Here is a 60,948-nt window from a genome sequence, read left to right on the forward strand (position 1 = left end):
ACGCCAACAATGCATTATTTTACAGCTCAAATTAGGCATCCTGTTCCAATGTTCGGTGCAATTACAAAAGTGTTTAAAACACTAGAGCTTTTTAGAATCTTCTCCAAATATTCTGCCAGACAGTTGTTTTAAGGGTCTAGGGCCGTGGCTCAACACTTCTTACATGTACATCGTATTCTCCTTGCCATTCAGCTTGCACCTCAAACTTTGATATTTTTATCATTTGAAATCAACCAACTCCCCTGAGAAGAGTTCAAACCCCTACAATGCTTTGTACTTCTGCTTGAAGTATGTGATCTCCTATGCCCTTAGAAAGCTACTTCACTCAACATTCTTGATTTTCAAATAGCAATGTAACAAATGGAACAAAACCAAAACCTACAGTTGAATTTTTGAATAGAATATCTGTCACTCGGTTTGTCTATACGTGGCTCAGTCTGTGAATCAATGACAGTTTGAATCTGTCAAACTATTTATTTGGATGTCTCAGTTAGTGGAAGAAACTACATCGAGAGTTTTGTTTAGTTTTTTTGCTTTGGGTTGTTTTGTTTTGTTTTTTTGTTCTGAAATTTGACGATGCCAAATGGTTGTCTAAATTATGTTTGCTTCATTAACCGCAATTCCACGGTGCTTTAATAATGAAAAAGTTCTTTTTTTATTCCTTCTCATTACTTTGCACTGGAACTTGACACAACTTGAGACACTATATTAGACAGATTCGACTGACATTTCATGAATACATTCATGGTACTAACAGATAAACATTTTTGTAGCCACAGTACAATTTAAATGAGGCATTTTGTTGGGCAGTGCAAACAGGACATGCAAAAGGCAAATTGTATAAATGAATTATGTTTCAATTAATTTTCCCTTCCATTTCAAGGTTTATTAATATCGTGTATTGTTGTTTACTCTTGTGTCTTAGTTTCCCTGTTTAGTTATTGTTACTCATTCCCTGTCTTAGTTTGGTAGTTACTGGTCTCTAGTTGCTTGTATTTAGTTTTACCTCTTGTGTCTCATTGTTCTTGATTAGTTTCAGTTCTTGTTCCTAGGTGTTTCAATTCTATTGATTAGTTATCATTGTTTCTGTGTGTATATATACCCCAGTTGAACCTTTTTCTTGTTCCTGTTGAAAGACACCGTTGAAGCCATTTCCACAACTGCTTTCCCAGTCACTAAGAAAAAGGGAGCATGGTTCATGGAAATGTGCATAACATTTCAAGGGGAACCTAATTCAGGACTACCAAATTAACCTTAAATAATAAACAAATTACATCAACACACAAGAAATCAAAAAATGCTGGGTCAAAAGGATCCAGAACCATGACATCTCTCTCTCTTTCTCTCTCTCTCTCTCTCTATCTATATATCTATATATCTATATATATATATATATATATATATATATATATATATATATATATATATATACACACAGGGTGGGCCATTTAGAAGTTGGCCATCTTGGATACAACTTTTGTTTTTTCAATAGGAAGAGGGCCATGTGACACATCAAACTTATTGGCAGTGTCACATGAAAAACAATAGTGTGCTTGGTTTCAACGTAACTTTATTCTTTCATGAGTTATTTACAAGTTTCTGACCACTTATAAAATGTGTTTAATGTGCTGTCCATTGTGTTGGATTGTCAATGCAACCCTCTTCTCCCACTCTTCACACACTGATAGCAACACCGCAGGAGAAATGCCAACACAGGCATCCCGTATCCGTAGTTTCAGGTGCTGCACATCTCGTATCTTCACACCATATACAATTGCCTTCAGATGACCCCAAAGATAAAAGTCTAAGGGGGTTAGATCGGGAGACCTTGGGGGCCATTCAACTGGCCCACGAAGACCAATCCACTTTCCAGGAAACTGTTCATCTAGGAATGCTCGGACCTGGCACCCATAATGTGGTGGTGCACCATCTTGCTGGAAAAACTCAGGGAACGTGCCAGCTTCAGTGCCTAAAGAGGGAAACACATCGAGTAGCAATTTCAAATATCCAGTGGCCTTGAGGTTTCCATTGATGAAGAATGGACCCACTATCGTTGTACACCATATACCACACCAAACCATCACTTTTGTTGTTCCAAAAGTCTTGGAGGGATCCATCCAATGTGAGTTAGTGTCAGACCAATAGCGATGGTTTTGTTTGTTAACTTCACCATTCACATAAAAGTTTGCCTCATCACTGAACAAAATCTTCTGCATGAACTGAGGGTCCTGTTCCAAGTTTTGTCTTGTTCATTCTGCAAATTCTGTGCGCCGATCTGGGTCATCGTCGTTGAGATGCTGCAGTAGCTGGAGTTTGTAAGGGTGCCATTTGTGAGTAGCTCATATCCGCTGAAGGGATGTTCGACTAATGCCACTCTCCAGTGACATGCGGCGAGTGCTACGCTGTGGGCTCTTGCTGAATGAAGCTAGGACAGCCACTGATGTTTCTTCAATAGTGATAGTTTTTCCAAATTTTGTAACACTGAACCAGTTTCACGAAACTTAGGAAGCAGTTTGCTAACTGTAGCATGGGAGACGGGTGGTCTCGTAGGGCTTGCATTGAAATCTGCTGCAATGTCCTGATTACTGCGTTCACCAGATATCAACACAATTTCGATCCACTCCTCACGTGCTAACCTCTTCGACATGTCAATGGCTGTGAACAAAGAGAAACTTGTAAATAACTCATGAAAGAATAAAGTTACGTTGAAACCAAGCGCACCATTGTTTTTCTTGTGACATTACCAAAAAGTTTGATGTGTCACATGGCCCTCTTCCTATTGAAAAAACAAAAGTTGTATCCAAGATGACTGACTTCTAAATGGCCACCATGGTCACCACCCATCTTGAGGAATTTGCCCCCTTCCCTTACATATACTAATGTGCCACAAACAGGACTTTAATATCACCAACCATTCCCACTTTATTACGGTGTATCCATATACAGTGGGGCAAAAAAGTATTTAGTCAGCCATCGATTGTGCAAGTTCCCCCACTTAAAACGATGACAGAGGTCAGTAATTTGCACCAGAGGTACACTTCAACTGTGAGAGACAGAATGTGAAAAAAAAATCCATGAATCCACATGGTAGGATTTGTAAAGAATTTATTCGTAAATCAGGGTGGAACCTTTGTTGGCAATAACAGAGGTCAAACGTTTACTATAGGTCTTTACCAGGTTTGCACACACAGTAGCTGGTATTTTGGCCCATTCCTCCATGCAGATCTTCTCGAGAGCAGTGATGTTTTGGGGCTGTCGCCGAGCAACACGGACTTTCAACTCCCGCCACAGATTTTCTATGGGGTTGAGGTCTGGAGACTGGCTAGGCCACTCCAGGACTTTCAAATGCTTCTTACGGAGCCACTCCTTTGTTGCCCGGGCGGTGTGTTTTGGATCATTGTCATGTTGGAAGACCCAGCCTCGTTTCATCTTCAAAGTTCTCACTGATGGAAGGAGGTTTTGGCTCAAAATCTCACGATACATGGCCCCATTCATTCTGTCCTTAACACGGATCAGTCGTCCTGTCCCCTTGGCAGAAAAACAGCCCCATAGCATGATGTTTCCACCCCCATGCTTCACAGTAGGTATGGTGTTCTTGGGATGCAACTCAGTATTCTTCTTCCTCCAAACACGACGAGTTGAGTTTATACCAAAAAGTTCTACTTTGGTTTCATCTGACCACATGACATTCTCCCAATCCTCTGCTGTATCATCCATGTGCTCTCTGGCAAACTTCAGACGGGCCTGGACATGCACTGGCTTCAGCAGCGGAACACGTCTGGCACTGCGGGATTTGATTCCCTGCCGTCGTAGTGTGTTACTGATGGTGACCTTTGTTACTTTGGTCCCAGCTCTCTGCAGGTCATTCACCAGGTCCCCCCGTGTGGTTCTGGGATCTTTGCTCACCGTTCTCATGATCATTTTGACCCCACGGGATGAGATCTTGCGTGGAGCCCCAGATCGTGGGAGATTATCAGTGGTCTTGTATGTCTTCCATTTTCTGATGATTGCTCCCACAGTTGATTTTTTTCACACCAAGCTGCTTGCCTATTGTAGATTCACTCTTCCCAGTCTGGTGCAGGTCTACAATACTTTTCCTGGTGTCCTTCGAGAGCTCTTTGGTCTTGGCCATGGCGGAGTTTGGAGTCTGACTGTTTGAGGCTGTGGACAGGTGTCTTTTATACAGATGATGAGTTCAAACAGGTGCCATTCATACAGGTAACGAGTGGGGGACAGAAAAGCTTCTTACAGAAGACGTTACAGGTCTGTGAGAGCCAGAGATTTTCCTTGTTTGAGGTGACCAAATACTTATTTTCCACCCTGATTTACGAATAAATTCTTTACAAATCCTACCATGTGAATTCATGGAGTTTTTTTTTCACATTCTGTCTCTCACAGTTGAAGTGTACCTCTGGTGCAAATTACTGACCTCTGTCATCATTTTAAGTGGGGGAACTTGCACAATCGGTGGCTGACTAAATACTTTTTTGCCCCACTGTAAATGGCCCACCCTGTATGTGTATATATATATATATATATATATATATATATATATATATATATATATATATTGGAACAAGAAGGCATCGGTGGGCAAGAGACGAAAACAGGGCGTTGTTGGAATGCTACTACGCAAGTAACCCCGGCGGAAGGGGCTATATGAATAGGATGACGGACCTATGGATTCTTCGATACCCAACATCCACAATGCGGTGGTCCCCGTGGTGATCGGAGCACTAGGTGCGGTGACTCCCAAGCTAGGCGAGTGGCTCCAGCAGATCCCGGGAATAACATCGGAGATCTCTGTCCAGAAGAGCGCAGTCCTGGGAACAGCTAAGATACTGCGCAGGACCCTCAAGCTCCCAGGCCTCTGGTAGAGGACCCGAGCTTGAAGGATAAACCGCCCGCAGGGGCGTGCTGGGTGTTTTATATATACACACAAGGTGGGAGTCTGCATTTTGGGTCCTTTTTGTCAATCCACACAGTCTGCTTCTGCCAGACATTGACAACTATCATTATCAATGCTGCCCACACAGGATTTATCCTTGGCAGATTCTCCTTCTTTAATGTTAGAATATAAGTCACCATAATTATGACAAGGAGAATAAAGTGGCAGTTCTGTGTCCAAATCAGAGAAAGCTTTTGATCAGCTGCAATGACGATATATGTTGAGGGTTCAATGAATTGTCACATCTGGCGAAGCAGATGGCATGGAGTGGAGAGAATGAGGACCCAAATGCAGACACGGATGAAGGAGAATTTTTAAACTGAGAGAGAGAACCCTAAACTGGGTGAACCCCCCCCCCCCCCCCTCTGTCCCCTTCTGGCTGCCACTGCCTCAATTTTATCCCACAACTTAGACATTCACATTACTCACACTCTCATTACACATACATGTAGGATCTTGGGGGTGGGCACGATACACGGAGTCCAAATTACCATCAGGGTGTACACCTCACCCCTGGCGTCGTTGCCCAACTCTCAATTTTGAATACACGTAGACATTGAGGGCTAGCAGGAGGGACCATGCGCTTACCTGCTGCTCTCTGGCATGTAGCTACAGTGGGGCAAAAAAGTATTTAGTGAGCCACCGATTGTGCAAGTTCCCCCACTTAAAATGATGACAGAGGTCAGTAATTTGCACCAGAGGTACACTTCAACTGTGAGAGACAGAATGTGAAAAAAAAATCCATGAATCCACATGGTAGGATTTGTAAAGAATTTATTCGGAAATCAGGGTGGAAAATAAGTATTTGGTCACCTCAAACAAGGAAAATCTCTGGCTCTCACAGACCTGTAACGTCTTCTGTAAGAAGCTTTTCTGTCCCCCACTCGTTACCTGTATGAATGGCACCTGTTTGAACTCATCATCTGTATAAAAGACACCTGTCCACAGCCTCAAACAGTCAGACTCCAAACTCCGCCATGGCCAAGACCAAAGAGCTTTCGAAGGACACCAGGAAAAGTATTGTAGACCTGCACCAGACTGGGAAGAGTGAATCTACAATAGGCAAGCAGCTTGGTGTGAAAAAATCAACTGTGGGAGCAATCATCAGAAAATGGAAGACATACAAGACCACTGATAATCTCCCTCGATCTGGGGCTCCACGCAAGATCTCATCCCGTGGGGTCAAAATGATCATGAGAACGGTGAGCAAAGATCCCAGAACCACACGGGGGAACCTGGTGAATGACCTGCAGAGAGCTGGGACCAAAGTAACAAAGGTCACCATCAGTAACACACTACAACGGCAGGGAATCAAATCCCGCAGTGCCAGACGTGTTCCGCTGCTGAAGCCAGTGCATGTCCAGGCCCGTCTGAAGTTTGCCAGAGAGCACATGGATGATACAGCAGAGGATTGGGAGAATGTCATGTGGTCAGATGAAACCAAAGTAGAACTTTTTGGTATAAACTCAACTCGTCGTGTTTGGAGGAAGAAGAATACTGAGTTGCATCCCAAGAACACCATACCTACTGTGAAGCATGGGGGTGGAAACATCATGCTATGGGGCTGTTTTTCTGCCAAGGGGACAGGACGACTGATCCGTGTTAAGGACAGAATGAATGGGGCCATGTATCGTGAGATTTTGAGCCAAAACCTCCTTCCATCAGTGAGAACTTTGAAGATGAAACAAGGCTGGGTCTTCCAACATGACAATGATCCAAAACACACCGCCCGGGCAACAAAGGAGTGGCTCCGTAAGAAGCATTTGAAAGTCCTGGAGTGGCCTAGCCAGTCTCCAGACCTCAACCCCATAGAAAATCTGTGGCGGGAGTTGAAAGTCCGTGTTGCTCGGCGACAGCCCCAAAACATCACTGCTCTCGAGAAGATCTGCATGGAGGAATGGGCCAAAATACCAGCTACTGTGTGCAAACCTGGTAAAGACCTATAGTAAACGTTTGACCTCTGTTATTGCCAACAAAGGTTATGTTACAAAGTATTGAGTTGTATTTTTGTTATTGACCAAATACTTATTTTCCACCCTGATTTCCGAATAAATTATTTACAAATCCTACCATGTGGATTCATGGATTTTTTTTCACATTCTGTCTCTCACAGTTGAAGTGTACCTCTGGTGCAAATTACTGACCTCTGTGCAAGTTCCCCCACCTAAAATGATGACAATCGGTGGCTGACTAAATACTTTTTTGCCCCACTGTAAATGCCCTCCTGGGTTTTAAATGCACCTTAGAACACACATGCATCAACACTACAATGAGCGGGTGGAGGGAGGTTTGGAGTCTTCTCTCACCCCCATTCTCTGCGACCTGCTGGAGCGGGGGGCTAGGAGGAGGAGTTGGCTGTCCGACTGCGGTCTGGAGTGTGGGGCCTTCCTGCTGCTGCGGAGTCGGGGCAGTCTGCCTCCCCCCACCGCAGGGAAAAGGGTAACACCACCTGGGTCTGGGTGCAGTTCCCCCCTCCAGGGGCAAGGGTACCTAGACCCGGTTTGTAGAGTACGCTTGGGGAGTGTGATCGTGTGTACAGCGTCTCTTTATGTCTGTCTCCACGTTGGTTGAGTGTGGAGTAAGTGCATATGAGAGCATGAGGGTGGGAATGGATGTTTGTATCTGTGTGTGCCTGTATGTCTGTGTCTATATGTCAGGTTGGGTGTCAGGGGCCACCTCTCTGGGGACATCTCAGGCCCTCCAAGGTTTGGAGGCCTATCTCCCCCTACCACCACTTCTCCTGCCAGTGGCGGACTCCCTCAGACATCGGTGCGTTGGTGGTTCTTTGTGTCCGGGGATGGGCGTCCAGGTACACACCGGCTCACTCCTTTGCAGCCGCTTATCGGGGCCTGGAGCCTGGGGCTCGCTCGGGCCACTTCGGAGGTGGGGTGCCCCCGGCCTCTCGGCCTGGGACTCGGTCACTCAGGCACAGCTGGCTGCCGGCAGAGCTCACGGGCGTGTCACTGCAACTCCCCCTGGCTTCTGCTCCGCGGCTGCTGAGTGAGCCCTCATCTGGGACTCTCCTCAGCTCTTTCTGGGACAGTGGCGCGGCTGCCCCTCTGTTGGTCTTCCTTGGTCTCTTGTGTTCTGGGGGCCTCTGGATGTCTGGAGTTTTGATCTCCTCCATACCTGCTTCATGCCCTGGAGGACGGGGCTGTGGCCCCCCCACACCCTCTAGCAGATTATTACATGAAGGAACCTTTTAAAAAAACAAAAAAAACAAAACAAGCGCGTCCATGCTCACAGGTGTACACACGGGTGATCACACCCACAAACTACACCCTTTTTGGCTCCTACCTCAAAGCACACTGTGTTCTGTTGATCTTATGTGCTGCACAATAATGTTTAATATTTAGTATTTACTGTCATATTCCCATATATCATTGTGATGTTTGTAACCCATATCAACTACTGCCTGTCACATGACCCACGTCAGCTGATTTGAGGTCCCTCTTCTGATTGGCTCCTTTCACGTCGCGGCAACTCTGAAAACCGGCTGTGGAGGGATACTTCCGGGTTCGACTCCTGCTGTGGCTGTGAGCTTATGGCATTTAGAGCGGTATTGGAAAACAAAGCGTTTTCTCTCCTCAATTCATCTTTAAACTTTAAACTCAGCGGTAAGTGTCCTTAATATCTTACAACCTTTGGTTGTCAGTAACCAGCCGATCGTTTTCGCAATTAAAAAATGACTTTGTGCGGCGGCGTTCCCACCGCGAGCAGAACTTCGGTTCAAAAACCGCTGTTTTTGAACACTTTTGTTTGCTTAAGCATTTTTATGGGCTTACTTTGAAAGAAAGTGCGATTGAATGATTATTGTTATGTGTTGCCTTGAATTCGGCTATGCTGTCTGTTAGACAGTTGTTTTTCTTTATTGTTGTTTTTGTATTGTTTGTAGCGAACGCTACTGGAATGTATAGATTAAGCTACGTAGCCAAGATGATTAATGATTTAACTGTTGTACATTGGTTGATGATGATTTATGATTAGCATTGTTACGTAGACTTGCAGAAGAATATATTTGTTTACCGGTAAACTGAATTGAACTTGATGTGCTAATGGACATTTTTCTGACCTACAGGTCAGGTTTTTTTTCCCCTTTGAGTTGATCTTCTTCATATTGAAGTGGCGAGCCGGTAGGACCATTCTTTGTTTTCCCCTCTTTTCCCCCACTTAGCCGTCTTTGGATTACGGACATATTTCCCATTGTATGAAGCTGGACCCTAAGGAGGAATACCTTAAAAGTGAACTTTGAAAAGAAAAGGACCAAAAAAAAGGACTCTTAGCAAAAGGACTCTTGCACAGAAAAATCACAGCACTGATTTATTATTTAATTGTGGACATTTACGTTGTGTGTTGTGTTAAATATTTTGTTCCATTTCCCCTTTCCCCTATTTATTCAATATATTTTTGGTACAAGACATGACAGTCTTTGGTCTCATCATTCACACCATCTAGGCTCCATAAAGAACTATTTCTTCTGCGCGTCAGTCAGTAAATTCATCCATTGCCATAAACTAGTCCTTAAAATAACTTGGCGTTACATGTTGTTTATTCTAGTACTCTTGTTCTCTTCTGCTTGTTTTCTTTTTTCTTTCTCAGCAGGTGATCCAGGTGATCGATATATGCATTTTTTTTTCTCTGCCCGTTCTGTTGGTTTATGTTTTTTGCCCTTCTCCCCCGTCCTTCTTCTCAGCTGTTTCTCTTTCCCTCTTTCTTTCTCCCCTTCTTCCCCCCAGTCAAGTCTGTCCCGTATTCAGTAAGTGAAAATAAAATAAACAATAAAAGGTGAATCAAATGGACCATTACGGCAAGGCTGGGATGGTCAATTTGGTAAAGTAAATCCGTTGGGCATCTTTCTTTGCCTTTAGATAACAATTCTGATGGCAAAAGAGCCAAACGGGGCAGGCAAAAAAAAAAAAAAAAAAACTGGGTGAAGCTGACTATAATAACAAAAGAAACACAGAAAACAAACCCTGACAACCGGGAATGAGGAGCCTGAGACACGAAACGCAGAGGAAACGCAGGGGATGATGAACAGAGGTAACACAGACCAATCGACAAGGAACAGAAGAAAGCACAAACTATAAATAGACACAGAGGGAAACGAGGAAATGGCACACAGGAGGGAGACACAGATAAACCTGATTAGACCTGACGAGACAAAGGGAAAGAGGGAGACTCTCCAAAGTAAAACAGGAAGCAACACGAACATCGAACCAGGAACACTAGACACAACACAAGGTACACAAGGGAGGCACAGAGACCACCAAAACACTGGAAATCATTAACAAATAACCAGAAAACTAACTAAATCAATGAAGGTTAATAAACACAAACATGGACATGGAGTCACTAGACTCCGTACCATGACAGCACCCCCCCTTAGGACTGGCTTCAGACCAAAAACAATACTTTTTCCCAAAACAAAATAAAATACCAGAGCAGGGTGAGCCTGAGGGGTCCAGGAAGGCGGGCTCAAAGCAACAAGAAAAAAAAACAACATTAACCACAGAGTCCAAAAAAAATTATTCTGGGGCCAACCCTGGGGTCGGCAGCAAAGGAGCCCAGGGAAAAATAGTTCAAGGGGCCGACCGCGTGGAAAGCAGCGACGACGAAGCTCAGTGACGAAGGTGGCCAGTGATGGTGAGGTATGATGACTGAGCGTGGACGAGCAGGAAGTGGACCAGACGGCGCAATGACCTCTGGTGGAGACGAGGCAGGGCCAGACGACTGCGTGTCAGCCCCATGCAGTTGATCTGGTGGTTGTGCTGATCGTGGTGTGGCTGCCACAGGAGGTTGATCTGATGGTTGAGCTGATGGCTAGACAGACTCTCCAGAGCCCCCAGCGGAGACAGATAATGACTGGACAGACTCTATGGCCCCGAGCGGTGACTGACGATGGCTGGACGGACTCTCTGGAGCCGCCAGTGGAAACAGATAGCGGCATGGGAGCCGTGAAGTGCTGGAGCGGCTTACCAGAGCCCCCAGCAGACATGAGGGAGTGCTGAAGTGGCTCAACAGGCTCAGTTTTGCAAGGCCCAGCTGCATCAGCTTTCCCACTGAATCAGATGGGAAACCTGGAAAGCTGGCCATGGCAGAAGAAGACAGTGAAGCTGGTGGATAACAACTACCCCGATCTCCTAAAGCCCTTCTCTTTGCCTCTTTCATTATCAATTGTAATGATTATCAATTCTAATGGCAAGATCAACTTTCCCTAATGAACTGTGAATAAGAGAGCAGCAGAACACAGGACTCAGCCCACGTCTGAGCTTGAAAATACCAATTATATGTGCAATATTGCAATAATCATTAGAAAAAAAGCTCTAAAGGCATGTTGAAACAGCAAGGCGCACTGAAGCATTTCAAACAGTTCTAAAATGGGAGGGAGCTGGATCACACATAGATGTGGGAAGCAATCCCACGCCAACAGAAGCTACAGGGGTGGGAAGAGCAGGTGTGTGCCTAGACTAGGCTGGGGAACCATTTGGGAGAGTTTATCCCAAACATCTAACAACGTATTATTTACCCTATCCTATCCCGCCCACTGCTCTGACTCCCAAACGTATTGGGTCAAACTCTGAAAGAAATACTCATTCGTGAGCAATGCTTCTTGGTGTACAGTAACAGATTGCACAGTTCTCTTCCTCGTGTCTCCCTCACCTTACCCCTAGTCGACTCCTCCTCAATGAGTCTGGTGTTGTTTGAGGTATCTTCCTGTTAAAAGGAAGTTTTTCCTTCCTACTATTACCAAAGTGCTTGTTCATAGGGAGTCATCTGATTCTTGGGGTTTCTCTGTATTATTGTAGGGTCATTACCTTGCAATGTTAATCGCCTTGAGATGACTGTTGTTGTGATTTGGCACTATATAAATAAAGCTGAATTGGATTGAATTTGAAGTTAATTACCTTTTTGTTAGCATTATATCCATTACAAGGTACAATTTAAAGTGAGCTCACCAAACAGCAAAAATTTACTTGGATTAAGTAAAGTGCTGCCTGATCCTAGGGAGACCCAGAAAGAGATCCATTTCCCTCCCAACTTACTGCATAAACACCCCTTAGTGTCACACTGAAATGTAGTTAAATTAATGTTAATGCAGGATTAATATTTTTGAAGGAGCATATTTTAATAATCATCACCATATGTGAATGAAAGTTAAGTAAAAGGTAAAAACACAAAGCTGCCAAACCCCTTCCTACCACCTAATGTGGACTTAGCTAGAAGAGAGTTATCTTTAGGCATACAATAGGTATGGCTGCTGCACCACGGCACAGATGTCATTTAAAGACATCAATTGCGTGTTGGCCAGTCCATGCAAATTTATTGTTACCTCTCCAACTTTATTGTTATCATTACCTTGTGTTACTAAACTCCTAAAGCATGATGTGGCTGAACCAGAACTAAAGGCAACTATATTTATATTTTTTTACATTTATTTAGGTGAATACGTTATATTAGTTTTGTCTAAGCAAACATGGCAAATATATACATGTTTTGGATAATCCAAATATTGAAATATTTTTATTTCTTAATGGATTTATAGAAAAAGACAGACTGATAGTTATTACAGACAGACATTTGTTCAATGCCAATTTCGAATATTCAATGTCTGGAATTCTGAAGGCAGGCAGCAGCATGCATTTACTCTTGTGGTGTCCTCAGGTAGATGGCTTTTAAGCAGCCATTGTGAGTGAGCTGCAGCAGTGAGTCTGGATATGACCAGTGGAACGTTGCTAATGGACCTGCAAGAGCACATTAGAAAGCATGGGTATTCTTAACTGTCCATAAAGAGAGGTGGTGCCATTTGAATAGCACTTGTGGTAATTATCGTCGGCAGCTCACTTTCGATCAGCCTTGTGACTGATTCTGTCTCCTTCTTTCAATTTCCTGCCTCGTTGAGGATGTCAGCAGATATGCGAAGAGGACAGGGCCCGCAAAGTGATGAAGTAAAGCACTGTGTAATTAAAAGAGTTTGAAAAGTAAGGGTAGGAGGAAACACTGTTACCTTAGCTCACCTCACTTTGGGAAAGAAAATTATACAATAATAAAATTGAAGGAAAGAAATTTAAATAATATATATATGTTAAGCACTATATGCATGGCAAATATAAATAAATAAAAAAATCAGGAAGGGCGGGGCAGGGGGGATTCATCTTCAGAGCTCTCTATTTTAGCAAAAAGTGTTTTTTGCATGTTTATTCAAGCTGAACTTGCTAGGAACTACAGTTCTGCCACTCAAATCATTGTTTTAGTTACTCGTTTTCCTATATATGAGACAATGTCACTTTGCAGAGAAAAAACCTGATGAAATCATACTGCTAAACTAAAGTGAAGTGTGCCTCCATTGCCCCTGAATAAAGGCACCAAGGCAAGTCATTCTATAAGGTCTTCCTTTTGGTCACATGGCTACTCCTCATGGGTGTGTTTTAGGTGAAAAAATATCTGTATAATAATAATCTTGCACAAATCTCATCAGTCTTGCACAACAACAAAAAAAATCTATTTATCTAAGCAGAATATTGATCCTGCACAGTGATATATTTTCAGTGCTGTCATGGTTTGCAGTATTAAAGTGGTGGAGTCCTAAATGCTATATATATATATATATGTATATGTATATATATATATATGTATATATATACACTCAACAAAAATATAAACGCAACACCTTTGTTACTGCTCCCATTCCCCATGGGATGGACGTAGAGACCTAAAATTCATTCCAGATACACAATATAACCATCCCTCCCAAACAGTGGTCACAAATCAGTCCAAATGTGTGGTAGTGGGCACATCTGCTATATTGAGATAATCCATCCCACCTCACAGGTGTGCCACATCAGGATGCTGATCTGACATCATGAGTAGTGCACAGGTGTACCTTATACTGCCCACAACAAAAGGCCACCCTGGAATGTGCAGTTCACAAATGGTGGCAGCAGTGGCTCCAGGCCAGTAGGTAGCAGCAATGCAGAAAGGAGCCAGACCAAAAAAGCACCAAGTGCCAATGGACTCTGCAAGTGAGGAGCCTCCAGTGCTCAATCAGCTAGAGGAAGCAGAGCAAGAGCAAGGTACTGAACTGCATAACCTCGCTGAACTTTCAAACCTCCTGCGTGGTTTTATGAGGCAACAAAGTGACAGAGAGGCCCAATGGGAACTGGAGAAGCAGCGGCAGGAAGATCTCTGGCGGAAAATTCAGCACCAGTTCACTCAGCTCCAGCAGGAAGTGCAATCAGAACGTCGAGAGCACCAGCTGTTGGTGGAAGGTGCAACAGCAGATACAGAGACACGTTTGAGGCCTACTGCGGAGCATCCAGCAATGCCTCAGTTACAATCTAACGTCATGGAGGCCGCAACAGCATCTCAGTCTGCCTCCTTAACAAGACCACCAGCTTGGAAAGGGCCTAAAATGCAGCCTTATAATGACGACGAAGACATTGAGCATTACCTAACAACTTTTGAGAGGATCGCAAGCGGGTGCCAGTGGCCACACGAGGATTGGGCATTACATCTTGCTCCACTTCTCACTGGTAGGGCACGAGCTGCTTTTGTAGCCATGGACATTGATGAAATTATGGACTATGTGAAGGTGAAGAAAGCTGTTCTTGAAAAGTTTGAAATATGTGCAGAGACTTACAGACTCCGATTTCGCTCCACTACGTTGGGCGATGGCGAGACACCTAAAGAGTTAAGGACACGCTTGAAAAAACTGTATGATAAGTGGATAGTTCCAAGAGAAAACTCCAAAGATGAAATTGGTGATGTCATTGTTTTAGAGCAGTTCCTGAGAGTTCTCAATCCTGAACTGCGCACGTGGATAAAGGAGCATAACCCAACCACGTCTAAGCAAGCAGCAGAGCTGGCTGACGCTTTTCTTGCAGCCCGTCGGCCACTAAAGAACTATGCAAGTCCCAACCAATTAGCCCCTGTAATAGAAGGTAGGACAGAGAGTGGTAACAGTCAAAAAACTAGGAATTTCAGGCAGGGCCCCCATAATTCCACTAGTAGTCGGGCTAGGGAAATCAAGCAACGTGGGCCTTTAGAGTGTCACTCTTGTGGTCAAACAGGTCACTTTAGGGCAGATTGTCCAAGTCAGACTGTCAGTAACACATATATGTGCTTTTCTTCAAGGGGTGTCGAAGATGAAGTTGAGTCTTCAGCGCCCTCTTCTCAGCATGAGCGCACCACATGCGTTTTTATTGAGGAAAAGCCATGTGTGGCTCTTCTGGATTCAGGAAGCAGCCGTACCTTGGTTAGGCAGGAATATCTTCCTAGGGATGCTACATTTTGTGGCAAGGTAAAAGTTTGGTGTGTTCAAGGTAATGATGTGGATTACCCAATTGCCAACATTAATATTCAGATTGACGGCAAGCTGTATTTACTTTCCGTGGGAGTTATGAGTAAACTGCCATATCAGGTTGTGTTGGGCCGTGATCTTCCCATTTTGCGAGATCTGATAGCCAAGGGAGAGGAAATCAACCCAAGTGTTACAGCTGAGTCCATGGTAGCAGTCACCAGGTCAAAACATAAGCATCACGCGGAAGAAGGTTTAGGTTGGGGTGAATTTCCTTTCGCTAACAGTGATGTTCCTGATTTTGAAGGATTAAGTCAGGGTCGCATAAGAAAGAGCAGAGCCCAGAGGTGACAGGCTAAGCTGAGGGGGACAAAGTTCACTGAACCAGTTCCAGTGCCACAATGTGATGAATTACCAGTCGTACCTGATGAAATAGCTCAGCTTCAAAGAGAGGATCCATCTTTAGCTCCCCTGTTTTTAAAGAGTGTCACAAACGCAACAGAGGTCACTGAGAGAGGCAGAGAGCTATTTTTCCTAAAGGGCGAGCTATTATATCGCCGCAGTAGGGTCAGAGACCAGTTGGTTGTGCCTAAGAGTTTAAGATCCACAGTACTGCAGTTAGCTCACTCAGTCCCTTGGGCAGGACACCTGGGTCAAGCCAAAACCTTCTCTCGTATGTCAACTAGATTTTACTGGCCACAGCAGTTTACAGACACTGTGCAGTTTTGCAAGTCTTGTCCCGAGTGTCAGTTAACAGCACCAGGAAGGAAAGGTGACAGGGCTCCCCTGATCCCTATGCCAGTCATAGACACCCCGTTCTCTCGTGTTGCGATGGACATCATAGGCCCATTAGAGAGGAGCAGTGCAGGGCACAGGTATGTTTTGGTAGTGTGTGACTACGCTACAAGATATCCCGAGGCTTTCCCCTTAAAAAAGGTTAAAGCTCGTCAGATTGCCAACTGCTTAATACAAATGTTCTCGAGGGTAGGCATCCCAAAAGAAATCATTACTGATCAAGGGTCCAACTTTACATCTAACTTCATGAGAGAAGTCTATAGATTGCTGGGGATCAAAGGTATTAAGACAACTCCCTACCACCCACAAACAGATGGCCTTGTTGAACGTTTCAACAAAACCCTTAAAGCTATGTTGAGGAAGTTTGTGAAAGATACAGGAGCAGATTGGGACCAGTGCCTTCCTTTCTTGCTCTTTGCCTACAGAGAGGTACCTCAAGCTTCCACAGGGTTTTCTCCTTTCCAGCTCTTGTATGGCCACGCTGTCCGGGGTCCCCTTGATGTGTTGAAAGACGCTTGGGAGGCTCCAAATCCCAGAAAACAATGCAATGTTCTTTCGTATGTACTGAAAATGAGAGATAAGCTTGAGGAGCTCCAAGAGCTGGCCAATACTCATCTGGTTGGTGTCCAACAACGTCAGAAGCAGAGTTATGACAAAGCAGCTCGTAGGAAGATTTTTCAAGAGGGACAAAAGGTTTTGCTGCTTCTTCCATCATCTGAGAACAGTCTCGTTACCAAGTGGCAGGGACCATATGTGATCTGTAGGAAAGTGGGTCCAGTTACCTATGAACTGTACATGCCTGAGCGTCGCAAGAAGCATCAGATATTCCATGTAAATTTGTTGAAAGAATGGTGTGATCGGCCAGCATCTTCACTAGAGTGTTGGGCTCGTTCCGTGGTCGAAGAGGAGGAACCACGGGAGCTGTTCTTTCCTTCTCCAGCAGGTCAACAACCAGTTCCTGATGTGAGTCATCTTACTTCCAAACAACAGACAGAGGTGAAAGCAATTATGCCTGCTGATCTTTTTAGCAGCAAACCAGGTTGCACCAATCTCATCCAACATGAGATACGACTCCACTGTCCCAATCAAAAACCTATTAGGGACACCACCTCACGTGTTCCTGCAAAGCTGATGCCAGCGTTAAAACAAGAGGTGGAAGACATGCTTGACATGGGGGTCATTGAGCCATCTAGAGGTGAGTGGTGTAGTCGAGTGGTGCTAGTGCCGAAGAAAAATGACCCTAAACAGAGATTTTGTGTGGATTTCTCTAAACTCAATGCTGTTTCTGCTTTTGATGCTTATCCGATGCCAAGAGTAGAGGAACTGATTGAGCGCTTGGGGAACGCTAAGTATCTTACGACACTAGACCTTTGCAAGGGCTACTGGCAAGTACCTTTGACTGAGTCTTCGAAAGATTTGACAACTTTTAGAGTTCCCAGTGGACTTTATCGCTTCAGAGCAATGCCTTTTGGTCTGCACGGTGCACCAGCCACATTTCAGAGGTTGGTGGACGAGGTTTTGAGAGGTGCAGACGGGTATGCTGCAGCATACATTGATGACATTGTGGTGTTTAGCGAGACCTGGGAGGATCATGTTCAGCACCTTTCTGATGTCTTTCAATGGATTAAGAGAGCCGGGCTTGTCATAAATGCACACAAATGTCACATTGCTAAGTCTGAGGTGGAGTACTTGGGTTACGTCATTGGGGGTGGGGTCATCCGCCCTCAGGTGTCAAAGATTGAAGCCCTGGGTGCCTACCCACCTCCTACGACCAAAAGGAAAGTGAAATCGTTTTTGGGTCTGGCGGGGTGGTATCGCCGCTTCATTCCCAACTTCTCTGCTAGAGCAGCGGTCCTTAGTGACCTTACTCGCAAATCCAGCCCCACAAAGGTTAAATGGACTGCCGAGTGTGATGCAGCTTTTGTTGAGCTTAAAAACTGTTTGTGTAGTGAACCGGTTTTGCAGTGCCCGGATTTTACCCGGCCATTCACTTTGCAGACGGACGCTTCCAGAGAAGGACTTGGAGCAGTGTTGCTGCAGGGTGAGGGTGAGGATAAACGACCAGTGGTGTATATAAGCCGTAAGCTCTTTCCTAGGGAAATGAAATAGTCCACTATTGAGAAAGAGGCACTGGCAATAAAATGGGCTCTGGATACATTGAAGTACTATCTAATGGGTGATGAGTTTGTTTTGGAAACTGACCATCGTGCATTACAATGGATGAACAGAATGAAAGACTCTAATGCCAGAATCACTAGATGGTACCTGTCCCTACAGCCATTTCGCTTCAGGATCCAGTATAGACCAGGGCACAAGAATGTGGTGGCCGATTTTCTGTCCCGTTCCATGGAGGAGTGAGTGCCTTAAGGGGTGGGGGGGGGGGGGGGGGGGAGTGTGACAAAGTGGAGAAGCAGTTGTAATTCTCTCCATTTGTCCCATATATTTACCTTTTTTTTTTTGCACATTGTACACGTTATTCTGTTTCTATGTATTTGCTATGATTTGCTATTTGTCAAGTAACATTGCTTCACTCACTATCCCGGGTTTGTTTGTGTAAGCGTTTTGTTGCCGAATCAAACATTCTGCAAATTAAGACAAATACTAAGTTATGTTTCTTTATACTTTATTATGTTACAGATTAAGTCATTTGTTCATACTTACTCTGTTTGTCTTTTCAGTCATCATGAGTGTCAGGTGTGGGGAAACGCCCGCCTGGCATTTCCTCATTTTAAAGTCCTGATCATGTCACACATGACATCATCAGGTCAAACCAAGTGGAGGGGTTTCTTTTTCTAGAGAGATGCTTCCTTTTGTCTGTGTTAATGTTTAAAGGGATTTGTTGAATGTTTTTCCTTTTGTTAATACTGCCATTTAGTTGTGTAAATGTGCATATTAGAAGTGTGTTGAGGTTTTGTGTTTTTAGATAACCTGAGTAGAGTTTTAGATCCCTCAGTTGAGTGAGTGGTACTGGCTGGGCAATTGGAGGGAAATTGATGGCCCTATTTAAAGCCAGTCTCTACCAGATGCAGGAGAGAGGAGAGGTGAGCTGTGTCACCAGAGCCATGGTATGTTGAGTTTTGTTAAGTTTTGTTAAGTTATACATTAAATTAAGTTCACTGTAAATAAATTGCTCACCTTGGAAACCTAAAATGTCTGCATAGTCTGCTTCCCTACCACCTCCCTTGACATTCGAGTCTGACTACTTCACACGGCTCTCCAACGGGAGATCGAGAGACCAGTGTCAGAGTGTTAAAGAGTAGCTTGAAATTTGGAGCTGCTCGCATAAAAAGAGAAATCGACAATATTCAACATATAGACACCACGGCGCCAGCTGCTCAGGCCCAAGGCTGGAGCTGATCAACAACTCCCTGATAACGACTGTGTGTTGACTATTGTTCCCATCCCATGCAAGGCCACCTGGATTGGCTAGCAGACTGTTTACTTAGCCTGATAGGGCAAAGGACACTGTCTCAGCTGAACTATGGACACGCACACACATACACTTACACTGATAAGCACTCACACATCCCCCATCCCCTTCCAATGCCTTCGATGCTTGTTGCCTCCTGGGTGAGTGTGAGCACCACAGTCCAGGATGAGACAAGGAACATCCACGAATACATCACAAAGATGGCCCCAACTGACAGCGTGCTCAGTGAATACCTCAGGCTGCAGAAACCCAAGAAAGTGGAGGAAGGCGAGGAACCATCATGGAAGGACAGGCCCCTGCATGGTATGTACCACCGGCAGATAGAGGAGGTGGCTGATATCCAGAAATCCTACCAGTGGCTGGACAAAGCTGGAATGAAAGACAGCACGGAAGCACTAATCATGGCAGCACAGGAACAAGCACTAAGCACAAGATCCATTGAGGCTGGGGTCTATCACACCAGGCAAGGCCCCAGGTGCAGGCTGTGTAAAGATGCTCCAGAGGCAATCCAGCACATAACAGCAGGGTGCAAGATGCTAGCAGGCAAGGCATACATGGAACACCATAACCAAGTGGCCGGCATAGTATACAGGAACATCTGTGCCGAGTATAACCTGGAAGTCCCAAGGTCAAAATGGGAGATGCCCCCAAGGGTGGTGGAGAATGACCGAGCTAAGATCCTGTGGGGCTTCCAGCTCCCGGACTCACATGCCATAATTGACGCTTTTACAAGGATAAAGGAGATGCTGCAGGCCCAGGAACTGTCGTGTCATGTAATGGCTTCAAGTCACAGCAACCCCACAACTAGTCGTCTCCGCCGCAGCCTTGCGAGCCCGAGTGTGTTCGTGTTGGCTCACTGAGGTTTGCCACGCCTGCCTCCCTTCAGTCCGCCCCCCAGCTCACCAGTTTCCTCTTCGTCGTCATAGATTAGTCACTCACCCTTGCTGTCTCGTTTGGACTTCACATCTCCAGCCTAATTTCTGGCAAGGTTGTGGTCAGAGGATAAGGAGAAATTTCAAGTATGGAAAAGCAAACAGTAAAATAAAAACTGTCTTTAACGGTAAGGCAGTTCTGCATGGCTTTCCGCAAAAGTGTTTCTTAGACCATGCACAAGTGAGGAGCACTGCCTTCTTCCAATGTTCATGAGGACCCTCTGAATGACTTTAAAGGTGTACTTTGGTCTTCCTTTAGATACTCTATGTTGAGAGCAAGACGAAGGCCCATCAGCATGGAAATAGCACTCGAGACATCCCTCAGATTAGACAGGACTACTGCCACCTCAAGGACAACCAACGCATCGATGATGTTGTCTTCTTTCACCATCACAATGCCAACTTTCATCCTCTTAGTAAACGTGTCTTCAATATCTGTGGGCTATAAAAGGGTTCAAAGACAAAAAAAAAAAAACCCAAAAAAATAATTTACCATACTTGACTTGGAAAAATACACAATATCCCTTGTGCTTTATAATTCATGTCTTTCCAAAGATGAGCCATACTAATGCCTTGGATGATGGTGATTGGCTTTGGGTAACACTTATTAGTTGTTAAAGTTTTTTGGGAATGAGATATGCACCCCCACATTACAAATCCACTTCTTGCTTTAAACAAAGACCAAGTTCATAAATAACAGAGCACGTCTTCAATTGCAAAATGCAAACAAAAATTTAAATTTAAATTTACTTGTGCTAAATATTGGCTGTCCCTGGCCTCTGAGTTAAATGTGACTGAGAATACATGAAATGTTCAAACTGGAGCTACACTACATTATCAGAATGTGGCTCCACAGACAATGCTTCTTTAATCAGTAACAGTTTATTTTTCCACTTATATCAACAGCATGAAATAAGAACATATAGACATGGCTTGATAGGTTAGAGAACCGGCATTGAATGACAACATCCACCTTTACCCAGCTGCCCAATGACTCTGGGTCAGTTGAACACTTACATCATCATCGAAACATTTTATGAGCCTAGTTAGCCCTCCTATGCCACTCTTGGTTTTGTACAGCTCCATGAACCTCTCCATATCGGTCAAGCCCAGCAAAGAGGGACCCTTTCAGGTCAACAGACATAAGACGGGAAAATTCTGCCACAGCCTGAGCAATGTAAGAAGAGGGATGGGGAGTACAGGCAGATTTTTTTTAATGCTTTGAGACCTAAATTTAAGCAAACCATCATCTGAGGCACAATATTGAAAACACACACACAAAAGCAAACAAACAAAAATACGCACTTTACCTGCCGTTACGAGAACAAGGAAGTTCAGAGAACAATAAGCTCCGTCTTGAAATCTTTTAAAGCAGAATGAGTGTGAAAACAACTCTTATGTGATGTAAAACTGGAGTAAATGTGGGATGTAAAATAACACTGATTAAAAGGACAACTAACAATTTCCTTATTCCTTAGATGTTTATCTTGATGAGCAATATATTGCTTTAGTCCAACAGCCTCATTAAAGTTACACAACAGGCTTTTTACAATAAAGCCAGCAAGTCCATTACATACTCCTTCTGTGACCCCATGATCTCTTAAATTAACCTGTAAGGCTTTTTTAGATCTGAAATACTGTGCACAGTCTGTGTATATGCAGGTAGTGGACAGCAATGTCTACCAAAAAATGCAATCTTTGCAAGTTCACCTCATTTAAATGAAAAACAAAACAAAACAAAAAAAACAGATGTGATCATCTAGACCTGTGAAAATAAATTAATGACAAACCTTCAGTTATGGATGTTATTACAACAACAAGAGCCTAAACAGTCTGCTCCATTGCTTTTGTTAATGAATCATTTCTTGGTAAAATATCTGAATATTTAGTTTATGCCACCTGCATGTGATCATCGATAGAGCAATATTACTTCTTAAGAAGTACCCTGACACTACAATCTTTATATCATTTGTTCTACAGAGCTATTAAATTACAATATAATCTGTGGTGTTTCCTGTATGAAAAAATACACAAAAGGTAACTTACCAGTTGACTCCATTGACAAAAATAAATGCCTAGCATCAAGTTTGGCTTCACAGACCTAAAAATAAAAATATATAATAATAATAATGGATTGGATTTATATAGCGCTTTTCAAGGCACCCAAAGCGCTTTACAATGCCACTATTCATTCACTCTCACATTCACACACTGGTGGAGGCAGCTACAGTTGTAACCACAGCTGCCCTGGGGCAGACTGACAGACGCGAGGCTGCCATATTGCGCCATCGGCCCCTCTGGCCAACACCAGTAGGCGGTAGGGTAAAGTGTCTTGCCCAAGGACACAACGACCAGGACAGAGAGCCCGGGGATCGAACCGGCGACCTTCCGGTTACAGATGCGCTTCCCACAGATTCCCACAGATACGCTTGTGTTATATATGTTATTATTATATTGTTGTCGCCATAAAGGTGTGTTTGCATACAATTTGCAGCTATAAACAATGTTATTTTTGTTACAACACAGGGAATGCATTTAAATTGAAAGCTAAATTACACCCCCCCCCCCCCCAAAAAAAAACCAAAAAGCAAAACAAAAGTAAATGAAATTAAATTAAAAAATCAGAAACAACCCAAGGGACTTCTGCAGTATAGCATGCCAACTCGCACAATTTCATCATACTGATCACAAGAGTTCAAAAATCAGTCCAATGGAGCTGATGTTAAGGATAAAGTATTTCAGGGAAAGAAATAATAGCAAAATATCATTACTGCAAGAAATAAACACACTGGAGGACGATCTGATAAAAACTAATATAACGCTGGTTTGTAGACTATATTTTGTCTCAATCCTCAGTGCACTCTAGCAGCTTAGCAGGCAGCAGTAAATAAACAGTAAGTAAACTTAAGTGATTACATAGGGGTAAACAGATGACAACAAGCATAGCAGTCATAACCTAGTCAATTATTGTAAATATTGCCAAAATGAACTTACACCAAAATACAACAGCCTGTGAACTTGAAAGAAATTTACAAGTACAGAGACAATATCAAATAAGCTAGTCTAATATAGAGTTAGCTTGCTAATATCGCAACAGTGGTTTAATATGCAACCTTAAAGCTAGCGGCACAATACTTTTGATTTGGTCCGTGTTACATAAAACCACAAAAAATATTCAGTTTATTAGGTTAAGTTTGGCCATGACACATAAGCTGGACCTTGTTGGCTAAAGTAACATTAGCTAAAGCAAACATTTCGGTAAAAGAGAAAAACACAAATCATGCCATAAATTCAAAACATTTTCCAAATTTTGTAGCTCTCTTTCCTCATAGTTATAACCAATGTTACTCACCTTGAAAGCAGATTCCAATGTAGATGATTAGAAAATGTCCTAGTAAAGTGAGCATGTTGTTAACCGCCAGTTTCCCATGATGCACCTGGATAGCAGTCACATGAAGAAGTTTTGAACCCTGCTGTGCTCAACTTCACTAAATTGTCAAGTTCACATAAGTTGCTGATTTAGCTGGACATGAGTTTTTAAGTTAGCTTTTTTGCCGTAATTGTTTTCAACTTGTAATTCAGTGCTATAGCAACAATTTCAGTTATCTATTGTCAAACTGATATAGAATAATATGTTACAATAACAAACATCTGGAATTACATTTTACAGTGTGGTGATAAACTTGATTGGTCTCAGACTCCTTTTTTAACAGATTGAGTGACTGCTTTTGCATCTCATGAACCTGCTATAGAGGAGAGTGATGACAATTCTGATTTGCGGCTTTGTGCGCCCAGCTATGAACAAACAGTTTTTGTCAACAAAGAATCAGAGACTGAGGGAATTTCTGGTTCACCATCCAAAGACAAAGAGACGATGAATGGGGCGGCTAATAGTAATACTATAGACGTTGTATACCTCAGCAGGATTATTTAGCTTCCCTGTGTGTTACCTGTGCTAAAGACTGCTCCATCATTTACCATGACTTTAGAGACACTCATGCTGTGGCCCAGTCAAAGTGTTGTAATGATGAAGCTGTGTTTATCTGTTCAGGGGGAGCATATGAAGAAAAGACCATGTTTCTGCCTCAGTGAAATTAAAGACTGTCTCAAGTGTTGCTCCCACAGCCGCTTCACATGAAGCCAAGGTTCCAGAGGCAGAGACTCATGTTCAGTGTACTTTGGATTCCTGCATCATGAAGGTTGCGTCTGTTTCCGCTAGAGGCTCAGGTGAGCCAATTCAGCGCTCCGTGGCTCCTATGCCACTGTCTGTCTCTGCTGGAGGGTGCGAAGAACCGCTCCAGCCTCATGCCACGTCAGCTGGGGGTTCTGGTGAGCCCGTCCAGGCTCATGCCACGTCAGCTGGGGGTTCTGGTGAGCCCGTCCAGCCTCCTGCTCCACCACCTGTGGCTTCCACACCGTCGCCTGCACCACCACCACCTGCAGTGCCATCACCAGTAGCTTCCCTGCAGTCGGCTGGTCCTGCCATGCCTCAGCTTGGGGACGACGCCTTCCAAGCCACGTCCACACTACCGTTGACCACCCGTTGACCACCCGCCAAGCCACCCAAGAGGTCTCGTCGCCACCATCGACTGCCAGCCAAGCCGCCCGAGGGTCTTCATATATGTCCACTTTGCCACCACCCAAGCCATCCAAGTGTGGTCAGCCTCCTGATCTGCTTAGTCACCACCGTTGGACTCGTGGCCGGCCCCCTGAACCTTTGAACTATGAACTACTGAGCCGTTGGCCTCCTGGTCAGCCACCTGAACTGTGTAAACTCTTGTGCTGCTGTCGTCCGGGTCAGCCCCCTGAACTAATGAACTATGGACTGTTGTACCGCCAACCTCCGCGCCAGCCTCCTGAAACTTTGAGTTTTGGACTTTTTGCCTTGTCTTGTGGACTTGTTTTAGTCTGGGGTTCCATGTTGAATTTTTTTTCTTTGTTCATTATATTTAGTTTCACCTCCCCTGTCCTGTCATTAGGCTCATGTCAGTCAGCTGTTCCCCCATGTGTTCCTGAGTACCCTAATCACGTCCTGTGCATTTAAGTCCTGTTTTCAGTGTGTCACTGTCAGATCGTCTGCTTTGTTTCCAGGCCAAGAGTTCGTGTCAAGTTTTCCCATGTCAGGTCCATGTTCCTGTTGTAGGTTTTTTTTTTAATTTAGCTCACCCAGTTTAGTTTATTGTTAGTCTTACCTTTTGCCTTTTGTTTGCAATTATTTTGCCAGCCTCAATAAATGGCTCATTTTTTGTTATTCAAGTCACGTTTCACATTTTGTTTCATCTGCATGTGGGTCCACATTCACTCTACACACACTCAGCCCCGCTGATTGTGACATCAATTCAGTTTTATTTACAGTGGGGCAAAAAAGTATTTAGTCAGCCACCCATTGTGCAAGTTCCCCCACTTAAAATGATGACAGAGGTCAGTAATTTGCACCAGAGGTACACTTCAACTGTGAGAGACAGAATGTGAAAAAAAATCCATGAATCCACATGGTAGGATTTGTAAAGAATTTATTCGTAAATTAGGGTGGAAAATAAGTATTTGGTCAATAACAAAAATACAACTCAATACTTTGTAACATAACCTTTGTTGGCAATAACAGAGGTCAAACGTTTACTATAGGTCTTTACCAGGTTTGCACACACAGTAGCTGGTATTTCGGCCCATTCCTTCATGCAGATCTTCTCGAGAGCAGTGATGTTTTGGGGCTGTAGCCGAGCAACACGGACTTTCAACTCCCGCCACAGATTTTCTATGGGGTTGAGGTCTGGAGACTGGCTAGGCCACTCCAGGACTTTCAAATGCTTCTTATGGAGCCACTCCTTTGTTGCCCGGGCGGTGTGTTTTGGATCATTGTCATGCTGGAAGACCCAGCCTCGTTTCATCTTCAAAGTTCTCACTGATGGAAGGAGGTTTTGGCTCAAAATCTCACGATACATGGCCCCATTCATTCTGTCCTTAACACGGATCAGTCGTCCTGTCCCCTTGGCAGAAAAACAGCCCCATAGCATGATGTTTCCACCCCCATGCTTCACAGTAGGTATGGTGTTCTTGGGATGCAACTCAGTATTCTTCGTCCTCCAAACACGAGGAGTTGAGTTTATACCAAAAAGTTCTACTTTGGTTTCATCTGACCACATGACATTCTCCCAATCCTCTGCTGTATCATCCATGTGCTCTCTGGCAAACTTCAGACGGGCCTGGACATGCACTGGCTTCAGCAGCGGAACACGTCTGGCACTGCGGGATTTGATTCCCTGCCGTTGTAGTGTGTTACTGATGGTGACCTTTGTTACTTTGGTCCCAGCTCTCTGCAGGTCATTCACCAGGTCCCCCCGTGTGGTTCTGGGATCTTTGCTCACCGTTCTCATGATCATTTTGACCCCACGGGATGAGATCTTGCGTGGAGCCCCAGATCGAGGGAGATTATCAGTGGTCTTGTATGTCTTCCATTTTCTGATGATTGCTCCCACAGTTGATTTTTTTCACACCAAGCTGCTTGCCTATTGTAGATTCACTCTTCCCAGTCTGGTACAGGTCTACAATACTTTTCCTGGTGTCCTTCGAAAGCTCTTTGGTCTTGGCCATGGCGGAGTTTGGAGTTTGACTGTTTGAGGCTGTGGACAGGTGTCTTTTATACAGATGATGAGTTCAAACAGGTGCCATTCATACAGGTAACGAGTGGGGGACAGAAAAGCTTTTTACAGAAGACGTTACAGGTCTGTGAGAGCCAGAGATTTTCCTTGTTTGAGGTGACCAAATACTTATTTTCCACCCTAATTTACGAATAAATTCTTTACAAATCCTACCATGTGGATTCATGGATTTTTTTTTTCACATTCTGTCTCTCACAGTTGAAGTGTACCTCTGGTGCAAATTACTGACCTCTGTCATCATTTTAAGTGGGGGAACTTGCACAATCGGTGGCTGACTAAATACTTTTTTGCCCCACTGTATATAAGGCACAATAGCAGTTTTCTCAAGGCACTTTTTTATTTTAAAGTTTATTTATTTTGGTCCTTAACACAGCTGTTCCCAACCACGATGTCATGTTCTGTGTGAGGATGCTCTCCACAGCGCCTGTATAGAAAATCCTGAGGATCTTTGGAGAGACCCTGAAATTCCTCAGTTGTCGTAGGTGATACAGGCACTGCCTAGCCTTTTTGGTCTGGACCTGAATGTGGGCAGCCCATGTCAGGTCTGAGGAGATGTGGACACCAAGATACTTGAAGGACTGCACCCTCTCCACTGGAGCTCCATTGATGATAATGGGCTTGTAGTCTCTGTGCTGACTCCTTCTGAAGTCCACCACCAGCTCCTTGGTCTTGCTGATGTTCAGCTGGAGGTGGTTGTCCTGGCACCATGATGCCAGATTCTTCACTTCATCCATGTAGGCCGTCTCATCGTTGGTGGAGATGGCACCCAACACCACTGTGTCGTCAGCAAACTTCACAATGGTGTTGGAGCCATGGGTGGCCACACAGTCTGAAGTGTAGAGGGAGTAGAGCAGTTAAGTCAATTGGAGGTCACTAAATATTACATGGGTGGGTAACTTTGCCAAAACAATGCCGGACTCTGTAGTTTTCTCTGGTCCCCTCCCCACCTGGACCTTGGAGCAACTGTTGTTGGGATTTGGCACTATGTAAATAAAATTGAATTGACAAGTGAAGCAGGCAAATCTTTTGTTGTAAGTTCATCTTGTTTGTTTGGCTCTGGACGAAAGCGGTCGCACTTTTCTCCTCTCCCTTATCTTCTCTGCTTGGCTTCTCAATGTCCTTGTCTTGTCTCACCTGCTTTTTCTACTTTTGCCCTGGAAAACTCTCACTGTCTGTTCTCTAAAACCTAAAAGAGGAATTATGGATTTGATTAACTGGTCCCTGAATGCAACTGACACCCTCTTCTCAGGGAAAAGCCTGGGCTCGGGTGAGCCCGAGTGTCCTGGAGGGACGTTCCCTGCCGGATAAACGATGGACGGGTGGAAGAACTGGAGGGTCGTGTGCCTGGTGGGACTGTCGATCGAGGACATTGACGACATCTACCTTTTTGGAACCATGATAACATGGTTGTTGCTGATTGGAGCTGGCTTGGCCCTGGCTTATTGAAGATTAAAGAAAGCGGAATCAGCTGTTCAAAACCCCACAAGGCTGCCCGCTGTAATTGAAATGATGGGACGAGTTGCGACTTCTCAAAATGGGCTCATTGAACGCAGCACGGATAAGATCTTGGAGAAGCTCAAGGCTGTTGTGAGCACTCAGACTATGCTCTCTGAGCGAAAATTGGATAACATCTCGGAGAAGCTCACGGCAGTCATGAGTACTCAGACTATGCTCGTTGAGCGCAAGATTGACAAGATCTCGGATAAGCTCATGGCTCTCCAATGGGAGATTGAGAGACCAGTGTCGGACTGCTAGATTGGCTGTGAAATTGACAAGCAGTTGTTCGCACTAAAGGAATACCACCATCATTTCATGCAGCTACCATATCAGTGCCAGCTGTGGTCTCAAGGCTAGAGCTGAATATAACAAATTCTCATCCTGATGACAGACAGTGTTTAGACTGTTCCTAACCCCTTTGAACACTTATCTCCAAGGCCGAAGTCAAACAGCGGGTCTAAGTCCCAGCGCTGGATTAATAGCGCTTGGCTGGATGGCCGTGGGTAATTTGGCTCACCCCCTTACCCACCCCAGTTGTTTGTCATGTGGTTTATGGTGTTGTGATGTGTATATGTGTGTGCGCTCTATGCTGAGGAGTTGTTTTTTTTTTTTGTTCTCATGACCTCCCATATTGAGCCCAACATGACTAGAGGTCTCTTTCTCCCCCTTCTCCACTTGCCCGTTTTATTGTACATGTCATTGTTTTTTTTTTTCCAGATTACTACCTGTCTCTGACCTATCATCCTATCTTCCCACAACATGTCTTTGCTATGTATGTATGGTTGGGGGGGGGGGGGGGGGGGTGTCCAGTTTCATAGCAGGTGTAAACACTGCATGTGACAAATAAAGGTTTGATTGATTGATCTTGAATGTATTCACTCTAACCATGCAAAAATGCCCCCCGAAGGTTTCCTCCCAACCAGTCTCCTCTGCCAGAATCCAAAAAATCAACAGCAAAATCACCCACACTCCTTCTGCCTTGTCAAGGTGTCAGCAGCTTGTAAGCTACTAAGTCAGTAGTAGAGTCTTTATCAAAACCCTGCATCAATTTTTCCAGAAACTCTACACAAGTTATATTCATTTTACCAGCCAACACTACCAGAGCCTTCATAAGCGCTCACAACAAATCTTATTTCAGACGTTTCCAATGAGTAAGCTGTCTAAAATCTTTGAGTAAAGAATCCCAGACACTTTTGCCAGGATGAATCCCTCTGATTTATCAGTGACTGGTGGTGAGGTATTACTGTGGGCGGTGTGGTAGTGGTGGAATCAAAGTTTTAATTTTTGGCTCTGATTGTGAATTATACCTTTAGTTTTGACAATCTTGTTGAAGATTTCTTCCTGTTGATGATAAAGATGATGAAGATACCTTATCATGCTCACCTAAGAGCACTCCCTGGCTGGAGAGAGCCTTCTTCAGGGGATCTGTTCCTGCTGCATTGAATGCTCAGTAGATCGTTTTCTTAAGCCAGGAGGAGAATTCTGGACACATGTGCAGAGCACAGAGGTAAGGTTACGATACGGGAATGCTTATGGGGATTTCTTACTAGCCTCTACAGAAGAACCTGTTTCCCTTGAACTACTCTCCCGAAGTTCAATGAATGATCTGCTCCAATACGCTACCACTGAAAGCGGTTATCTGCAGGGCTGTATCGAGAGTCATTAATTTTAATCCCAAGCGAGTAGCAATCTCCTGATCTAAAAAGTTCTGCTCTGCTCGATTAAGGCATTAACTGTTTCTGAATGAGGCACACACACATACCAACAGAGGAGAAAAGAGAGAAAAGGGGAGGGGAAAGACCGAAAGGCAAGTCAAGCCAGGAGTAGAAGGGGACCGTGACACTACAATATGGATCTGCATTGATAAGTGAAAAACAGATTCAGTATTGGCTAATTTCTAAAACATTTAAAAAGCAGACTATGAAGTGGGTGATGCTTATTATAACTGGCTGGAAAATTAGATGCATACAATGCCCCTACTGCTGAAATGAATCAGTTTTTATTTGCCCCAGTGTTGCAAAGTGCCCCAGTACCCTTAGCTCAGGGATAATATTTACTTCTATTTCCTGCCCAGCATGGCTGGCTTGGATGTAGTCAGCATGTGTCCCTTGATCCTGGTGTACACGAATGGGAGAAACTGCTTAGTAAAACGGCAATCAGCTTCCCCTTACATTTACCCATGAGATTCTCAGCTCCACCACTTCCCTGCAGCTGAGCTAAAGCCACGTCCTGCAACCATAACTGCCTATCATATTTAATTTCTCATTAACTTAAGCAGCTGGAATGTTGTTCCAGCTGGACCATTCCAGCTTAAACGTCATCAAATTTAACCTGCATGTAGAACTGCCAGCTTGTTTAATCTGTTGTATTACATAAACAAAAGGGCTTGCATCTCTGACCTGTTACTGTTCAAGCTTTTCGCAAATGTTCGAGATGCAATGGCATCTCTGCATCTGACATAAAGATATAAAATAAATGTAACAGAGATCTCCCAACGTCAACATAATTAATTTAATGTATTATTGACCATCCGACTGTCATCAGTCCCAAAGATCATTGTCTACCGGGATAAACCTAATAGCTATGGAGCAGTGCATGAGAAGCTGATGTGAAATGTGACATTTGTGAACCCCTCTGCCTCATTTGGTTTAAGAAATACCTTTGGCAAATTACAGGGAAAAGGGCAACTTTCACAGCTCCTTGAGATGAAAAAGTGCCTTTTTTCAAACGCTGCACAGAAAAACAAACAATTACATTCATGACTGCCTTTATTTACTCCATGATTGAGCAACACAGGCAGACAGTAGCAGGTGGATTAATTAAGTAGTGCCTGAAAACTTTTATTCTTTTCGCATTGTCACATTGATGGATGGCTGAATAAAGTCAATGAGATGGCTATCAATACACCAGAGCAAACCAGTCCAAAAACAGCACAAAAGGGATCTTAGCTAAAGAAGAAAATGCAAAAAACTGACACGCAAAAACAGGTGTGCTGTTGGTGAGATCCCTTTTTAGTTATGGCACAGCCTCTTGATAACAACAAAAAAAGCAAGTAATTGGAAATGAAGAAGGCTGAAAATGCAATATAACATGCCAGCAGCATCTCAAATTGCCTAGGTTTAGCATCTTTTGATGAGGTTTCTCATTAGAGTTCTGTACAGCCCAGAGTTTGGAAATATCACATAATTAATTAAAATGATAGGGATGGAAAAAGTGGGCTGTCAATGATAGGATGGGAGAGGGCCTTTACATATTCATTGTTGTGATCAGAGCCCATTTATCTGCCTATGAATGTGCCTGTTGACAGCGACCATTGCCTCTTATGTGAATCTGGACTCCTGGGCTGGTATCTTGTTTCCAGAGCATTGATAGAGCTTCCAGCTTCTATTGCTGTGGAGGGATTCAAAAGCTTTATTTAGTTGTCTGAGAAATCCAGGGAGAAAGAGAGTGAGACCTTGCCAGGCTGTTTTCATCCCCTTTATCATCTAGTTTTCAGATTCAGATAGTGAGATTCTGGCTGTGTTCATATCTGTTTTTTCTCCTACACATGTCGGCTTACGCATGTCATGCAGAGAAAAGTACAAGAAACTTAAATCTATCGTCTCCCTCTTTATCGGTTTCACAAATACTACAAGTTTATCCACCATTATTACCTCCCCACCATCCATTTATCCTGCATCACTTATCCTGAATTTGTGTAACAGTATAATATAGAAATGTTTATAGAGCAAGAGCAGGTAAAAAAAATGCATAAGTGACCAATTGCAACCAAACAAAAACGTTGAAACAGAAAAAACCCCCAAAAGGCTAGTTAGGATCAGCAAACAAATGTCAGTCACTTTAAAATTAGATGTGGCATCTAAGACACTATTCTGAATAAACTTTTACAGTTTTGTCTATCCTAAAAAGTGAAAGAATATTTTACTGCCTTTATATCTATGTGACATAAGTGTGTAAACAAAGATAATATTTAATCCAACTGAGCCATTTGAAGGTGTCCAGTAGACAGTGTTGGGGAGTAACGGAATACATGTACCGCCGTTACGTATTTAAAATACAAAATATGAGTAACTGTATTCCGTTACAGTTACCGTTTAAAAAGGTGGTATTCAGAATACAGTTACTTTGTTGAAATAAATGGATTACACTGCGGTACTTTCCTGTTTCATTTTGTCGCGGGTCAGGACTGTTTGGGTTTTGTTTGACAGCTACGTTCTGTTGTTCCAGGCGGCAGCGTTACGGTTGCCATGGTTACAGGGCGACGCTCTCTCTCTCTCTGCGACTGTGTGTTTCCTGGGTGAGAGAGCGCCTTTTCATTGTTGTTGTTGTTGTGCTAAGCTAACAGGCAGAATGCTACAAGCATAGCTCTAAAGAATGTAGCATCATGGGCAGTGTAGTCCGTGTTGCAGGGAGAATGGACTGCCATACACGTTATGGGTCTGTGAGCACGAGGAGGGAGAAAAAGGGGAGTGGAAAGGTACGAGTTGTCATCGAGGAAAAACGGGAGCTGGAAGCATGTAAATATAATAATAACCACTGCAGCCAAGAAGAGTACCTGACGAGCCCAGTTGTAAGTAAGCTATTAAGACTCGACTGTACACCGTGTTCGTGTTTTTCTCCGAAAACAATAAGTTCCGTTGGAGCAGCCTTTCAACGCCTCTCTCTGTCTCTCGCAAGAAAAGTTGACCAACACAACAAAGTAAAGCTATTTTTCGGCAACGAGCCTACAGGGACCCCGCCGTATTAGTCAGAGGTCCCTTTAGTATAGTTCGGAGTCGCGGACCTTCAGTAATAGTAATAAATCACACAGCAATAGTACATTCACGTTGTTGTAAAAAGCATGATAATATATTAAGTAATCCAAAGTATTCTGAATACGTTACTGTCATTGAGTAATGTAACGGAATATGTTACAGAATACATTTTGGGGCATGTATTCTGTATTCTGTAATGGAATACATTTTAAAAGTAACCTTCCCAACACTGCCAGTAGATGCTGGCAACTTCTAATCTGGAAAGTTGTCTTCAATCTTATTGCTTTAGTTGAAAGTATGAATCAAAACACCTTAAATATCAGTATGACAGCTTTGAAGAGTTAGTTTGTCCCAATTACCTCTCCTGGAAGAAATGCTTTAATATATTAGTTATTTAGTGACAACTGAATAGTAAATGGATAATAAATGTAATTATTTCACTTTGAAAAGGCAGAGTGTCACTTCTGTGTGGTCACATCACCTGTGTTGCTAACCTAAGTTTTATTTACCTACATCAAATAGCCATTTACAAGTTACTAAAAGATAGTCAAAAGTAAACCTAAATGTCATGGAGCAGTAATGTGGCAGGCAAACTGGACCCAAATGCAACCGGAAACTACAACTCAGTGGTAGGCCATGTAAAAAACACAGAGCGCAGTCAGTGGATGCTTAGGTGCATAGTGCAAAGAGGTCACCAGCTTTCTGCAGAGTCAGTTGCTGCAGAACTTCATATGACCTTCTGATCAGCTCAAGAGCAGTCCATACAGAGCTTCATGTAGTGGTTTTGCATGGCCAAGCAGCTGTATCCAAGCCTTACGTCAGCCAGAGCAGTGCAAATGCTGGGCTAACATAATGTTAAACCCTATGGATTAAGATTGGGAGGTCACTCAAGTTCATACATGTTTTAAAGCAGACTAGTGAATACTTCTGGCAATACAGTGTAATATTTCAGTATAAACCTATTTTAACTTAGACAGATTAAAAAAAAAAAAAAAAAGAGGGAAACAAAACAAAAAAACCCCCCTAGATAAAGCATTAAAATTCTGTGAGTAAACCAATGTACAATCCTACTGTACGAAAATGTAGCCAAAATTTCCCACTTGTGGGACCTGCCATGTTGCACTTTTGGAGCCAGAGTCTGCATGGTAGTGACTTGAGGTGGAGTGTCCTATCCGCTAACATGGAGGAGGTGGGGTTTATGACCCTATAAACCCCACCACCAGACACCAGGGGGCGATAGAGACATTTTGCTTCAATTTTGGGGCGCTATTATGTCATCCATGTTTTCTATAGTAATTGGAACTGTCATGTGTCACGGGACCAAGTGGTCAGTCTCAAAACTGACTCGGGTGCAGAAACCCAGGATAGAGACAGCAGGTAGTTTTAAAATATATTTATTTATTGATTTAGTTTTTGAAAATGTGGCAAGAACAAAAAGCAGTGAAACGTAGAACTTGGCGTGGGGAACGTGGATCTAGCGAAGGGAAATGGGGCCTGAGATGCAGCCTGGAACAGGGCAGTTAGCAGCCACACTAAGGAGAGAGGACAACGGAGTTAGGGAAGTAGTCGAGTGGAGCTCTGAAGTTGGTAATGTTACAAAACCCAACTCTTTGATATTTGGGCTGAAGGAAGAACAACATTCGGTGTTTAATGCTCAAGCAACAATCACTTTAATCAATACAATTCTCTTTATTCTATACAACACTTTGAGCCTTACAAATGTCCGGACGGGAGAAGTGTCTGACCATTTCTCCCATTCTTTTAGCTTCAGCCCCCCTCCAAACTAAGCATTCACATTCTTTCCCTCTCATTGAGCCTAAGTTACGACCTTGGTTTCCTGTTCAGTATGTTTTGTTCTCTCTAATCAGATAAGTCCAGGATTCTACACAAACAGCATTTCTTATAAATCAGCAGTATAATGCATCATAATACAGCGTAATATCCCATTCCTGTTTTTCTTCAAAATAAACAATTTTATTACAACTTACTTGGGGAATTCCATAACTCAGCATCCAACATCAAAATCCACTGGGGCAGTCCCAGCAGCACATTAGACTCTCTAGTCTAAACAACAGTGTCTCAGTAACTTTCCACTAGCAGATGGTCCCCTGTTATCTACTCTCTCCTAGGCAAGCGTGAGCGAGAGTCTACAGCATTCTACCCCCCAAGGACACGTAGTCTAATGCCTTTATTTTCAGGGCCACTTAATACTACAATATATGGTTAGATGGCATTTTAGTTAATATAAAGTGTAGAATTGAGGCATTTCAAATAATTCCATCTCAACAGTAAGTATATTATGTAGCTATTCTTACTTGAAGACGGAGGAGAAGAGTGATGAAAGGAGGGTGACGTAAATCCGGGGTGAGCTGAGCAGTGTGGAAAGTCTGACCTGAGATCCAGAGGATCCTGATGGAGTGTGGTGGCAGGAGGGTAGGCAGGTGAGGCACAGAGTGATTTCAAAAATGTTGGTTTGGTATCCTGAGTCCAAGACGGGAGCTTAAGCCAGACGTTTGAGACAAGGTGAGTCCAGGAACTGTAGCACAGGAAAGTATCGTTAGCAAGCTAAATCACAAAGAGCACTCGAAACATGAGAGCCAGCTACCAACATGGGTTGATTCATAGGCTGCATCCTTTGGAGGACGCATTTGAAGGCAAATTACATCACAGCCAGGTGATGAAAGCTGTCCCAATTCAAAGGCTGCTCCAAATGCGTCCGACAAACGTGTCTCTCATTGAGTTGATGAGTTTGTTATGATTCCAGGGTGGTTGCAGCTGTTAATTCTTTTTCCGTGCAATCCCTAATGCATTTTAGCACATCTGGTAGATGTTGCTGGTGATTTTACACCAGAGCATTTTGGCCCTGTAATTATTATTTCAATTAGCTATATAAATTTTACAAAAAAATACAAATTCAGTGCTATTACTTTAAAATAGCAGTTTTTCTTGTAGTGCATTACTTGAGGATTGTTTGTAATTATGTGTCCTCAGTTTTGTATGTAAATTGAATCATTCGATCCAAGTAATATTCACTAAACCAATTGGCTTAATTAGTTGACATTTCCAAGTAAAATGTAATGGAGTGACATCAGTGAATATGGCCACCTTCTCTGCATTCAGAGCATGACGTCAAAGCCCCTCCCCACATTTGAGCGGTCTTTCTTCAGACATACCATGGTCCACATTTCGACGGTTGGCAGACTTGACGGAAACGGGAAGAAGTGGAACCATGAATGTAATTTTTAAGCGGAACAAACTTTGTACGTTCCTGTTGGCTCACCTACTTAAGTCAGTTTCTCCGCACTGAAAGCAGCTGCACTAGCAAATAGTGTATTTTCCTGCTAGACTTGCTGACTAACTTTCCTGGCAGGAGGTATGTCCATAATTTCCCACAGCACTTTACAGCTTAGATGGCCACCCAAACAACACACGCCTGCTGCCTTAACGTCTTTATGAATAAAACGACCACGGTTGCTGCACCGCTGCCATGAGGTGTATTTTGAAAAAAAAATTTCACTCGATTTCACTCAAGTCTTCATATTGACCTGTTTTAAATTTGACACCAAGCTGACATATGTAAAAAAAATAAAAATAAATTAATATCATTGTGCATCCTTGAGTTAGTAGAAATTAGTTGAAAAGCATATAAATAACCTTTTTTTTTTTTTTTTACAGAACATAGGACCTTCTGACTGCTAATTTGAACTCCACAAGGTAAGATCAAATTAGTAACGATTAGGTTTAACTTGTCACATAATTTCTTTGTGTGGCAGTTTGGTTTAATTTTGAGAAGAGATTGGGATTGTTAAAACACTACAGACTAAAGCATGGAAATGGTGGTCGCAGCCAGTCAGTCCCTTGTCTTCACACTGATTGCCCTTGCTCGTTTAAAACATTTAATGCCCTTAAGACCCATTTGTCTTGACACCATGTGAAGATGGTCACACAAAGTGGACCTCTTTCATTTACTTGTCTACTTTGCTGCTCTGTTTTTTTTTAATTCAGAGAAGCAGTATTTTGAGCATCTTAACAACCACTTAAGGAAGTTTGAAGTAGTTGCATGTGTCTTCAAAAACTGCAACTTCAGTACAAATATTTATTCCACCTTTGCTACACATAGACACAGAAAACACCAGTCACACACCCTTGAGGATTTTAAAACTGAAGTATTAAAAAGCAAACCCAATGAACCCATGTTTGCTCAGGATGAGACCTGTGTGGAAGAGAGCTTAGAGCTTTGGGATGGGGAACCACAGGAGTTGTCTCAAGATATAAAAGAGAAATTTGGCCATCTATTTTTAAAGTTAGAAAGCATGTTCAATGTCCCAAACAAATGCATTGATGAAATAGTAGATGAGCTTCAGTTTATATCCACCTCTGCATCTGGTCCACTTTTAAGAGATGTGGTGGTGTCCACCTTGAAAAGCCATAATTGTGATCTGGATCCAGCCATTATCTCAGATTTAGTGAAAAATCTTTGTGAGACACACCCTATAAGTACTGCCTTGGGGACAGGTGGCCCTTTCACAACTTATTACAAGAGAAGAGAATTTATGAAGAAGCATTTTTCAGTTGTTGAACCAGAAGAACACATACTTGATAATTAAAAAAAAGGGCAAAACCTTCCAGTATGTCCCAATATTGCCCTCCTTGGTGCAGGTCCTAAGTAAGTCTTTTCAAGAAAACACATTTGAAGGTGAAAAAAAAAACTGAATATGACTTTAAGTACCAGACGTGATGGATCTCACTATCAAAACAACAAGTTTTTCTCTGTAGAGGAGAACAGAGTGAGTCTCATCCTGTACGTTGATGACTTTGAGGTATGTAATCCTATTGGGACATCTCGAAAAAAGCACAAAGTCACAGCTGTCTATTGGGTGTTGGGAAACATTCCGGTGCAGTTACGTTCCACATTGACATCAATCTATCTTGCAATTCTGTGTAATTCTCATTCCTGCTAACTTTTCGACTCAAAAATCAGTAGGGGGCAACGCACATGAAAATTGGTGCTTATTACGTCTTTTGCCTCTGATTATAGGTTTAAAAGTACCCCAACAAGAGCCTGTATGGCAGATGCTGATGACACTGAAAGACATTGTGGACCTTGTCATGTTTCGAGCCCACACTGAAGAAAGCATTTGCTATCTTGACAGCATCATTTCAGAACACCGAAGCAGATTCCTTGATGTTTTCCCCCAACATAAGCTCATTCCCAAGCACCATTTCCTTGAGCACTATCCTCAGCTCATTCGGGAATTTGGCCCCCTAGCTGCCCTCTGGACAATGAGATTCGAGGCCAAACACAGTTTTTTCAAGAAGGTGGTCAGACACACTGGTTGTTTCAGGAATATTTTGCTGTCCCTTGCAAATAAGCACCAGCTCATGGTTGCATATCATCAATCACATTCTGTCAAACCATCACTTGCAGTCACAAAAACAACAGAGGTCTCTTTAGATGTGCTTAAGGATGATCTAAAAGACCTGGTGAAATGCAGATTCCCTGCTGTTACAGCTGTGTATGTTGCCAATAATGTGTGCAGTTTAGGCACCAACTATGCAGTGGGAATGTTGTTGTGTTGTGGTTCCACTGCAGGACTGCCTGACTTTTCTGAAGTGTTACAGATAATGGTGATTTGTAACAAACTGACTTTTTTCGTGAGACAACAAAATACATGGTACAATGAACACCTGAGGAGTTATGAGCTGGAGAACACAGGGAGTGTGCCGTTACTTGAGCAAAGAGAGCTTAAAGATTTTTATCCTTTGGCTTCATACACCCTTGCAGGAAGACGCCTGACAACTTTAAAGCACCACATTTGCCTATACTTTTGAAATGTGAGGAGAGAAGCTTGTGAATAAATGTCTGTGTATTTCTCTTCTCTGTTGTTGCAGCTTCTTCCTGTTGATATGGCACCCTCAGCGAAACTGCGGATAATTTTTGGGGAGGATGATGTCCACAAACTACTTTTACCTGCAGGCATCCCAAGCACACTTCAGGACCTCAATGATGTTCTTCAAGAGACATTTGATATTACAGGACCATTCACTATTATGTACCAGGACATGGATTTCGACGGTCAGTTCTTCACTTTGACCTCGATTGAGGAAGTACAAGATAAAGCTAACCTCAAAGTAGTAAAAACTGAATCAGTAATCTTGAGTCTCACTACTGTGGACATGTCAGAAGTCGAATCTCCAGTTCCACTATCTACCGGAGCAAGCTCCTCCTAATCTGTATGCGACACAATCCTGTTGTCCTCCCCAGATGAGAGTGGACCATCCTACAGGTTTAAGCCATGGCCATTTAAGTTTGAAATACTTCTCTTATGATATAGACCTTGCACTGGAAGCAGGAAAGCAAGCTTATGAAAATGATGGCACACAGCGAACGTTGTTGTCCAGATTGGACGGGTACACCACCAAACTCCTGGAGATATTTCGAAGGAAGGGCGGGACTGCAGGGACCAAAATAAAACCAATGTTGGACTCACTGAATAAGGTAAAATTTTAAATTATTTTTATTACATAATCTAATGGAAAAGATGAGGTCATACACACTGAGAATGTATCACTCTTATTTAAAGGACAAGTTTGTTATTTTAAACTTAAAGCTTTGTTTTCAGATTGTTTATGATGAAATCGAACGATTTTGATTGAAATTTGGACACATGCTGCTGGCCTGAGCTTTTTTGGTTTCTGTGGTAGCACACCCCCACCTCCACAATGGCTTCATACAAAGACGTGAAACTCACCGAGTGGTCAGGGGTGTTCACTGATATGTTCACACACAAATCGCTGCAAAAATGCTTTCCAACAGGTGTTTTACCATTTGTTGTAAAACTGTGGACCTTTTTTTTCAAACGCCTCACACCTGTACATTCTTCCGCCGAGAGCTTGAATAATAGAATAGAATAGCGGCGGACTAATACCGTACATCACAGCACATCTAATACAAGTCAATGGAGTTAGACAAAAACTACAATAAAAACCAGTTGGAAAGTATCTTTTGCAGCGATTTTTTGTGTGAACATATCAGTGAACACTCCTGACCACTCGGTGAGATTCACGTCTTTGTAAATGACAGTTTTATGCGTTTTAAGAAGGATTGTTCCAGTGCACCTATGAAGCCATTGTGGAGGTGGGGGTGTGCTACCACAGAAACCAAAAAAGCTCGGGCCAGCAGCATGTGTCCAAATTTCAATCAAAATCATTCGATTTCATCATAAACTGAAAACAGGGCTTTAAGTGTAAAATACTGAACTTGTCCTTTAATCTGATCAGTGTCTGTGTTGGCTGAAACTGTTCTCTTGATCCTGACACTGTGGCCACAATTAACAATTTATGGACATGATTGTCTCTACAAGTGTATACAAACCTGTCTATGGGCAGAAATCTGTGCCATCAGAAACTGAAATTGAATAAGTTAAATTTGAATTTGAATTGCTCAGATTGAATCTGAATTGTAACTTGAATAAATGCTTTTGAAAACGGAATTTGAATTAGTCTAATTTGAAATTGAATTTATGGTTTGAAAATGATCATCACTAAATTGAAATTGAATTTTATATTTTGAAAATGAATTCGTTTGCTTTGAAACTGCATTTTATCCTTTAAAAATTCAGCTCTCGAATAATTTCAGTTTCACTTCTCACCATTCAGTTTCAGTTCTACAATTCAATTTCAGTTCCAAAATTCAGTTTTTTGGAACTTACATCCGGTTCCGGTTCTTGCGTAATCGCGCGCAGAGTAATCGAACTTCGTTTTACTAGCGGACCGCAAGTGGCAATCTACGACATCTTGAGCTGGAGCTGGAGCTGGAGTAATTCTCCTGAAGACATTCGTGATGTCAAATGACCAGTTGAGAAACGCTCAGGTTGGTAATAAATGTATTACATGTATAAGAACAAGCGTCATGTTAACAAATAATACCCGTACAGTAACGTTTATGTGTGTTGTAGCTGTTAGCTAAAAACGCTAATTTAGCGTAGATTGCCCTGGGTTCAGCGTTGACAAACAAATATGAAAGACAGCTTTCAATAGAATCCCAAAGTTGTCATCTTGTAGCCCTCCGGAGTCCTCCACACTTGCAGAGGCCCCTACAGTAGGATGAAGGAAAATTTACAGGCTAGTTTCAGGTGTGAGGAAGTTGCAGGTTTCCTGAAAAGCACTATTAATTAATTAAAGTGCTTGAAATCCATGAAACTGTGCTTATTATTGTTAAATTCTTGTGGATTTAAAATGTGAAGGCAACGTTGATGGTTTGTAATGGCCTTAAGTGACACTTATTATTAACAGTTATCTTAATACTAAATGACGTTGTATTGCATTTCCTTTTTCAGAATATATTCGTGCAGGAGTGCTTGTCCAGATTTAGGCAAAGGCTGGAGTATGTCCTCAACAACGACCCTCTTGACCTTGATTTTCTGGAGTACATTGTGACCCAAGAGAGGACTTTCATGAATGCACTGGAGAATGCTGACCTTCCTGCTGATGTCTGCGAAGCTATAGAAGAAGTGAGCAGCTTGTTACACCAGCGAAACAACCCTCCCCCCTTCAACTCTGTGGTACAGATTATTGGTCCTTATGGGCGTTTTAGGCTTCAGGTCACAGAGAATCACCTCCAAAGTCTTCTTCAGCTTGGTCTACCTGCCACATGTGTAGCAGACCTTCTTGGTGTCTCAAGACGTACCATGTACAGGAGAATGCAGGAGTACAACATGTCAGTTAGGAGTCTTTACTCTACCCTATCTAATGACGCTCTTGATGCCAAAGTGAGAGACATTAAATCCAGACTACCTCATGCTGGATATCAGATTGTCAAGGGTTACCTTCAAGCTGCGGGCCACCGTGTACAGTGGAACAGACTAAAGGCATCAATGCACAGAGTTGATACAGAGGGCATCTTAACAAGAATGTCAACTTTGGGCTGTGTGGTTCGGCGAAAGTACTCTGTTCAAGGCCCACATTTCCTACAGCACATTGACACCAATCATAAATTAATTAGGTTTGTTTTGGCATAGAAAATTAAATGACTAACATAATTCTGAATAATTTTATCCATCAGATGCTTTATGCTTTGCTTGTCTTTTCTTCACCAGATACAACATAGTGATATTTGGCGGCATAGATGGCTACTCTAGGAAGGTAAGTTGCATACCCAAATACAGCACATATTATTAAATCCACAAAGACTTTCTCACATCTTGTTATCTTTTCTCTCGCCGCTTATGTAATTATACAGCTCACATATTTTGATCATATTGTGTATTATGACAGTTTGCACACTCTTGTCACATGTCCTCCTATAAACATTTTGTATATATGTATGAATTTTTAATGTGGTGGTGTTAATCAATTTTCCCCCGGTTTAGATTATGTACCTTAATGCTGCATGTAACAACACAGCCAGCACTGCACTTGATTTTTTTCTGGACGGAGTTAGAAGATTTGGATGGCCTTACAAGTGAGTAATTCTTCGTTAAATTTATTCTGGAGTTTGTCTCATGATTTGTGTTTGCCATGTTTAACCATGAAATGATCAGGATTTCAGTGCTGTATATAAATTTGCAAGTGTGTCAATCATGTATTTGAATAATTTTTTAGTGTATTTTGTTGTTTCAATACTTATTTTTAAAATCTTATATGGTACAGAGTGAGAGCTGATCAAGGAGTTGAAAATGTCAAGATTGCTGAAATGATGTTCACTGTGAGAGGCACAGGATGTGGAAGCTTCATAAGTGGAAAAAGCGTGCACAACCAGAGGTAATGCTTGTAAGATCTTAAATGGCATAACATTGTTATTTCATCATGATTGACTCCAGCTGAATTGCTGTTTGGCTGTCCTTTGTTAGTTTTTGATTGACCTTTCAGACCTTTTCTGTATTTTTTTTCAAATGTAGAATTGAGCGCCTATGGAGGGACGTTTGAACAGGGGTGACACACATTTATTATGATGTACTACACAGCTTGGAGGAAGATGGATTTCTTAACATCTCAGATAGTCTTCATCTCTTCTGTGCCCATTATACCTTCCTCCCAAGACTCAAGGTGGATTTGGCCAAGTTTTCTGCTGGCTGGAATGATCATTCCATCAGGACAGAGCATAGCCTTTCACCAAACCAGCTGTGGGAACTTGGGATGCTGCAGCACCCCATCAGAGAGCCACAGAGATATGAAGAAAATTTGGCAGTTGAGTATTAATGGCAATGTTTTGGTTTTATTGAGTGCTATATGTAGATTTTTAAAATCATTTACATATGTGCTGCTTTATTTCAGGAAATCCAAATTGAGAGCATTGATTGGGAGAGTGCAGGGCTATCCCATCATAACAACCCAGGTGTTTTGGTGCCAGAAATTGAATGTCCACTGAATGCTGAAGATATTGAATCTCTACGCCTTTCCATAGATCCTCTTGTGCCTTCATGTAGTTTTGGAAGAGACATTTACCTGACCACACTCTCACATGCTCTTCACCTACATCACCATCCATGAAAGTTGCAGCTTGGCCCATCAGAGTAAAATTATAAGAACATGTTATTTTACAAACTGCTAGTGATAGTTTTTCTTTTAAATAATCCCTTTTTCTAAGAAGAATAAGAACCTCTCCTTGTTTTAATGGTAATTTTCATTTTCTTACTTTCTGTTACACTCATGAACCCAAATAGATACTCACAAGCTGACACAGTCAAATGGAGGAGGGAATGAGATCAGCAAGGACTATATTGACAAAAACTTTTTTTTAATAATAATTTCAATGGCAATAAACAGAATGCTTAAACTGTAAAACAATAATAATAAAAAACATCAAGCAACACGCAACGATTTCTTTGTTTTACTAACATTTCATGGAACAATCAAGATGTCTGGCTGGCTGATTATGCTCCTAAATATGAAGAAATGCCTGACCATAGTGGAACGCGTTTGTCATCACATGCTTGAACTCTTCATAAGTTTGCATATGCTGAACAGGTAGCTTGACTGTATTACTACATGCTGTCACGGTTGGGTAGCAAACTTCATGAGCGCCATACTGAATATGGCATGAGTGGTTGAACTGCACAGAGACTTTGAAGTTCATCTTCTCATCTGGCAGGACAGGAATGTGGCCTTGTCCTGTGAGCCACTGCAAGAATGAACTTGGGGAAAGGATGACTGGACGGTCACTGGTCTCAGGCTCTTCACCTTTTTTAAAAAAAGACAAAGCAGTCATTTAGATAAAATATTAGATACTGTTTACCTGTAACTTCACAAACACAACTTAAAAACTTAATTACTGACAAAGAGTGAACAAGCACTCATAGTGTAATCTACAGCTGTGGCCAAAGGTTTACAGAATAAGAATTGTTTTCACACATTTTGCTGCTTTTGTTTTTTAATATCTTTTTGTAAAACGTTTTCTGAAGTGTACTCCAGAAACGTCGGACAAAAAGATCTAAAAACACTAAAGCAGCAAACTCCATGAAAACCAAGACTGGCCATTCTCTAAAAGTTTAGCCATTCCTTACATAAAATCATGATTCCAAGTTTAACACAGAAAGACAAAATACATTGACAGTAAACTACATGTGCACTTACGTGATTCCAGCGCTTGCAAGAAGTCCTGTAGATGGTTCATAATCCTCATTTCCACCTGTTCTTTGTTGGAGCCCTTCTCGCTGAACTCAGGATGGCATGTTGCAAAAACAAAGTCAGCATCAGCCTGGTAAGAAAGACAAAGAAAATTGTGACTTTATCTGAATCAAGACTTAATTGTAATTGAGATCAAGGACCTATTATTTTGTCTTTATTCTAAGTAATTGTATTCTTTTGTCACGCATAAAGACAGGGACATAAAACGTCTGTCTCATGCTGCTTGCTAGTTCTTCTCATTTAATCTTATAACTTTGTATAGATCAAGTCTCTTTATAACTCTGTAGGTTACATGTAAATAATCCTTGTTAAAAGGGATTTTTTCATTGCTCCTGATGCCTTGTGTTTGCTCTAAACGGTTCAGGAATATTAAGCAACTTAAGACAATTTTGAATATTCTTTTTCCAGTGCCACCATTAATTACATTTTCTACTATAGGACTTGAAGTATATACTGTAAAGTAAAGATAAAGAGCACTTTGAACTGCTATTCACAATTACAAGTGTTATCCCTACTAAAGTCAACATTTACTCACCTTAACTTCCACCCCTGGGACAAACAGCGATTGGCACATGTTTTGGTACTGCTTCAGTAGATCAGTAAGACCATAAAGGTTGAGCCCATCACGTAGCTGGGAGAGGAGAGGCACCAACCGAAGTGTGGCGTGAAGAACAACAGCACTGAAATGCAGAAAGGAAGAAAAAGTCGCATGCTGCTAAATGAAAAAATAAAAAAAAAACTTTTTTTGGGGGGGAAACAGTAAAACAGTTTTACCGAACAATTTCTTCTTTCTTTTCGACATTAACAGGTCCATGATAGCCACAACTCAAAATTTCATCAGTGAGTTCTGTCATTTGGTTAAGGTTGATTCTGCCGAATCAACCTTAAAGGACACAAACATACACATTAACATGACCAATTCCAGAGTCCTATAATTTGCAAATAACATAAGGGATGGTAAAATCTGTGCTAAACATGTAATTCAAAACACTGTAGAGCAGTGAAACCTTTAAGACTTCATACCTGGGAGATAACAGAAGTGTAATGATCATCACAGACATCCTCTTTCCTAATGTTCTCAATCTGCAGCTGTCCACTACACAAGTACTGGTAACACCAGTCTTTGAGGCAGCAGGGTGTGGCCCACCTTGCGCCAGACTAACTGCCCAAATTTCACCAGCACTACTGTGAGAGGAGAAGAGATAAATAACATCAATCAGGTAATTTCCAATGCGTGTGTGTGTACACACAACTGCGGACCCCAATGCATGTGAGAAAGTCCTACCGGAAGTTTCCTAGATCGAGATACAGCAATGAATATTTGGGAGCCTTCCCAGTCTGGTCACCCTCAAATAGCCATTGCTCCAAGCCTGCAACCATTTCTTTTAACACAAATAGTTAGTCCGGTTAAGTAGCCATTTTCACTCCTATCAATTTAGATCACATTTTAAATACGAGTACCTGTGAGGAATTCTTTCCGTAATGCCCCTGTATCAATTCCTGCCTCTCCGATGAATGTGACCCTCAGCTGATTTGTAGGCAATGCCTTTTTCTGCCTCTTCCACTGTGCAAGTCCCCGCTCCACCATATTGGATCTTGAGACAGTGATACGGAATTCTTCCTCTGTATTCACAGCAGTACTTATGGCCTGCAGGATTTCATCCAGGCTAATGGAGAAAAACTCGCAATTACAAACATGATACTGGAAACCATGTTGTGTGTATTCATGTGTATTCGTTAATGTCTTTTAGGTTTTCAAACTGAATTGTGTCACCACTAGCAGTATGTGACTTTGACCTAACAGAAGAAGAAAATGCAGTGGACAGAAAAAAAAATTATAAGGATCAAAACCTTTAGGTAGCTGGATTCCTTTACACAAAGGGTACTTGGCAGAAATTGTTTGAAAACCACTGTACAGAGCATTGAAGAAAGACTACTGATGTGTACAAACCTAGAAATGCCCATCCTTTGTTGTGAAGGTAGGTTTGCATTGCTGTAATGAAAAAATGCCAGAGTAAAAACAACATCACTTGACCTCAAACATATACTGTACAAAAGCAACAAATAAAACAATACCTTTACAACTTAAAAACTTAAAAGAGAACTTCTTCAACCGTGTTGTAATAACTTCTGTAAGACTTAAACAATTAAAAATGTTATGGCAAGAATGACAAAACCTAATGCAAAAAAAAAAAAAAAAATATAAGGATCAAAACCAAAGTATAACATACATGGCACAATCACTAACAAAGCATAAAATGCTGTCTATCAAAATATAAATTAATAGGTGGAAAGCAAAAGGCTTGTAGGGAAATTCTCAAACATACGTTGGAAGCCATATTAAAAGACTGCATTACCTCTCACAACACTCGCTTGCATGTGCCTCCACCTCATTCTGAGGAAATGTCTCACCGCAGACAGGGCACACAATCTGTAACAGGAAACAATATCAACGATAGAATCAATAATGCCTCAAAGACAGACATTAAACACGTTGCACTCAACATTACCTTTGCAGTTGAGGACAAAATAATGACATCTTCCTCCACATCCTGTCAAGACAAGCAAAGAAAGGGGAAAAAACCAGCAACTTTAAAAGAATGGAATTGTGATGTGATTCCATACATCTGATTGTTGCTTATCTGTCAACTTTCATTACAAATACAGCTTACATGGGCTACCCACTTTAAATATAAGGAATAAATCCAACCTCTAATAATGAACCTCTTCAACTTGGCTATTGTAGGACACTTTAATCAAACTCAACTTTCTCCCCATTCAATGTAAGGCATCATATTTATGTTCCTGTCTTTGTCATGCACAGTCAAATAGATAAAGGTTAAAGGGGTACAAAACTTCACCTTTAGATGTGAGTTAAGTTGATCGTCTTCTGTATGTGGTATGGGATGTGGTGCGTCCTCTATGTCTTCATTACAAGTCTGATAAAGGAGAATAGCAAGTACAAACTTAATAAATTACCTACAGAAACACAAGCAAGTGTAGTGACATCCACAACATTGAACATGAAGCTCCTGACTGATAAAAACATTTTCAAAACACGTTTCAGTCATTACGTAGTTTTATAGGACAAAGCTACGTGTAATGTGATCTCCCAGACTCATCCATGCAACGGGACTGTACACACCTCCTGTGCATTAGTATCTGAAGGCTGACATGTTTCAACATGCAGTGCTAAGAGTTGAAGTGGGTAGCTGGTTTGACATGAGTGGCACATCGCTTTTGGCATATTGGAGAAGGAGCTAGAGTCAGGAGGCAGCGGCTGAGTGTCTAGCTCTTCCTGGATTGGAGCAATGTAAAGGATGGTCTTTCCCCCAGCACTTGCATTTTTTAGCAGTGACCCAGTATATCCACTGTCCTCAGGAGGCACCATATTTAGTTTCCGAGAACCCCATCCACCTGTCGAGAAAAGTGAGTGACTCAGTACTATTCAAAATGTGGCAGTACACATTGCAGTGCATTCATGGTCATGATATCATCAAAATTCTTCTATAACTATCAATTCAAAAGTTGGAATGGCCATTAAGAGGTTTTTTCTACCTGCTCCCTTGTAAATCAGCCAGCCCCCAGAAACACTTTCCAGTTTTGGATACAGATCTTTGAGTCTTGAACATACCTTTGAAATAAACCATCGGCCACCAAATTAATTGACTCTGAATAAAGAAAAACACTTGTTGATCGTTAACTTACAACAAATATATTTTCCTGTCAATGTGGAGCAGTACCTTACCTCATCATGACTGTAGCTGTCAGGTATCAGTGTAGACCTACGTCCCAAACCAGCTTGCAGATGGACAAATTCTTCACTGCCTTTTGGAGTAGACTGAGCAAGCTTGGGTAAGAGATAAAAATTAAGTTGTATCTCTTTAACTGGTGTGAATTGGTTGGCAGGCCCTCGAAAGCACCGGCGCTTTGCTTTGTTTCCATAAAGAGCAGGAAAAGACCTGTGAAGACATGTTATAAGTTGATATAAAATAATACAATTGTACATCTGAACAAGTTATGGGTATTGAGAACTTAAATGAGTAAGTATAAGGAACAACAAGTCTGACAAAGGAACAAATACAACAAGGAACCTAGTCATTTCTGTGTGGACACTTGGTCGGCCATCTCTCCCTCTCTCCTGACTCGTTTCCTGTCTGCTAGAATGACACAATATTCAGAAGATGCATCACATAATTTTATGCTAACTAATTAATATAGTACAACAATAAAACACATGTCAAATGATTCAAAAGTCATTTGGTAATCTGTGCATGTGTTGTTTGTGTCTAGCTTCACAAAACCTGGGAGGCTCTTGGTGAGTCTGAACACTGGGTCGAACAGTGGTAGAAGTTAGTAAATTTAGCAGGTGTCTTGCTGATTTCTGAACTGTCTGCCTGTCAAACACAAGAATTGAGGAGTACGTTAAAAGTACTGTGTATTTAATCATACACTATGTAACAGAAAAGTTATATATCATATCACACCGAAGTGATCAGTAATGATCCAGACACTGATGAGTGTTGGACTAAATATACACTGTAGCTAAGGGTTTTAAGTAAGCTAAAGACTTGGGATGCTGTGTGAGACATAAGTAAACCCAAATGGCAATGGTTTTGACATTCTTTTGCACGTTTTCCTACTGTAGGGGCCTCTGCAAGTGTGGAGGACTCCGGAGGGCTACAAGATGACAACTTTGGGATTCTATTGAAAGCTGTCTTTCATATTTGTTTGTCAACGCTGAACCCAGGGAAATCTACGCTAAATTAGCGTTTTTAGCTAACAGCTACAACACGCATAAACGTTACTGTACGGGTATTATTTGTTAACATGACGCTTGTTCTTATACATGTAATACATTTATTACCAACCTGAGCGTTTCTCAACTGGTCATTTGACATCACGAATGTCTTCAGGAGAATTACTCCAGCTCCAGCTCAAGATGTCGTAGATTGCCACTTGCGGTCCGCTAGTAAAACGAAGTTCGATTACGCAAGAACCGGAACCGGATGTAAGTTCCAAAAAACTGAATTTTGGAACTGAAATTGAATTGTAGAACTGAAACTGAATGGTGAGAAGTGAAACTGAAATTATTCGAGAGCTGAATTTTTAAAGGATAAAATGCAGTTTCAAAGCAAACGAATTCATTTTCAAAATATAAAATTCAATTTCAATTTAGTGATGATCATTTTCAAACCATAAATTCAATTTCAAATTAGACTAATTCAAATTCCGTTTTCAAAAGCATTTATTCAAGTTACAATTCAGATTCAATCTGAGCAATTTAAATTCAAATTTAACTTATTCAATTTCAGTTTCTGATGGCACAGATTTCTGCCCATACCTGTCATCTCTCCCTTAATATGCGCTCAAAAGCAGAGAAATTTACAGAATTTTCAAGGTGACCCTCTGAGTGCAGCGAGATCCCTTCCTGTTGCCCATAGACTCCAATACAATTATTTCCCAAAATATTACTCTTGCGTGTGGGAATTCCTGTCCTTGACTGGTGAATATTGTGATAGGAGGTACTGATATGTTGCGAAAAATTCATTTGCATGTCCAGTGATGAGGCAGAAAACTTTCCTCACTGGGCAGAGACAGTTTCTGGACCCACAGATTATGACATGCACTGGACTCTTGTCTTAACACATATCGTTGAGAAATTCATGTTAAGTTGCGCACTTCACAACGTTAGAATGTAGCTGCAGGCTTACATTCTCCATGGGTAACTTTCTGTTTACATCTGTATGTGCTGTTATGTATGTATGTTACATATGTTATGTTGTGTATTTTCTGCAATAAATTTTCTTTTTGGGTTTAATAGCATCATGTCGATGGCAGAAGGGACATTATCATTCGTTACTTAGTTGAGTATCTTGGAGAGAGTGGAGAGGAGCTGATCAAAGACCATCAGGTATCTGATGATCATAATGACTGTATTAAAATTATTGTCTAACCTTATAATCTGGTCTTCACTTGTGATGATATGTTGAAGGTCAAAGATTCTCTACACTCGTGATGTTTTTAAAAAAAGACTCAAGATTAATATTTTTAATCAGGCTTTTAACTAATTTCTTAAATCTTTATGCTCTTACCCTTTATCTTTTAAATCATATTTAATCTTTATCTTATCTGCCTTAAACTTGAACTTGCCTTATTCTGCCCCTCCTGTTATTTCTAAGGTGTGTTTTTTATAAGTTTGTTATATGGCAGGTCATAATCATTCGTTCTGTAATTAACTGTTGCAACGTGTCAGAAAATATGTTTATTCCTGATCTTGTCTGGGCAAAGCCTGCCATCTAGTGGGTTGACAGGGTCGCGCCATGTTAGAGCGCAAGCAGTGGTTTTCTCCCAGCGCTCGACAGGGAAGGTCCATTTCTCTGTGTCTCTGTAATTTCCTGCATCTGACGCCCTTGAAAAGGCATAATCTGTAAGTGTGGCAAAACGGTTTATTGTTCCCACTTATTAGTACCTTGTTCAGCAAAGTAATGAGTTTCTTGTGTGTTTAGCGAGTTTGTTACATCACTAGCACAAGCTAGCTGTTAGCCCTTTGTTTAGCCTGCTAACATGAAGTATACCAGCATGTGGTGTTGGCTATATCTTTTGACATGTGTTGATACTGAGATTGTGTAGTGATTGTTTACATAAGTCAACAATATTTAATGTAATCTTTGTGTATTTGAATGGAGAGTGAATACACTGTATTCTGTTTCTGTTATTACAGTTTTACAAAAAAAAATAATAAGGATCAGTAAAGCTCCGAAGAATGCCATGCGGTCTCCTGAGTACGGTGGTCCCTAGAGACAAAGCACGTACAAACTCCAAAACACATGCAAAATACAAAACACATGCAAAATACAAAACACATGCAAAATACAAAACACACGCAAAATACAAAACACACGCAAAATACAAAACACATGCAAAATACAAAACACATGCAAAATACAAAGCACATGCAAAATACAAAACATATGCAAAATACAAAACATATGCAAAATACAAAACACAGGCAAAATCCAAAACACATGCAAAATACAAAGCACAACGGAAGTGCTCAAGGACGATAGGGGCAGTGTTGAGCTCGATTTGCAAAATAAACGGCAAGTTTGTTGCAAACACACGGAGATGGATACCAGCGGAAAACACCAGCAAGGATAGACCAACCACGCCTCATAATAAAGGTAATGTGCAAACTGTTGTTAGTTTGATTGTTGTTGTTTTTTTATTACTATGAACGCTTGGTTTATGCTTTGCTCATGGAGAACTGGTTTAAAAAAATGGATAAAAGTATGAAAACGTCATGTTTTAGCGATTTCTGTCCTTTGCTAAACATAAAAAGTAGCATGCTGTGCCGTTTATATACATATATAGAATGAAAGTTAAGATAAAATATGTAATCTTATTTTAATATTTTGCTCTGAGTAATTGATTGAAAAACATTCTCATGGTCAAACAAGTATTTGCAAGTGAGGTTATAAAAATCTAAGTGTAATGTTTTTGGTTCAGGAGTCTTAATGTAAGATGTGAAATACTTGTATTTTCTGTGGGTTGTAGTGAATCTTAATTTTGTAAAACATTTGATGGGGTCATTTTTACAGATGTACTGTCCCTTCTGTGGACACCTCTTGGCAGACAGTCCTGCCTTTTGTAGTCTATGTGGTAAAAACATCAAGTTTTTAAAGGACATCACCAGCACTGTGTCGAGAAATCCTGCCCTTGGTGAAGAGGCAGCAGCTCTTCCATCTACCAGTTCCAGCATCCTGACTGACACAACTATACAGTCTACACAGGGTAAAAAACATATTTGTATTAAATAAATCTTCTTAACTGTCCCTTCCCTAAAATGATAATTTTTTTTTTCTGTTTATAGCTGGGAAATCATTAGTGGAGTCATTTATAAAATTTAGGGATGTGAAAGAAAGGGAAAGAAAGGCATTTTTTTCAAAGAAACACCAGGAACAGAAACCAATGAAGGTATGTCATAAACTTGAACGTGGACGTTGACCACTTTTGTTGCTAATACAAAATCCAAATTACCTGTAGCACTGCCAAGGCATCGCTGTAAATTTCCATATGCATATGAAAGGAACTGTATATATTGCAAGGGTGGCCAACTATGTCCTCTACAGCTATGGACCCCCTCCCCTCCCCCCGTACTATCTCTGTTTAATTTACTTTGAGGCTGATTGCTGTTTATTACCTGCATATGGTGTGTTCAGCTAATCACAACCTTGGACATTAGTGTTGCTCGGGGAACGTTGAAGAAACTAGAAACGATCTAGTTGCCGCTCTTGGGGATTGTAGTTCACCACTGATACAGGGCTTACAATTGTTAACCTGATCAGAATTTCTTAATTGTCAGCCTTTGGTCAACATTCCTTCAATAATATATGCCCCCTGTTAAAACTATATTTAGTCGCTAATGTTGTCTTTTGAGTCACAGCACAGCTGGAGCACAACTACAGATCAGAAATAAAATGGAAGACAGGGAACACCATGTAGGAGCAAAGATGTAAAAACATGTTATTGTTAATCTCATTCCTAGATACAGATTGGCATCATGAGAAGGACCAGTGATGGTATAAGACCTGTTCGAGGAAAGTCACTTCCAGTTGATGTTCATTCTCACTGGTCAACTGAGCAAATCTTGTCTGCCAGCGTGAAAAAACATAAGGACTTTAACCAGGACATGGCCGATGGACCCTATGTACTGCTATACCCTGATGCAAGGGAAGTTAACACAATTCCTGGAACCAACACCCCTTTCAACATCCAAAAATACAAGGATGCCATAGGGAAGGCCTATCAAAGAATAACTCTCTACATTTGCAACCATGATGACTTCTTAAATACTGGTAAGTGATTCTGATAATGCAGTGACAATCATAAATTTTAGATATTAAAAATAATTCAAGATTTTCAAAAAAATGTTAATCAGAGAGTGACATGATTTTGCCACAGATTTCAAATATATTTAATTTGTGCTGCATAGCCAAAGTGTTCTATATGTTTGCTAATTGTTAGATATAGCTTTCAATACATACAGTCTAATTTAAATATATGTATGTTTTGAATCATTGAATATTTGCAGATTGCAACACAGAGTGTGAATCTGAAGAGGACAATGAAGTTCAAGTAAAAGCAGTAGAAAGCCCACTGTCGGACACTGTGGTTAGTCTTTTTTCTTTACCATTGTTTTGTGTGTGTGTCTGTGTTTGTATACACCAATATAATCAAGAAAATTTTAAAGTTTTAAAAAGTGCTGTTAAGCTTATTTTACTACTTATCAGGTATGGGATTTTCCAGATAATCACAGCACACCGGAAAGAGCACCTTCAAGAAATAGGTAAGTTTTGTATTGTGGAGGATACAGTGCGGCGACCCTGAATAGGGAGGAGCCAAAACACATTATTATGTATTATATTGTAAATTCTGAAATTATTTAAATTCTTTACAGGGGGTCAAACTTGCAAACTTCTTCTGAAGTAAGACTCTGAAAAATGTCTAATTATCATACAGGCTACAAACATAAATTATATTAACTGTTCATATATTTTTGATATTTAGACTCAAGGTCCCTGCTACAGGTATGTTTTGGACACAGAAATTTGTGTATTGAGACACTAGACCAATAAAATCTTAGTTAACTTTAGATTTTAAGAAATGTTCTACTTTGCCCACTAAATGTTTTTCATTGCAGCACATACACAAGTGTTTATGCACCGATTGTAATTGATAGTGACTCAGACAAAGAAGTTCTCATCGAAAAGGATGAGAGTGAAACACAAAGGTAAGTATACATTTAAATGTGAGAATGTAAATATGCTAAAAGTGAGTAATAACATCCTCATTTTATGTGATATTAAATAATTTTTTTATGTTCTAGTACAAATGGCCTGACTGCTGCAGAAGTACTTGAAGAGCTGGCGTCTAAGACAATAAAAACATCTGTCAGCAGATTTAATATAAACAGAGCAAATGTTTGGGATGGAGCAGCTCGGGGCTTTAGACGTGTGTCTTACAACCCAACTGATGATATACTAGTGAAGTTCAGCGATGATGCAGGACAGCGTGAAGATGGAATGGATAATGGTGGTCCTAAACATGAATTTTTGACATTATTAATGAAATGCCTTAGATCACGACGAATCTTTGATGGACTTGAGGACAGCAAATTTCTTACATTTGACAGCGCTGGTGAGAAAGTTATACCATCTGACTATAAAATTAAATTAATACATTCTGAAGTTAAGCTTGGATGATTAATTGTTTATTAAAATAAAAAGGCATATAATTTAAAGCATTATTTTAGCATAATCAAATAATGCTTTGATTATGCTTGTCTTGTAGGGAGACATCAGTATGTCTCCCTACAAGACATACTGATGTTTGCCACGGGCCTAAACAGCATTCCACCAGCTGGAATGGAACCAAGACCAAGATTGCTGTTTGGTGATGCATCACGTTTCCCAATTGGGAAAACATGTGCAAACACCATTGTGATACCAATGGTTTTCTGGAATTGATCCTTATAAACAGAAAAAAAAAAGATGGGAAATGGTAAAATAGATCATCAGACAAGAAATGTGCAGTTTTAAATAACAATGACATTTTAAAACCAATGTATTGTTTCATTATTAAACTAAATTAATATGTTGCTTCTTTGGGCCTCAGTAAATTCAAGACAAATAAAGTCTACAACTATAACCCTAACCTGGACGACTAAGAATCTTCACAGATATATACCTTGGTTTAAATGATTGCAAAATAACGTGTATGCAATTTATATAACATAAAAATAATATAGTACATAAGGACTGCATTCAAATGTAAATAAACTGTAAACAGCCAAATGGCAGCTTTGTGAACTGGTTGAGACAACCTTTTTTTTAAATGTAATTTGTGAAATACTTACTGTTGTCGACAAACGCCAAAAACTCAATATGTTTGCCACATGAACCGCAGAACTTGACAACTTCTCCCACGTTATGGCCACAATATGGACAAAACATTCTTATCCTGAAAGAAACAGCATTTTTCTTTTAAAATAGAGTATTAAAACGGCAAAGGGCAGACCTAAGCTAAAGTGTATATACACAAACGCATTTCCAACACAACAGCTACGTTGCTAGCGTAAAACAGAACTTCCAAAACACAACTACCTACATAACTTAAATTACACAATTGAGAGCATATGTGTATTAGTTGTTGATTTATACACAAACACTAATATATATTCAAATAATTAAAAAAAAAAAGAAGGTTCATTTACCTTTTACTGCCACACACCAAATCCGGTCATTAGAAACGTCATGGCTTATGTAGCCACTAGGTAACAAAAACTCAACACTGCCCCTAGCGTCCTGGAGCACTTCCGTTGTGCTTTGTATTTTGCGTGTGTTTTGTATTTTGCGTGTGTTTTGTATTTTGCATGTGTTTTGTATTTTGCATGTGTTTTGTATTTTGCATGTGTTTTGGATTTTGCGTGTGTTTTGTATTTTGCGTGTGTTTTGTATTTTGCATGTGTTTTGTATTTTGCATGTGTTTTGTATTTTGCATGTGTTTTGTATTTTGCATGTGTTTTGTATTTTGCATGTGTTTTGGAGTTTGTACGTGCTTTGTCTCTAGGGGCCACCGTACCTGAGTGTTTACTGAAGCCATTTAATGTTTAGCTTTCTGCATAAGCTGGATAGAGACATTCAGCTGAGGGCAGAAGATGCCTTTTGTCTGATTTTTTTATGACTATTTAACGATCACTTATTAACTTTATTTTATGAGCAAAAGCGTATTTAATTTGATTATACCTTTATAACCTATTTCAATTATTTAATGGTTCTGGTCTACCAACACGTGTGCCGTCCCATGGACAGCTCCAGGCTGGATGGCCCCCAAAAGTGATTTTCTTTGTCTCAGGGTCAGCCTCTGTGAAGCACGTTCTGTAACTTTACGTATGAAAAGTGCCATATGAATATTGTTTTATTTGAGTATACTAAATTGAGTATACCTCTTTTTTATTTTTACATTTTTTTCTCTTAACCTTTTCTTTTACTTGGAATCTATTCTAGTTATTTCTAATTGTGGTTTGTTTGTTTTCACAGGACGTCAGCCAAGAAGCATTGAAAGAGGACTGCAGTAATCACATGATGAAGATCATCGTAATCCATCCCAATGTGGCACGGGAAAACCAAGATCCTGTGAACGTATCGGTCATCATTGAGGGGACAGAAATTCTGGAGGACTGCGGAAGTGTGACAAACGCTTGCCTCCTGATGTGATGTGCGTGATGTGCAGCACCTGAAACTACGGATACTGGATGCCTGTGCTGGCATTGCTCCTGCGGTGTTGCTATCAGTGTCATGGTTCTGGGTCAGTATTGACCCAGCATTCTGAGTTCTGGTCTATTTTTGAATGAACGCTTTGTTTCTCTGGTGTTTTGTTGATGATGATTATTATTGTTTGAGTTCTATGTGTTATATTCGGTATGCCTGCTTATGAGTCTGCGTCTGTGTCTCTGTCTGTCGTGTGCTACCTGTTTTATTTTGTAGGTCTGTGTCCTATGTCAGTGCATTCAGCTTTGTGCTCTCCCTGTCTCGTCAGTGTAATCAGCGTCAGCCGTGTCTCCCAGCTTTTTCCTCTTCGCTCCGTTCACCTCTTGTATTTAGTGTCTGTGTCTTCCCCTACTTGGTGTCGCATCGTTAACGTCTGTTCATCCTCTTACCTTCTCCATGCTGTGTGTTTGTCATGTTCCAGTTTTCCAGCACCACTGTTTTTTTAGAGTCATAGTTTGAGGAGTTTTTCCAGCAATAAAGCTGCGTTTTTAGTTTAAGTCCTGTCTCCAAGAGTCCTGCATATTGGGTCCACCACTCCTGCCTGCCTGCCACACAGCCAACCATGACAATCAGTGTGTGAAGAGTGGGAGAAGAGGGTTGCATTGATAATCCAACACAATGGGCAGCACATTGAGCACATTTTATAAGTGTCAGAGTGTAAGTCAGAAACTTGTAAATAACTCATGAATGAATAAAGTTACCTTGAAACCAAGCACACCATTGTTTTTCTTGTGACATTACCAATAAGTTTGATGTGTCAAATGGCCCTCTTCCTATACTCTGCTGCAGGTCCATATATCAAATGATCACTGTGGCATTACTGAGAGTTAAAACACATTCTTAAGTCTTTCATCTTTAATAAAATTATCAGCGTTCTGCTCTACCAGGTGTAACAACTGAGTTTAACATCCAGGCATCCATGAAAACGGAATTTATGACATTTAACGGAGTTAGAAGTTAGCAGGAAGTTAGATCGCTAGCTTCCATCTAAATACAATATAGCATGTCCTGACTGCGGGGTTTTGGAAACAAATTCAAACGTACAGCTCTGTTATCACTTCCAACATAAATGAAGACAGAAAACTAAACAGCAGTGACGTTTGTAGGGTTACTGAAGTTTGGCTAGCTGCTATATAATGATGTGCTACGTGACCGCTAGCGACACAGCTATGTTAGCATAATATAAACAAGCTAACTTTTTTTCCACTGGATAAAAGTTAACGTGAGGGTTCTCAGTGGTCAGGAACAAATGTAATCGCATGGCAGGATGCTGTAAAAGGACCAAACTTCAGCCAGGAGAACAACTGAGATAATCTATCCACAATACGAGGTTAGTCATTCATATACTGCTGCATGGGCTGTGCTGTAGTTACATCGTAAGGTTTTAAAAACTGAGCTTAAATAAATGATTAGCGGTAATAAAAGCCGAGGGAGGTCAATGGTGATCACTGACTTTTTTTAGGAGCTTTTTGAGATTAAATAGAAGAAAATACAAAGCATTAAACACGTTAACAACACAAAAGCCATATTAAACACAGACTACTTTAGGCCCGGAAGTAGGATTCGTCACATCATCACTTAATAATCGGATTGAAAAAACAAAAGTTGTATCCAAGATGGCCGACTTCTAAATGGCCACCATGGTCACCACCCATCTTGAGGAGTTTACCCCCTCACATATACTAATGTGCCACAAACAGGACTTTAACATCACCAACTGTGGCGAGACGAGGTTGGGATATAAAGTAAATACTCTTTGCAGTTTTAAAAAGACAACGCCACCCTGGGAATTTCACCCAGAGAATACTGAAAGTAACACTAAATCACCAGAAAGGCACTTAGGTTCGCTATACTCAGTCCAGAGACGAGGTTCAATGATCAACAAATTCACAATTTATTAATAATTATTTAAAACACCATATAAAAGCACAATCATAAATATTCAAGTACAAATATGCTTAAAAAGGTATTCAGAGCTGAGGCTTACCAGTGGAGGGGCAGGGATGCCACACACAAACTAAAGAAAGAAAACACACCCAAAACACAAGTGCAACACACTATCACACACACTCACACTAATAAACTAAACAAGGCAGGTGTGTACACTCAAGGGATCCCACCACCAAGGCACCCTAGTCTCCTCCACGTCGGCACTCCGCATCTGAATAAAAAGAAACAAAGAAAATTTTAATATATTACAACAAACTAATGTGTAGCACCGGGGGATAACCCAACTGCAGGACCACACTGGTGATCCACAGCTAGAAAAAGGGCCTCCCACCAGTGGTGTAACAAAAATCCAAAGTACAAATCAAAAGCAATAAAACGACATACAATCTGGATAAAACTCTAAAATCTGGAGCAAACGGAATCGCCGTACTGCTCCAACTTGCCGTCCACACGACGATAAGTTAACAGTCAATCAATAGGCACGCCAGCTGACTCCGATAACCGGCATGCATATGGCCGTTGTCCACGCCGACGTCCACTGTAAAAGCTGACAGCAGCAGGGAAAGAATTCTCACAACGGGAACAGACGGTAAAAGCACAGCAAGGCAAAACAGCAGCACTTCAGTTCGCGTAGCTTGGCGCAAAACTAAGGTCCACACTTCCTGCGAAACATAATAAATAATTACTATAAAAGAACAATAGAAGGCAGAGAGCGTAACAAAAGTTGATTACGTACCAAGTAAGCCGGGTCACAGAACGTAAGCAGAATAGCTCAGAGGAGGCTTCTATAGCTACGACCAGCCGCGATGGAGACTTTAGAGGAGTAACCCACAAACGATCTCTACCACACCGAGGAAGTCAGGTGACCAAAAAGGAGATCACAGGCAAGCAATGCAGAGACACTCAAATGGCCACTATTTATACCAGCGCCCCCTAATGGGCCAGGCTGAAAGTGGGTTGGACCGAGGGATAACATTCATCCTGCCACACAACCATTCCCATTTTATTACGGTGTATCCATATAAATGGCCCACCCTGTACTTTTATTTATTCACTCCACATAAAATGTAATAAATAAATCATATAATACAAAAACCAACTATTCACATTTCAACTTTTAGCTTTTTCCTTTTAAACAAATTTAAAGCGAAACAACACAAAAGACTGCAAACCACAACACAATTAAATATAAATTAAAATATGAAAACAAAAAGAAGATTCTCTGTCATTCTCTGTCATATGGGCCTGCATGAATAAACTTTCTGAATCCTTTATCATCCGCAACTGAAAATAGTTGTGGATGATTACTATACCTTTTTAATGTGACGCTTTTGTCCCTGGCTCTCTTCCTCTGTCTCTCCCTCCTGCTCTGTTGCTGTGCTACTGCAACTGTAACTACCGCCCCTCCCCCCTCTTCTCAGCACAAGCACAAGGCTCGCATGCGGAGTGAAGCGGGAAAAAAGTGCGAGAGAGAGGGTGAGAAAAAGAAAAACAAACCCCATGGCTCGCGATAAGGAGCCGGCTCGCGTCGTTCACGTCAAAGATCCGGCTCTAAGAGCCATTTCGTTCGCAACCGACACATCACTAATGAATATGAAAAAAGTAACACTACAGACAAATAAAAATGAAATATTATTACACATTAGATCATTATTTTAAAACTAAATTTGGAGTATAAATAGCTCTATAAAGTGTAATCATATTACTCTGAGCAGTGTGAATAACCCTT

At 41.5% G+C, this 60,948-nt stretch overlaps 2 protein-coding genes and 2 long non-coding RNA genes across 5 annotated transcripts; 2 read left to right on the forward strand and 2 right to left on the reverse strand.

Annotated features, from left to right (window-relative positions):
- Positions 1–36,533: 36,533 nt before the first annotated feature.
- On the forward strand, positions 36,534–39,343 carry LOC113014517 (uncharacterized). Of its 2 annotated transcripts, none has more exons than XR_003270976.1 (3): positions 36,534–36,544; positions 36,985–37,023; positions 39,202–39,343. It is a non-coding gene; the product is annotated as an uncharacterized LOC113014517 (long non-coding RNA). The 2 variants fall into 2 exon arrangements; XR_003270975.1 differs by lacking the exon at positions 36,534–36,544 and adding an exon at positions 36,630–36,682.
- A 6,674-nt stretch (positions 39,344–46,017) lies between these two features.
- On the reverse strand, positions 46,018–48,738 carry LOC113014515 (uncharacterized). Its single transcript, XM_026156099.1, has 9 exons — positions 48,686–48,738; positions 48,496–48,571; positions 48,083–48,354; positions 47,799–47,876; positions 47,448–47,489; positions 47,295–47,368; positions 46,889–46,930; positions 46,399–46,604; positions 46,018–46,319 (listed from the first exon to the last, which is right to left on the reverse strand). Exons 3-9 carry the CDS (start codon positions 48,326–48,328, stop codon positions 46,219–46,221), a joined length of 789 nt encoding a protein of 262 aa, XP_026011884.1. The 5' UTR covers positions 48,329–48,354; positions 48,496–48,571; positions 48,686–48,738; the 3' UTR covers positions 46,018–46,218.
- A 3,558-nt stretch (positions 48,739–52,296) lies between these two features.
- Positions 52,297–53,803, forward strand: LOC113014316 (uncharacterized). Its single transcript, XM_026155748.1, has 3 exons — positions 52,297–52,731; positions 52,811–52,914; positions 53,486–53,803. The coding sequence occupies exons 1-3, from the start codon at positions 52,521–52,523 to the stop codon at positions 53,801–53,803; spliced, it is 633 nt and encodes a 210-aa protein (XP_026011533.1). The 5' UTR covers positions 52,297–52,520.
- A 5,597-nt stretch (positions 53,804–59,400) lies between these two features.
- LOC113014516 (uncharacterized) lies at positions 59,401–60,199 on the reverse strand. Its single transcript, XR_003270974.1, has 3 exons — positions 59,956–60,199; positions 59,604–59,881; positions 59,401–59,430 (listed from the first exon to the last, which is right to left on the reverse strand). It is a non-coding gene; the product is annotated as an uncharacterized LOC113014516 (long non-coding RNA).
- Between the last annotated feature and the right edge of the window lie 749 nt (positions 60,200–60,948).

This window comes from Astatotilapia calliptera, chromosome 22 (assembly GCF_900246225.1).
Source record: "Astatotilapia calliptera chromosome 22, fAstCal1.2, whole genome shotgun sequence".
In the NCBI taxonomy this organism is placed as follows: Eukaryota; Metazoa; Chordata; class Actinopteri; order Cichliformes; family Cichlidae; genus Astatotilapia; species Astatotilapia calliptera.

Bases quoted from the DNA above. Each gene is read 5' to 3' on its own strand.
- LOC113014515 (XM_026156099.1), bottom strand. From the start codon at position 48,328: ATGGTGCCTCCTGAGGACAGTGGATATACTGGGTCACTGCTAAAAAAT. The intron at 47,369-47,447 runs GTAATGTTGAGT...TTCCTGTTACAG, and splicing joins TTTTGTCCTCAACTGCAAAG to ATTGTGTGCCCTGTCTGCGG. The intron at 46,605-46,888 runs GTTTGTACACAT...TTTCTCCATTAG, and splicing joins CAAAGGATGGGCATTTCTAG to CCTGGATGAAATCCTGCAGG.
- LOC113014316 (XM_026155748.1), top strand. From the start codon at position 52,521: ATGGGGTCATTTTTACAGATGTACTGTCCCTTCTGTGGACACCTCTTG. The intron at 52,732-52,810 runs GTAAAAAACATA...TTCTGTTTATAG, and splicing joins AACTATACAGTCTACACAGG to CTGGGAAATCATTAGTGGAG. The intron at 52,915-53,485 runs GTATGTCATAAA...TCTCATTCCTAG, and splicing joins AGGAACAGAAACCAATGAAG to ATACAGATTGGCATCATGAG.